Source organism: Camelus ferus, chromosome 12, assembly GCF_009834535.1.
Source record: "Camelus ferus isolate YT-003-E chromosome 12, BCGSAC_Cfer_1.0, whole genome shotgun sequence".
NCBI lineage: Eukaryota > Metazoa > Chordata > Mammalia > Artiodactyla > Camelidae > Camelus > Camelus ferus.
In genome coordinates, this window is record NC_045707.1 from 53,830,267 (window position 1) to 53,891,074 (window position 60,808).

The window sequence follows — 60,808 nt, forward strand, 5'->3', positions numbered from 1 at the left end:
TTTAAGAAAATAAGCACATGATTTTATGTTAAGAGAGCTACTGATGATTTGAAATAGTTTAATCTCTGTATCTAAATATTAAAAAATGATTATATTATATAATAGATATTTTATCATGTATCCTGGTTAATTTTTACCAGCAATAGTTTACATATATAGAATATATGCATATTGATATTTTTAAAAACAATATCAATATAATGAAAAGGTAAGTACAAGGGACGTTTTCAAGACAAGACCAAAAATAAATGCTCATTGATAATTTTAGACTAAGAAAGACACTGAGATTAATTTAAGATGCTGTTTTACAAAACACAATTTAAAAGATTTGTTTTTATACTTTAAACAAGAAATTAGAATTATGTGCATTTAGCAATTTTATCACAGTCTATTAAAGAAATTGTTTAAGCAAAAGTGGAGTTGTCCATCAATACGTGTACTATAATGTTGAAAATGGATTTCTCATTTTTTTTAGAATATTCTTTCCAGTTTCCACTGATGAATGTTTTACAGAGACGAAAAACTGATGAAATACTATAAGATAATAGAAATAAAGTTATAGACCACTGCAAGAAGATGAGTTAATTCATCCTCGCTGACCTATAGATTGTAAAACAAAGCAGAAGTTAAAATGACTCTTTCTTCCTTGCACTACACCCTCTGATTAAAAAAAAGTGTCACTTTTGTTAAATTGTACCTAAGAACTAAATTATACCAGAGATGTTCTTCTATTTCTTAGAGGCACCATCTATTTTTCAAAAGGAAAGACTATTCCTTTAACCATGTATGAAAAATGTATACAAAAAAATCCCCATACATGTTGGCTTATAACAGCAAGAAGTTTCAATAGTTAATAAACACTGTATTTAATAAATAATCAGTTCTTTTCATATACTCTAAGTATACCTTCAACCTTATGTGACTATTAGATAAAATCATAATTGTGGAAAATTCGGTATTTATCTCATCAAAACATTTGCAAAATTTAGAAGTTCAAGATCTTTTTCTAATGATCAAAAGAGATGAAATTTTATGTTAAATAACATTTATAGTTTCCTGCTAGATTTGATTTCATAATTTAAATAAAATCATAGCAGGAGTTTCAATTAAGCATTTCAGTGTCACCTTTACAAGCTATAGCAGTATAAAGCAGGTTAAATGACTTTTGCTGCATCTCTCTTCTGTTTCTTTTTCACTTTGATGTGATCACTCAATTATTTTTCAAACATTAATTGGAGCATATTACAGTCATTATAATATTTCATGTTACTCTTCTAAGTTTAAATCTTATTGTCAAGGTGAGCTATTGATAAATGTTTAGCAATGTATGGCTTCTTCTTAATTATCACATGCAAAATACTCTACAGGTAAATAACTTTTATTAATATAAGAATGATAATTATATTCTGAATCAACTTAAATGCCATGCAAGAAAACAAATTAATAGTATGTTTATTTGCCACAGAGAAAGGTTATATAAAACGTATTCTTTAAAAGGATTTGGGATTTTTTTTTTTGTATTTTTCTGGAAAAAATTTCCTACAAATAACACTTTATTCATTAAACATCAGTTTTCGCTTTATTATCTTAATACGCACATAGTTAAAAAAATAATTTGGGGGAGGGAGAAGCCACTGCAGCCTAAGAGAATCAATGAGGATGAGATAAAATATTTCAAATGGAATCACTTTTAATTATGGGCTTGCATTTTGACAGGCACCACATCTGTACTTGTTAAATAATGACCAGCCTAATTTAAGTTTTACATGTTTTTTTTTCTTTAGTGCTTATATTGCAAATGGGAACATAAAGTGTTTCATTGAAATCCCTTTTATTACTTCACAGATTTAGAAAGGAAAAAGAAATCTTTTAGTGCTTATGATCATAAAGACAGAGAAAGAAAATATCCAGTTGCTATCACTAAAAAGCAAACCCAGAATAAGGGAGAAATTCTTTTCCCTGGATACGTTCATGTAAGTAGCAACACACTGCAGAAATGAAAAAAGAAATCACTTCAGGGAGTTGTGAAATGAGCTGAGCTTACCTGAGCACAGACTCCAGGAGCTGAAAGCCAGAAGGATCATGCACACCAGCTGAATTTTCATTCCTGCCATCATCTCCTTGAGCTTTCTAGCAAGCCAAGTTCATAAACGCCAGAGACAGGCTGAAGGGGGCTCTCTAGCACTGCCTCCTGCCTTCAGCTGACTTTGGAAGTGACTGAGCTGTGAGAGATGCTTTGACCATGCCCTATATATACATATATATGCAGGGGATGATGTCACGAGTACACAGGGATTATCTCTTCAGGATGTGCCCTTCATCTCCATCCCCCCTTCCTCTCCCCACTTCCTCCTCCCCTTCTTCTTTACCCCTCACTCTCTCCCCCACTTCTGAACCTCCAGTGAAAGTGACATCTTCTCTAATTGCCCCTGCAGCTCCGGATTTCTGACGCACAGCAGGAGTCATTCAAAAGCAATTCCATATACAGCATACTGAAAAAGAACTTCCAGGACTCCTCTTTCCCCATTTCCTCTCATTCTCTGACTTCTAAGAAGTTGGCATTTTGATTTTCTGAAGCATGAGATCTGTTATTTCTAATATAAGTAAAATCTCCAGAATGGTTGCCTGAGATCAGTAATTCTTTAGATTTGGATGTTCTTAGAGAGTTAGGATTCTTTTCTGATAACCCACACTTTTGAACAAGTGTTTTGTGGTCTAGGGACTAATATAGGTCTTAGATAATATATGCTAGAAGAAGAAAGAAGTGGAAGATAAACAGAGAATTAGTTATAATATCAGGTTAAGCAAAAGAATTTAGAGAAAGGAAAGAAAATCAGTATTAGAAAAAAAGAGGCTGCTAGCTGTAAGGAACAGAGTATTATTTCTAAACAAATTGACAAGTCTTTATTTTAAGTCACTGGAAAGATGACTGAATTATGTATGCTTACTTATGGCTGAATGCCTTAGAAAAACAATTTCACGTTTACGAGATCCAACAGTAAATCATTTATCTGTTAGCAGGTGGAAATCTGTACTGTTGTACCAGTGATTGCTGTTTTCTGGTACTTTCCCTTTTTGCTGTCTGCACTGCTCTGCTCCTTTTAGATTCATTCTTGATGCTGTATCCTATTCCGTCTATAATCCCGGTCTCACTGATTTTCACCATTGCATCAGATTTCTTCCCCTATGATAGTCATAAAGATGAGACTGTACTTCTGGAAAGGGGACAGTCCTAAATAACCGCCATCCACATTTCTAAGACAGTGTCTGCACATATTTCATAAGTTACTATGATACTCATTCCCTCTTGGGGTTCTCAGAACAAATTTGCTCAAAATGTCTTTTAGAGTAAAATTTTCTTCTTGGATTAAGTATTTCAGGACACATGGAGTGATCTGAAAAGAGTTTGCTGTTAGAAATGTGAATATTTGAAGGTAAAGGTGGCTGAGAATTGTTCACTTCTTAAATATATCAATCGTACCATACAATTGATAAAAGAAATCTAAATTGATTTCTACAGAGAGTTAACTTGTATTCCATAGTACATGCCTATGGAATTGACTTCTCGATTTTACCCTAAACCTAAGAAGAGGAACTAATTCCAAAACTTTCATAATAATTTAAAACAGCAAGGACTCATTCATGTGATTTAAAGTTTAGGAATTTAACAATGGATGATATTTTTACTACTTTTAGCTTGTTTTATAGACTTACATACAACACAACATTGAACACAACTCATCTGAGGAAAGTTTTATATATAAAGAATAATTAATTGGCATAGAAATGTGAACTATGTACACCAATATTTGTTTTCTTGCCGCTAGGTGGCGCGATAGTTTGAAAGGCTTTTAATTTTCGCTTCACGTTGAAATCACTTCAGAATTCTGAGCATTATGTTTACTTCTTTCTATCAGAGCATCTTTGTGCCAGAATCTTTTTAAAGCCACTTTAATGAAGAAATCAAGAAATTATATATTCTTTGCATGACATTTAAATTAGTTGTTTTATGAGCTTTTGAGGTGCAAATATAAAGAATAATCTTTTTAAATGTGTAATAGCAGCCTCATAATAAAAAGGGAGTGTGATTTCTATTTTCCTCAGCTGATTTCTTTAATATATGAAGGTCAGGGAAAAGTTGACAAAATTAATTCCTAATTAATTAGAAAAATAGGAGAGAAAGAATAGTGGGAATTCATTTTAAATATATCACTTTAACATTAGCTCTCAATGTAGGAATTGTTTTAAATATGATAAATCTGAAAGAACTGGAGGGAATGTGGTAACAAATGTCAAATGATTCAAAATCAGATACCTGCTATACACTATTTTTCTTTTGGGGGTGAAAGAAGATGCGTAATTTTGTGATAAAATTATGATAAATAAACTTTATCTGACTTCTAAGTGGTATTTTTAAAAATATCTGTTAGCCCTCTGCTTTTCAGTCCCAAAGCTTTCAAGCTATAGAAAATCCAATTAAACAATTTGTTTTGAGGGTGAACTGTGTGTGGATAATTGTCTTTAAAAAAATATTTTAGGAATTACCCTCACAATGCCATTATTGCAGTATTTTAGGTACCTTTCTAGGGAGATGGGAGAACCATTTTCATTCTGAAGTCTTTATGCCTAAAATCCTTTTAATTCTACCTTAGCTCTTAAAATACGAAGGAAGAAGTTGAACATTACCCTTGGATAATCTTCAGGTGTTGGCCTTCCAGCTTGAGGTCACCATGGAGTGGCTAACTCTAAATAGCTTTTATCTACTTATGTATCTAAATAGGTTTATTGGGGTGTCTGTAGATTGTAACATCTTTACCATAAGTAGATTGAGAGCGTCTACTCTGACTGAAGTCAGACCTTTCTTAGTTAATTACTTATAGTAATCAACAATGCTGCCTGAAAGACTGGCAATGGAAAAGAGTGGTCTGTAAACATAATTCATTTGGAGATGGCAAAGCTCAGGGACTATTAAAGAAATAGTGTTTCTTCAATTCCAGATGATTTCTTCCTGTATCTTTGGAGGCTCCATCAACCCGTTTACATACAGCTTCCTGGGTTCTCCAACCTTTTTATACTTTAATACCCAAAACTTACCCCATGGTGTTTCTGCCACCTGGAATCTGCAGCCCACCTTCTCTTTGACCTATCTCTCACTTTCTGACATCATCTTTCATTTTTAACTGACTGTATATTTGGCCTCATCAAAGTAAACATTTCCAAGTTTGAATCCTGAAAGTCTCACCTACTTCTACTCTTCCCAGTTTCTGCTACCCATTTGTGATGAAATGAAGAGGAGCAGAATTTGACACTCCCAAATATGCCTCTTTGTCATACTGACTATTCTGAGCTGACTATTTTTAAGACACAGTTAAGGCAAGAGAAGCTCTGAAAACTGAGCAGACGTTACCCCTTTTAAAGGGACATTTACATTAAGAAGGGACATCGCCATTTGTAGGGGCATCTCTCTATATACACAGTACCTGGAAGAGAGGGATGACTAACCCTCTGGAAACTCTCAATGCAGAAGGCATGGACGGCAAAACAATCGTATCTTGGCTTACTGTGCTTTGCCTGATAATCTTCCATTAACAGATATTCCTCCAACCCCCTCCCCATCAGCTTTCTTTTGTCTTTAGCTGAAGATAATATTTCGGGTGGTGGTTTGGACCGTTTTGGGGAGCTGGTCAGTTTTCCTGGGTATCTCCCATGGGTACAGGAGATGTATATGTTTGTAACTGTTAATCAGTTACTAAGGTGGGGAGGGTGGGATGTCTCAACCAAGACCACAGAAGAGTAAACGGAAAATTCTTTTTCCTCTCCTACAACTGTAAACTTCTAGAGGAAAGGATGCTCCCATCAGTGTATATACTGTTCTTCCAAGGCTTACAATTCATATGTACTCAATACATATTCACTAAGTTGAACTGAAATACTGATTATTTTAAATTTCTAACATGTTTTTCCATGTTTCCATCTGTAACATTCCTCCCCCCCCCAATTTCTACTTTAATTTCAATTATTGAAAATTCCTTTGTTACCATTAATCTTAACGTTTGATGTGAGCCTTTAACTAAGTCAGTTTTCTCAGAATTTCCTCTAGTCATTCTTTTCTTCCCTGACTGGGAAAGTCAACTTTAAAAATGTATTTATGAAAAGCATCTCGGATCACGTGTGTTCATCAATTGAGGGCTTAGGATAATTTGCCGGTTTACTCTATTCCTCTCAGTGAGTCTCTGGTTTGGAACTGTAACTCTGACTCATCTGAACAAACAATGATGCCAGTCTCTTTGTAAACTCAATTGATTTTTCTGTTCAATTAAGGTCCATTTTCTAGACATACAAACAATTATGTGCATGCACAGACCCACACCTCCATGCACTATCTTACACACAAAATGCATATAATCCAATCCTTGAAGACTTAGGTAAATGTAAACCAAATGTCCAGTTTTCCAAACTATGTGTAACCATGCTTTGCTCATAATCTCTATAAATTCCCAGCTCATTTCCCTTTGGCTCTTCCTGTCTCTGCTCCTGAATCTTTATAGGTAATTAACGTGGAAAAATTGTTGATGGATTTCTGTAGTCAAAGCATATTTTGCAGCTTACACTCCAACGATAACATAAGCTTTGCCTGGGATTCGTACGTTAATGAGTTGCCATATTTAACTAAGGATGCTACACATTGTAGTTACTGCTGATCCCACTTATAATCTTGTTTCTCATATCAAAGAAAATATTAATATGGCCACAAAATCACCACCCACCACTATGTGTAAAGCTCAAGTAATTGTCTTCCTAAGCCTCCTTTTTGGAGGCAATGCGAAATGAAAGCATTACAGGAAAAAAACTGTTCCTAACAATTCTGTTCTTTTATTTTTGTTAGTTTCGCAAATTAGAGTTTAATTATTTAGACTGAAAAAATGAGATGAGTTCTCATTGAAAGAAAAGTTTCCCCCTCTTTTTTTGGTTACAAAATCTAAGCAAATTTCTGTAATACCCAAAGCAGAACAAACGTACCCGAGTTACCATTACCAGAGCAGAGTCAGGGAAACTCTTTTTCTTTCTTTACCTTAAGAAGATATTAGATGCTGAATTTGGAACATAATTGTTTATATTGGTTTATATTATTAGTACTCCTTGGTCTTATTATTTTCTTCAGTTTAGATTCTTTCCCTGGTGATCTCATTAAATCTCAGGGCTGTGAATACTGTCTATTCCCTAATAACCCCCCAATTTGCATGTCTGACTACCCACGGTCTGTATCCAATCACATCCTCAGCAGCTCTACTTGGAGGATCATTAGGTAAACTTACTGTCCAAAATAAAACTTTTTTTTTTTTTTTGAGGTAAGGAGAGACTTTTTTTTTAACAAAACAATTATTGCAGTGAGGGGAGGAGGACTGTTATAATAGGGATAATAGTACATAGATGATAAGATCTGCAAGCATCTCCGAGACCAGTAACTTTATTACAGTGCGCGAGGTGCTGTAAAAGCACCTGCATAAGAAAGAGGCCTGGGACAGAGATGACGGGGTGGTTAATTCAGCAGCAAGAGAAAGGTACAGAGTGACCGGAACAGGTGAATTTGGTCTTGAAAAGCAAGATTTCATCCTCAGAGTTAATTGCGGCTAACATTTACTTATTGAGGGCTTACCACGTGTCCATTACGCTAATTGCTTTTCCTGCAAGATCTCATTTATTCCTCACCAGACTCTGAGTTGGGTATCAATACGTGTCTGCTGAATTTTGGTTAAAGAGTCTTCCAAGTACAGCTCAAAGACACTGAGGCAGGAAGATGGCAGCTTTGGGAGCAGGCGGAGCAGCAGGTCGGAGGAAACGCGCTGTTTCCTTGTCAAGCTCTTTTTTAGCCAAGGCTTCCTGAGCTGTTGGCTCCAAACCAATCAGGGGCACACTGTTCATTCATTCGCGTGTCTATTCGAGTATCTTCTATGTGCCTGGCATTGTGCTAGTTGCCAAGGCTACAACTGGTGCGCGAGACAGCGTGATTCCTCCCATCCATCGTGGAGTGCACATTCTGGTAGGGGAGACAGGTCAATCCCATCACAGTGTGATGAAGAGGGATGAGAGGCTGTCTAGAACAACTCCTGGTCTTGCAGGACGAGGAGGGCTTCCCTGGAGCTCAGGGTTGCTGAGCACCAACAGGGAGGCGCAGATGCTCGTGCCGTCGCCCTTCACAAAGGACACGTCCCCGCCCCCGACCCTCCGCGGACCCGACAAGGACTCCGTGTCCTGGTCCAGGACAAGGACCTTCAGCCAGGCTTGCTGCCGTTTCCAGAGCAACAGGGTTCCTACCCACGGATGATGATGCCCTGAGCCTACAAAATAAAACTTTTGATTCCTTCAAACACCTTTCTAAAAATATCCTCCTCCCTTAGTGCTCTTTATTTCAGTTACTAGGACCATCATTCACTGAATTGCACAGATCAAAAAACTAGAATTTTTTTTTCCCCTTCTCGCTCTACCACTTTCAAGCTATCAAAACTTTCCAGGGCGCAGGTCTGTGGCAAAATATATTCTGAGTACTTTTCCTTACTCCATTATCACCACCCAGGTCCTAGTCATCATCCCATTATCACCATCTACGTCCCAGGTCCAAGCTATCATCGCTCCCCTGAAATGCAGTGAGTCACTTCAACAGTATCCTACCAAAATCCCGATCCATTTCAATGTAGTCATCACACAGAGAAGTTTTGTTTTGGTTTGTTAATGTAAATCTATTCTTATTACTCTCTGTTTAAAACTCTCTGAAGTTCTCCTGTTATATTTAGAACAAATTCCTGATGGTATTATTATATTGTATTATCCTGAGTGGCCTTCCGCCTCCCTGCTGTCAGACCCTACCATTCTCCCCTTCTGTCTGTATATTGCAAGCACACTGGTCATCTGGCATCTCCCTAAACCTCCAAACTTTTCCTTCAGAGATCTTTAATGAATGTTGTAATTAGGTGACTGTTCAGCTCATTCTCATATACTCTGGTAGGAGGCAGGGAATATACTCATTCCCTGCCTCCTACCAGAGTGGATAGAACATACTTCCCTACTCTTTGACCATGGCTTCGGCCATGAGGCTTTCTTTAGCCAATGGGACGCTAGTAGACATAAGGAAAACAAGGACTTGCTATGAGTTTGCAGCGTGGGGCTTGCTGTCTTGCTCTTCTGCCATTGCCGAGAGAAGAAGTTTTCCTGGGTGGTCCCAAAATGAGAAGAAACATGAAGCAATTCCAAATCAGTTGACTTGCAAAACTTCAGGTGAAGCAAAGCCTCCTGAGTTTAAAGCAGGGTCATGCTGGCTGATTTACAGAGATATGAAGAGAATTAAATTATTTGTTTTAAGTAACTGTGTTTTAGGGTAGCCTGTTATGCAGCATTTTTGTGACCATGGTTGACTGATACAACTGTCTGTTTTAAAACCTATCCCACTGCTACCTCATTCAATATCTATAGTCTTTATTTGTCCACTTACTTTTCTCTTTTGTAAATAAAATCAGGGATCTTTCTTTTGTCTTATTTCTTATATTCTCAGAACACAAATAATGTTTCTCCACAGTAGGGACTCAGTAAATATTGTTAATTGGATGATTTAATGAACAAGTGAAATTCCACGCACCCCCTCCCTGATGGTTTAAGGTAGCTGTCTCTTCTTCACCTCTCACAGAGATGTTTTCATTCTCCAATCTGTGAACAATGAAATCCAGGAAACAAATCTTTTTTGGAGAGATTTTTAGTCTAATGATGTGAGAAAACGCTTCCCTTCATGGGAGGCTTGAACATTATTTTTCATTGCAATTGACATTTTGTAAGTTATCATTAAGGAAAAGCTGGAGTATGGTGGTCCCAAAGGCACATACTGATGTTTCCAGTTTGGTGAGCCAATTGGTGCAGAAAGAATAAGGAAGGGCGTGCTGTTCCAGGCAGAGAGCTAGAGGCAACAACTTAGCATTCTGAGTCAGGAAACAGCCTCTGTAACCAATACCACAGGCCTCAGAGTAATCTAGAGATTAAACTTGAAATTTATTTATTGAAAACCTACTCTATGACAGGCATTGTGCCAGGTTAATTTGATTTCATGTAACACACACATACTGTGAAGCAGGGTTCACAGAATGCTGTGATTCCCATTGTGTAGGTTAAAAAATAAACAAATAAAAAGAGCCCTAGAGAGTTGAAATAAGGATAATGGAACTTATTAAGCAGAGCTTGGATAGGACTGAACGAGGCTTTCATTTCTAAAGCAACAGCTAATCTTTGTAATATTAATACCGGATCCAAGTACAAGCCAAAGAAAATCTTGTATTAACATGCTGTAGAAAACATTATGCCAAATCAAGGATAGGCTAATACGTTTAACCTAAAAGTACATTTGGTGAAAAGTCAGATCAGATTCTATTTTCAAATTGATTCTAATTCATCAATTTATCCTGTTTTCCTCCCTTTCCAGCTTTAGATGTGTTACATATATTTAATTAATAAACTTTTTTTTTTAACATCTCAGAATCATCCTTCTTATTATAAAGACTATGTAGGACCTACAAGGCTCTGTATGTGTTAAATTGTTTTAACTGGGGTAGTAGATTAGAAAGGAGGAAGGAAGAATCAGGGATTTAAGTGCAGCTGCAGCCATGTTGAGTTGAAGTGAGTGACCTGAGAAGGAGAACACTTCCCACTTTGTACTCTGGGTGGAGGCACTTGTATGCATACAATGAAAATACCAGACAAGCACTGTTGGGGTACCAGGCCATATTTTAATGTCATCCTAATTCAGTAAGCCAAAGAATGCTGGAACTAAAAAGGGCTGTGTGGATCAATGAGTCTCGTGCTTTTATTTTATAGAGAAGGAGACACAGACCTAGTGCTCTAAGAGGGCTACAGATTTCCTCCTTCCAATTCTTCATCACATCGGTCCTCACTGCTCAGGGTCTAATCTCACTTCTTATCCCAGATGAAGATTATTCTTCAACATCAGTCAAGATATCTTGAGAAATTAATTTATCTTCTGTGAGTTTCTCTATTATAGTACAGCATCCCCATAAGTTGGAAAAGCATCCAATGGGTATTAGTTGCTATAAAATGGACTTTTCTTTTGGAGAAGTCTCTCTCTCTCTCTTTTAATTTCATTTTTTGACTTTTCCCTTTTATAGTATATTGCTTGTGGCATGACCAGGTTTTGTTGCTCTCTCTCAGTGAACACAAATCCCTTAGGTCCTAAATCATGGGTTCTTTATGCGTATGATCTTTTGACCACCCTCCCACTTTAATGTGCAACACCGTATTATTATATACGTCCTCTCTGGTCCTGAAGTCAGACAAACATAGTCATAAATCAGGTATCACTCAAATGCCCACAGGGATCAGGCCAGTAACATGTTATATTTAAGCCCCATTTAAGGAGGCCATCTGCTTGATACTGAGCTTCAGATGATTCTTCTCCATGTGGGGACACAGACCTCAAATCTCAGATTTTCCACTTTTTCAGCATTTTCCAGAAATTCAGGTTTTTATGGAAATGTCACAATCTAAATATTTACTTCAATTTTCTTTTTTACAATACCAAGCAGACAAATTGAAATGTCTATGTCCAAGTTCAGCCTCAAGATCCACCATTCTTCTAGTCCCTGGTTTAAGTCCTATTCTGATAACTTTCTACCTTGTGGCTTTAGACTTTCTCAGGGCCTCCATTGTCATCTGTAAAATAAAAATAATAATCAATATGTAAAAGATGCTGTGCTTATATTACAAAGTGCATATGTAATAGGCACTCAATAAATCTTAGCTTGTGCATCTTATTATAAACTGCATACACTCTTTCCATTTATTCTTATTTCTCATCTTCTACCTTTCTACTTTATATTCACATATCTTAATCTTTTAAAAAAATCATTCCAGTTTTTTGCCTCTTTTGTTTGGATAGTAGTCCAATATATTACTTTTGTCCTCCTGTGACTTGTTTTTTTCATTGAGGGGTAATTTACATACGGTAAAAAGCATAGATCCTAAGGCTGATGAGTTGTGACAAAAGTTTGAATTTGTGTAATTCAAAACCCAGTAAAGATGAGAATCATTTTCTTCACTCCAGAAAATTTTCTTTTACACATTCCCAGTGAATTTCTCTGATGTGAAAGGCACTTAATCTTATCTATTCTTGATCTTCACATAAATGGAATCAATCATTATATACTTTTTGGTGAGTGTCTACTGTTTCTTAAAATAATGTTTTGAAATTGATTTTTGTTATTGCAAATATCAGAAGTTTATAACCTTTTAATTGCAGAGTATTATTCTATTGTAGAAATATACTGTAATTTGTTTATCCATTTTTCTGTGAGATGGACATTGTGTAGTTTCTGGCTTGGAGCCATTATGAATAAAGCTTATATTCAAATGTAAATATTTTCCTGGTCATGTAGTTTCATTGCTCTTGTATAAATACCTGGAATGAAAGTGCTGGGTTATAGGGTAGGGATGTGCTGAACATAAAAAGAAATCGCTCGTTTCCTATGTGACTTTACCACTTTAAAATCCCACCAGCAATATCCTTGCTAACATTTGGTGTTGCCATTCTTTTGAATTGTAGCCTTTATGGTATTTGTTGATTTTAATTTGTTTTTTCTTGATGACTAATGATGTTGAACTCTCATTACATAATAGACATGCTTTTATTTTTCTTTGGAAAATATTTGTTCAGATTTTTGCACATTATTTAATTGAGTCATTTGTCTTTTTATTGCTCTGTTATGAGGGCTTGGGGGGCAGATAAAAGTATTGCAAATGTTTTCCCCCATTTTACAACTTGCTTATTTTCATAAAAATGTCTTTCAATGAGCAATGTTTTAAAGTCTGATGAAATCTAACTTATCCCTTTTATCTTTTGGTTAGTGCTGTTAATATCCTAAGCAATCTTTGCCTGCCCCAGTGTCATGAAAATGTTTCTCTAAGTTTGTGTCTGGAAGCTTCATAATTTCAGCTCTTAAATTTAATCTATAAAACATCTCAAACTATTCTTTTGTGAATGCTATAGAGGTCAAAATTCATATTCCCCATTTGACATTCAACTGCTTCAGCATCATTTGTAGAATAGATTTTTGTTCCTGCATTGAAATTCTTTGGCACCTTTCTGGGAAAAAAAAAAAACATTGATCATACACTACGCATGGGTCTACTCTGTTTCACTGATTCATTTGTCTGTCTGTATGTAAATGTCATACTGTCTTGATTTCTGTAGCTGGATAGTAGTTTGGAAATCAACAATGATAAATTCCTCAACTTTATCTTCTTTCAAATCGTTTTGGCTACTTTAGGTTTTTTTCATTTCCTATAAACTTTTAATTTGAGTTCTTTGATTATATTTTAAAGCCTGATTTTGTATTAAGATTTTGTTGAATCTAGAGATGAAATTAGCATCTTCAAAATATTGGGTCTTGAATATTGCATATTCCCCATTTATTTAGTTTTTTTTTTTTTAACTCATTCTTTTCAGCAATGTTTTCTAGCTTTCAGGCTGGGGGTTGTTTTATTAAATGTTATTTTCAAATTGTTTGTTGTGAGCTTATAGACACCAGATAGATATTTGCACATTGCCATTGTATCTGCAAACTTGTTAAACTCACTTATTTATAGTCTACCAGCTTCTTTGTATATTCTTTTGGATTTTCGACCTAAACAATCATACTATATGTCAATAAAGACACTTTCATGTCTTCCTTTCTAAACCTTAAGTCATGTACTTCCTCATTGGGCCTTTTTTTTTTCTCCCCTAATTGAATTTGCTGGGACCTCCTATACAATGTTGAATAAAAGTGGTGAGAGCAGAAATCCTTACCCTAATCCTAATGTTAAGTGACAGGAGTTCAATATTTCACAATTAAGTTTTATGCTAGCTGTAGGTTTTTTCCTTTTTTCCTAGTTTGCTGTGAGTTTTTAATCATGAATGGATTTTGTCAAATACTTTTCCATTAAGATATTAAGATATCATATGACTTTTGTCCTGCCTTTCTATTAATATGATTGATTGTTTGTACTGATTTTTTAAAATAATAAACTGACATTTTGTTATTGGGATGAACCTCGCTATGTCTTACCCTTTTTACATACTGTTGGATGTGTATTGATGATACATTGTTAAGGAGTTTTGTGTATCTTTTCATGAGAGATAAATGTTCTGTAGTTTTCTTTTCTTGGAATACATTTGACTGAATTTTGGCATCAGGATTATTCTGGTCTCATAAAGTGAGGTGGGAAGTGATCTTTCCACTAACATCTTCTGAAAAGTTTGTATAAGAGTAATGCTATTTGGTTAGAATCTGTCAGTGAAAACGCCTTGGCCTTGTGGGGAAGTCTGCATTTTCATTTATTTATTTTTACCAAATCTACTTCTATTTATATGTTCTATTTTTTTCTCCCACCACTCTTTTATCTAAACTAATCAGGAAAGAGGACAGAAGGGTCATCTGATGCTTATATGTTAAGGCTTAACCATGTGCATCTGCAAGATGCTGAGGGATTCTGCAAATTCTTTAAGGCAAGGATAACAGCAGGTTAAATTAACACACGTGTTAAGACTAACACATCTCAATAAGTGTCTTTCATCATGACTATTTTAGGAAGTCGTCTACTAATCTGACAACCTGATCACAATACCAGTTTGAGATGCGACCTCAGTATTTCACTGTTTTTAGATGCATAGATACAATCTGACTGAATTATCTTTGAGTGATTAGTGTTCTTCAATGAGTTTAACTAAACTACCTAAACGTATTCATATACCTTTATTCACAGTATTTCTTTGTTATCTCGTTATTGTTTGGAGGCTCTAAAGCAACATCCTTTTCTTCATTGCTGATACCGTGTTTTTCTTTTTCCTTGATCAATTTTTTAAAAGATTTTTCAGTTTTATTCATCTTTTCAAAAAATCCACTTTTGGCCTTATTAATTTTTTCCCATCATTTGTTCTTTATCTTATTGATTTTCAGTCTTACCATGATTATTGTGTCCTTTTATTTACTTTTGGTTTAAACTATTCTTCCTTCTCTATCATCTTCAGGTTAGGCTTAAAATATTAATTTCAAACCTCTTCTTTTTTCCAGCATAAACATTTAAATATATAAATTTTATAGCTCATGGTTTTAGCTAATTTTGATTAAGTGGTGTTTTCATTACCATTCATTTTTAAATATTTTCTAATTTCCTTGTGGATTTTCCTTTGATCCACCGAGTGCTGGATCCCACCCCCAGAGTTCCTGATTCAAGAGATCAGGTTGGTGTCAGAGAATTAGCATTTCCAACAAGTTCCCACGCAATGCTAAGGCTGCTGTTCTGAGGACCAGTTTGAAGGGACTACTGCTCTTAAACTTGGTTCTTATTGTCAGGGCGTGGCCTTTCTGAAGATTCTTCACTAGCCATTTGGAAATCCAATTGCTCCCAACATCGGGCTACTTCCGGAATCTCTGTTCTGCTGTCATCCTCCCCTCCATTTTTCTGCGCCTGGTCTGTGGAGTCAAGCCTTGCACAGCATTCCTTTGTGTTTAGCCAAATACCTGGAGGAATCACCATGCATATTTCCAAGGCTCCTTCTCTGTGCAGCTCCCTCATCTCTGCTACCCTGTGCCATGGAATACAGCAGTGTCAATAGCTCCAGAGTGGACTCCCTGTTTGCTCTGCCCAGCAGGTTTGTTGCCATCTTTGGGGCTCTTCCTCCCCATGCAGCAGTTTGAGAAGTTCCCCGGGCAGATCACTAGGGTGAACTTGGGACTCAGTTCAGGAGTTATCCTTCTTTCAGGAACTAGAGCTGTATGCTGTTTTTCTTTTCTTTTTTTCCCAAAGCCTGAAAAGAGTTGTTTCATATATTTTATCCTATTTTGTTGATTTTTATGGCAGAAAGATAAACCTGCTGTGGCCACAGCTGGCTGTGTATATACATCATTATTGTAACGCCTTCCTCTCAACTGAATGAAAGATGTTCTCTCAAAATGCTCGTTGCCTTTCCTTTCTTCCAATCCTCATTTTCCACTCTCCAACTCCTGCTCCAATTGTAAAAGACACACTAAAATATTTAATACTTGGAACTTAATTAAAGGTGACCATCAATGATTCAGAAATATGTCTCTAAGTAACTCTTTGATTGAAACAAGGTAAATGGCAACAAAGAGTCTGATACAAAGAAATCTGCTTTGGCATCGTTTATTCATTTTTAATTCATTCACCTGATTTATATTTGTTGAACACTTTTTGTCAAACACTGAGCTAATGTCTCTCTTCATCAAACAAAGAAGAAAGACATAATTCTTTTATTACGGTTTCAGGGAGAACGTTTGAAAGAAAAGTCTTAATAATGAAAAAAACATTTCAATTGCCTAGATGCCAAGTGTTCTTGTTGGTTGGCGTTTATCTTTGTAAACTCACCATGGTTTAGGACCCAGAAAACCAATGTCTTAGTTTTAGATATCATCAAATCCTGGACAACTTAATTCATGATAACTGAACTCATGAGAGAGTAAAGTACTTTAATCCAAACAGCAATTTCTTAATTTATACTAAAATCTCTAACTACCACAGTGTCTGCTCCCACATGCTCAGGTCAAGACATTCTTCCATTGTACACAAGTCTATTATAATCAGGAGTTGTTTTGCGAGCATGAAATCAGCACAAAGATTGCTAAATGATAAGCATGGTTTCTGGCCCCAGGCTCTGGTAATCAAATGCTTCGCCTCCACAGTAATAATTGCAAATATTTGTTCAGCCATTACTTTCTCCCAGCATTTCAATGGGGTCCAAACAATTCTAATTGCTGTTTTACAAATAGAGATATTGAATCACAGAGAGATTGAGTAACTAGTAAGTGGCAGAGCGAAGTGGGAGTCAAGCACTCGGAGCCTGTCTCAAGGGTCCACGTTCTCAGCCGCTCTGCCCCAGGGCAATACCGAGGCCAGGATATCAAAATTTGATAGACTGACTCTTGGGATGGGCAGCACTTGTACTGAGATTGCTGGGACGCGTCGCTTCCTTCGCTCTGCTTTTCCAAGTGTCAGTGGCTGGCTAATACTTCTTTGACTAAGACATCTTTCGTTATAGGTATGATAATGAATTCAGTGATGTTTCAGGGGAGTTTGTCAGGTGGTTTTGAATAACGCCTCTTAATCTATTGTTGTTAATTTATAGGGTGATCTCAACCTGGAATACTGTGGGTGGTGTCTGCAATCAGAAATATTATATGTGGCTTTAGCATCTAAAAAAATTAATTTGTTGTCACGTGTTTCATATGGCAAGATTTCACATTAAAAAAAAAAAATCAAATGTTCGTGGGTTCTCTTGGAAAAAAAGAAAAATCAGAAAATTTAGAGTTAATGGACCCCTGCTCCACACAGTGCCAATTGGCTGGAGCGGCCCAGGCAACTCTCTTCATTAGCATCGCCTGCTTAACAGCTTCAGGCGTTTGCATTAGCAATACTTGATATGTAGTTTAACTCGGAAGAAAATAATTTCTGACATTTCATCAAATTGTACATAGAACTTTTTATTTTAACATTCATACAGTTGTCCATAATTAGAGTGCATTACTTATTTATTCATTATCTTATTAGAATATATTCAAAATGTTTCATTTTATGAGAGGCAGCCCCTAGTAACTGATAAGAGCATAGCTTCAAATCTCTGCTCTGCTAATTAGTAGCTTTGTGACCTCAAGGAAGTTATTTCACTTCTGTGCATGCAGTTTCCCTTATCTATAAAATAATGGTTAAAAAATGAGCTTATCTCATAGACTCTTATGAGGATTAAGGACAGTGCCTCACACATCGTAAGTGATTGTTACACAATTGTTTCTTTCTACTACACACAATGATGCAAAAATGTACCCTTTTGGACATTTACAAATACACCTTAGGTTAGATTTTTAGAAGCAGAACCACTGAATCAAAGATATGTATGTTTCATTTTTTTTGGGTAGTAAATTGGAAAAGTAGTCCCCAAACAGAGTGTTTTGATTAAATACCCATCAGTAGTGTATACCCTGGTAAATACTGGTAAGTATTATTTTTAAAATGTGGCTACTCTAATGTTAAAGAAGTAACTTGACTTTGTTGTTTGATTTTGTATTTCTCTAATATCTAATAAGTCTGACTGTAATATTTAAATAATGTATAAATTATTTAACTCTGTAACATTGTGATTTGTAATAAGAAATATATATTATTAGTCTTCATCCCCTATCTCTGGCACAAAAGTCCTAAAACTCTTAGAATTTACTAAGAGAGAACAATAAAGTCTTCTGTCTTTTGTTATATAAGTGAGGTGAATTTTGGGACTGAAGAAAGAAGAAGGGGGACTGGTTGCCAGTGGGACCAACCATGTCATTAGAGGGTTGGAACTTCCAGTCCCCTGGATCCCACCAGCTCCAGGGAAGGGAGAGGGGCTGTAGATTGAGTTTAATCACCAATTATGAAGGCTAATGATTCAATCAATGGTGCCCATGTAATAAGGCCACCATAAAATCTCAAAGGACAGGGTTCACAGAGCATCTGGAGTAGTGAACACTTGGAGATGTGGGGAGAGTGGAGCACCCTAAGAGGTCATGAAGCTCTATATGCCCTTTCCCCATATTTGCCTTATGTGTCTCTTCCATCTGGCTGTTCCTGAGCTTTATCCTTTTAGGACAAAAAAGTGACCTAGTAAATAAAATGTTTCTCTGAGCACTCTAGCAAATTCATCAAACCCAAAGAAGGGGTTGTGGGAACCTCTGATTTATAGCCAGTTGGTCAGGTGACACCCTGGGCTTGTGACTGGAGGCTGAAGTTAGCGGGCAGAGGAGTCTTGTAGGACTAAACCCTTAACCTGTGGAATCTGATGCTGTCTCTGGGTAGATGTGTCAGAACTGAGTTGAAATGTTGCAACACCCAGCTGGGGTCTGGAGCATTGCTTGGTAGTGTGGGGGATACTTTCCTTCCCCAATACTGTTGGAACTATAATCAGTACATAAATACTTGGTGTGACAATATACCCCAAAACTTAGCAGCTGAAAAAAAAAAAAACATTTATTAACTTAGGCAGTATTAAGAGTCAAGAATCTGAAGGCAACAACTTTGCTGGGTTGGTTCTGTCTCAAGATCTCTCATGAGGTTTCAGCCAAGCTATAGGCCAGGGCTGCAATCTCTGGAGGGGCTGAGGTGTCATCTGCTTCTGAGCTCACTCATGTGGCCACTGGCCAAAGGCTTCAGGTCCTTACCATGTGGGACTCTCCAGAAGGCTGCTCACAATCTGATTTCCCCCAGAGCAAGGCAGGAGCTATGGTCTTTTTATAACCTGGTATTGAAAGTGACACACCAACGCTCCTGCTCTTATTCGTTAGAAGGAAGTCACTCAGTCAAACCTATTGCTGTTCATTAAAAGTGTGTCACTAGGACCCGTCTGCACACAGGGAGAAGAGAATTAAACTTCATCTACTGAAGGGAAGAGCATCAAAGAATCAGTGGACATATTTTAACACTTCAACACTTAGCTTCTCTCTCTTTCTGTGAATTCTCTGTTTACAAGCATGACCATGGTTTTTTTTTTTTTTTAATTTTAGTTTTTAGGGCTCTGCTACATATGAGAATCTGCAAGCTCTAAGCCACTAGACTAGAATATCAATATTGTCACATTTTAAAAAGATCTATTTCTCCCATCAATCACTTGGGCGAATGCCTAATTTACCAGGAAATCTAATACTACCTCTCTCTCTTTCCTTTACCTCCTTCCTTCTTTGTAAAAAACAAAGCAGTCCTGCTTGCAGAGAATATTGGGAAGGAAATGTGAACAGCTTACTTGCAGTTCTAGCTTTTTAGCTGCCTTTGTTTCACACAGAATTTCAGTCTCAAAAACTGGATCCACAAAGCCAGATCTGTGCCAACTGCCCTAACAAGCTCAGATCTCTGTAAGTGCAGAAAATGCAAATTAAAACTACAGTGAGGTATCATCTCACACCAGTCAGAATGGCCATTATTAAAAAGCCTACAAACGATAAATGATGGAGAGGCTGTGGAGAAAAGGGAACCCTTCTATATTGTTGGTGGGAATGTAGTTTGGTGCAGCCATTATGGGAAACAGTTTGGAGAGTCCTCAGAAGCTAATGAACCAGCAATCCCACTCCTGGGCATATATCTAGAAGGAACTCTAATTCGAAAAATACATGCAGCCCAATGTTCATAGCAGCACTATTTACAATAGCCAAGACATGGAAGCAACCTAAATATCCATTCATAGATGACAAAAAGGAAGCTGTGGTATATTTATACAGTGGACTACTACTCAGCCATAAAAAGGATAAAATAAGTCCATTTGCAGCAACATGGATGGACCAGGAGATCATCATTCTAAGTGAAGTAAGCCAGAAAGAGAAGGAAGAATACTATATGATACCATACATCTGTTATCTTAAAAAAACAAAAACAAAAACAAAAATAAATGAACTTTTACAAAACAGAAACAGACTTATTCATAGAAAACAAACTGATGGTTACTAGGGAGGAAAGGAGGTAGGAAGGGATAAACTGGGAGTTTGAGATTTGCAGATACTAACTACTATGTATAAAATAGATAAACAATAAGTTTCTTCTGAATAGCATAGAGAACTATACTCAATATCTTGTAGTAATCTATAATGAAAAAGAAAATGAAAACAAATATATGTATATACATGTATGACTGAAACTTTATGCTATACAGCAGAAATTGACACATTGTAAACTATACTAAAAAAAGTAAAATAAACAAACAAAAGAAAAGGCAACTTTGAAAGTCATATATCTCTTCCTAACCTACACTAACAAAGGTAGCTAGAATTTGAAAATCTATAATGGCTATATTTTGAAAGTTTTCCTTCACGGGCTACATGTTTTTCTCTAGAATTCTAGTGAGAAAGATGAAACCTGCAAACTTCCTTCCAGTTGGGTTTAAATCATCCTGAGCAACCCTGGTATTGGTTCAGTCCAGGAGGGCATTTTAATTCATTGAGAAATTCTATAACATTAAATCTCAAAGGGAAGTTGTGGACTGAGGCCCCAAACTTCCCAGGAGGCTCGCAGATTCTGGTGCAAACTCACCCACATCTTCTCCCAGAACACAGGGGTTATTAAAGGAGGTGGCTTTTCCCCAAAGGACAAGAGATATGGATTTGTTCTTCCCCAAGGAAAATTAGTCCAAGTTCATCTGCTTCATATTATTATTGGTGTGTTAGTCTGCTTAGGCCTTCATAACACAATGTCACAGACTAGGTGACAAGCAACAGAAATTCATTTTCTCAGAGTTCTGGATGCTAGAAGTTTGTAATCAAGGTGTTGGCAAATTCGGCTTCTGGTAAGGACTCTTCATCCTGGTTTGTAAATAGCTGCCTTCTCTCTTCTTTTCCCAGAAATAAACTGGTGTCTTCAAAAAAAAAAAAAAGACCCCAAAACAGAAAACTTTCTTCTTGCGCCTGCAATAGGAGAGAGTGCTGGTGTCTCTTTCTTCTCCTTAAAAGGACACCAGTATATCCTTATAAGCACATGATGTTAGGGCCCTACTCATATTATCTCATTTAACTTCATTGATACAATTCCCTAAATGCTCTGTTTTGGAATATAGTCCCACTGGGGCTTAGAGTTTCAACATATTAATTTGAGGGGATACATTTCAGCCCATAACAATTGGTACTAGTGCTTTGATACATATGAAGCTAATATGTTCTCCACACCATAAAGAAAGATGATTAGTAGTGTGGTGAATTAAAGTTACATTCACAAAATCTATAATCAGTTTAAAAAAGGAAACAGTTCCAAATTTACTTAATACAATCTCTATTAAGTATCAGTTAAGGAAAATCTTCCAAAGATCATGTCAGTGATTGCATTGTAATTCTAAACCATTGTTGTTAATATTCATAGAATGGTGATAATAATACCTAGTTCTCAGAGTTATTACAATTTTTCTCAATATGTCTTAAGAAATTTAATTGCTTCTCCCCTATATCACCCCTGTACTTTATGCACAGATCAATTCAAGGAATGATGCTTTATATTACAGTTGTTTTTCCCATTCAACTCAAGCTTTTTGAAAACCAGAACAGTGTCTTCTCATCTCTGAATTGTAGACTTTTAGTTCAGTGCCTTGCATACTCTGAGTGTCCAATAAACATTTATTATATCAAAGAACTAATCAGCCTTAAGTCAATGTGCTTGTTAAACGTGAACTAAACATAAATGGGAAGAAATAATGATTAGCAAATGTATTAAGATTATGTTTGTATCTCTTAACACTAATAATTAAACTGTTTTTAACCTTTGTTAAAAATTGTCAACATTTATCATTCCGTAATATTCTCGACAAATTACCACAGATTAATTTGAATTGCTCACATAATGCATATCAAAGACTATGCATCTAAGACTTTTATTTTTGGTATAAATAATATCTGAGGCAAACCCTAAAGTCTTAAACCAATAAGTGATTGCTCTTTATAACTTAAAATGCTCTAAATGAAAGAATATTGTAATTATCTCCGATATTCAGCATACAGATGTTAATTTCTTTTTAATATGCATTGATAATACCAAAACCTGGTCAAATCAGAAGACTGACAATAAACTTTAAATTTTCACAGATAATGATTCTAGCAATTTCATGTGTGAGTGGTTGAGGCGGTGGGAAAAGAAGACGTGATTCTAACCCCTTCTAGGGACACTCCATGCAACACGGTGATTTTAAGCTGAATCATACACACCCCAAGTGGTGGGGACCACGAGGTGACTGAGCGTCTACTGACCATGTATTATGCATTTAGAATGGTATCTCCATTACCATATTAATTTTCACAACAGTCACATTAGATATGGATTCCACGTGAGTTTAGTTAGGAAATTATATTACGTGACAATAGTATCTCTCTTAAAGCATTTGATACTGTCCTAAGGGAAGGGAATATGGATTGGGAGCTTCTATCCATATGACCCGTATGAACCAAGTCCTGAACACCCAGTGTCATGTCTTTTAAATTTACCTCAGTCATGACAGGACATACCAACAGCTTTGATTCTACTCAGCCTCTCTCCCTTGGACATACGTACCATGTCCCTCAATTATTTTTCTCCTCCATTTAGTTCATACACAGAAAGCACGTCTTTTGTCTCTGTAATCTTCCAGGTAGCTTTACACTGAAAAACTATTTACCAAATGTCAAATCGTGTATGATTTAAATGTTCTTGACTCCATATCATTCTCTATTTCCCCCTGGGGTGAAAGGGTTAGAAGCCTGTAAACTATATTTCTGAGACACTTTGCCAAGCTAGTGGCCTCAGGGCCAACTTTCTTTTAAGTTCTAACATTGAGAAATGTGGGCAGAAGTTTGGAAAATGGGAGGAGCTGAGAGATTTGCAAATATTGGCCCAGCACTGTTGAAATGCACACTTCAGGGATTTCACCAGGAATAGTTCTCAGTCTAACAGGAGTGAAAGGTCAAAGAAGTTTCTCCAGCTGCTGAGAAGCACTTGTTGGCTCATGAGATCCAGCACAAGCATGGTAGCAGCTTCCAGGTACTCTGTGTTTGCTTCTCCATTCCTTCCAACACTTGTGTAACCAATTCTCTGCATCAAACCTCTCTTGGCATGAGCTACCAAAAGTGATGTTTAATATCTTGGCTAGAAACATATGGTATCACGTTTTCTTATTCCATTCCACTTAGTATTTGCTAAAGGAGAGTTCTGAATTCTAAAATTATGAGTCTTTGACACATTAAAACTTGAGGAGTAAATTTCTAATAGTAAGCACATCACAAACCTCCACAAGACATCATTTTTTGCAAGAAAAACTCTGCCAATGCCTCAGGAGTTCATGAAAATTCTTGTCACTGGATTAAAACTATTTTCTTTCTTTATAAACTATGGCAAAGCGTTCATTTAGGCTTGTGAAATTTGAACCCAAGTCATTCAAATGGTTGAAATAGACTGAGTGTGTATAGATACATAATTTTAAAAGAAACTAAATTGAGAGGATTGTGTTTTGAGCCTATTACTGGGTTAAGTCTGGAAATGAACTTATTCTCTTCTATTCTTAGAATCCTTAGCAGTAAAATGTGTCCTTGCACAGATGAATTCTAAGGCGGGTTTTAGGTTCTAGATTTTTATTTTGTTCTGTTTTATACATTAATTAAGAAGCTGAATCTCAGCTACTAACATAGTCGACAAGGTCTGTTCTTGGTTCTACTTCATGCTAACCCATGTTTTTGAGCAAGGGCGGTTATATCTGAGTCTCGTCTTCATTGACATAATGAGAGGTTTGAAGTAGAGGGTATCTGTTTCTAACCTACGCTAAAATCATCTTTGATTCCAGTCTGTTCTTTGATTTGAGTAATGGTTAAATCATAAGTCTCTAAACCTCAGTTTTCTTATTCATAAAACTGAAACAATATTTTCTCTTCTGCTGACCATACTGGGATCAAGTGAGATATCAGACATAAAAATGCTTTATTATGATTCTATTATTTCCTACAGCAAGTGAATGTGTATTTGAGGGCGTTTATCTATTCATATGCACCCAGTTCATTTTATTAAAGTATCTGTGTTTCACAACACTTTCTTTGAAGTTGAGCAATTTCTAGTAGCAGGTGCCCTTATATGGATTTGCCAATTTATCTCATTTAGAGTTAATAATAGCCATGGCTACTCAGTGAAGAAATCTGACCTTTTATTTAAGACACAGGTATCTGGCCAACATCCAACCAGTCAGCTACTTCAAATACCATTTAATTAATTAAAAGCTTGGAGCCACCTATTGAAGCTGGATGACTAATTAGACATATGATGATATAAGTCCCACAAAAGCTTAGGAGTGCCATTTAAAACTTTTTTTGAGAATCAAAAGAACATTGTCACTGTAGAATCTTAGAGCTAAAATGGAATCTCTGCTGCTGGGCTTTTCCTAAATCATTCAAGATTGCTATTTCTCCCATGCTCACAATCTTTTAGAGAGGTTATTTAAAAACCCAAGACACCTACATCCATTCTTTAAATGATTCTGAGAAAACACGCATCCATTCCAAATTTTAGGTGTGATTTCCATCACCATGAGCAAACTTAAGGTAGGAAAGGACCCCCGAAGACATTCACCGGAATAATAATAATAGTAATGACAATAGCTCTAGAATTCAGTTTAATCATTTACTCTCCACTCACTTCTTTGAGATTTCCCACCTTTTGCTATAAACAGCTCTGTTCTGCATGGGGCCCTTTTGCCCCATCTTGATTGTCCAAAGATTCTTGTTCAAGTTCAGATCCCACTCTTCTGGCCAGTTTTAATTATTGCTGCGTTCTTCTCTGTTGTCCAAACAAAACAGGTTCTCTAGCTTGCTATTGTTTTCCTTAATGGAAAAGTGAGGTTTTGAGTAAATCAGATAAACTGACTGACTTTAACATGCTATGTAGTATATTTCCTCACAGATTACCACGTAGATGGTGACAGATTGGCTCAGAGTCAATCACCTGTGCATAATCCACGATCTAGAACCTCAGCTCTGCTGTTTTTTCATGCAGGCCTTGGGGAAAACTGGCTCTTCCCAGCACAGATGTGTATGATAATTACATACACCAGGAAGCCAATTTAGTCATTAAAATGTGAAGAGTAAACCCCTAGTAACAAGCATACAACACATCTGCACTAGACTATTTTTTGAAAAGAAAAAAATCCTCTTAAACTTATATTTAATGAAAAATGAGAGCACATTATTACTAGTTTCTTCACTTCACAGATCAAAAATCTGAGGCTCAGTCCAGTTAAGTAATTAATCCAAGATTTTTACTAAGAAGCGGCAGAACTATGACTTGGATCCCTGTCTATGAAGCTACAAAACTCATACTCTTAACCCTTCTACTTATATCAGCTGCCCTTTTAATGACATCAGATGTTAGAAAAGTTCATATGATAAAAAGCCTTGAATGTGGTCATCCGAAGTAGGGGTAGAGAGGGAGGGGGAATTGGAGGAAGGTGGTACAAACTTCCAGTTACAAGATAAATAAGTACTAGGGAGGTAATGTACAGCATGACGACTATAATTAACGCCGGTATATAATATATTTAAAGTTGTTAAGAGAGTAAATCCTAAGAGTTCTCATCACGAGGAAAAATAATTTTCTTTTTTGCTTTCTCTTTTTATTGTTTCTATATGAGATGACAGATGCTAGCTAAACTTACTGCAGTAATCATTTCACAATATATGTAAGTCAAACGATTATGCTGTACACCTTAAGCTTATACAATGAGGTATGCCAATTATATCTCAATAAAACTGGAGAAAATCAATAAAAAAAAGACTTCCTAATATGAAGAGAGGCTGGGTCTATGACTGAACTAGACCAAGAATTGATACATTTATTTTCTTTGTTTTATCTCCTTCAAAAACAGGCTTTTCTATCAAAATACATGTTTTAATAGTGTTTAGCTTCTGATATAGACTCAATCACAGATCAAATAATCTTCATTTGATTGAGGAGAACATTCATTCATTCTTCTATTATCAAGTATAATGTACACTCTTTCATGTTGAATTTTCATGTTAATTTAAATACGTAAGGAGATATACCTTTTCTATCTACTTTGGCTGAGTTTTCGTACTTACAGATGAGTGAAAGGACATTCTAACTACTATCAAAACACATTTCACATATTTTGTCTTTTAAGAAAGGTAGGGATTGTGTAGAGAAGTAATTAACCATCTTTCTTCTATGAAGACTTCCTCTTGATTCAGGAAAGGACTGATGCAGGTTCAGAGTTTTTCAAAGCATAATTTCAAAAACCTGAAATGTATGAATTTCAGACAGATAGTGGGAAAGTATCAAAGATTGATTTTAATGAGGAATTCAGCTGAATTATAACACTGGTCCAAAAGAGGATAGGAAAGATTGCTATATATAGTTAGTGAATTAAAGAAAGAATGCTGACATAAAATTTAGATATAAATTTGGTTGGTGTTCTACAAGGCAATAAAGCTATAACTTTTTGAGTTATCTTTCTATTAGATAAAAATTATTGTATGGCTCCTAAACAAAACAAAAATCATTTGCAACTTTCCTTTATTTATTTATTTTTTTACAACTTTACATCTAATTTCACAAGAGTCTTGGCCTAATCAGTTGTAAATAGTTATGTTTAAAAAAAATGCATTCTTCCAGAAGACTGGATAACCTTTGCGAAGAACTATTAGACAATGCTCCATTATATCATTGAAAAGACATGCAGTAATTAGTTTGCCTTTTTCTCAAGTTGAGATAAATTTTTATATGACTCTCTACCCTGTGGGGGAGGGGGGAAGCTAGTATCTTGCCTAATACTATGTGTCAATATTTCACTTAGTTCTCAAATGAGCACCAATAAGCACAATAAGCATAAGCCTTTTTATGAAACTCTGATTATTTCCTTATGAAAAATTATTATGAGAGCAAACTTGGATAAAAGAGTTTAAATATTTTGAAGGTTATTGACTTACATAGCCAAGTTCATTTCTATAAGGGATATGCCAACTGGTACTTCTCATGTCGAGTAGAACACTCTGACCATGACCCTATAGAGTTGAGCATCACCATTTTAAAAGTCAGGCAATTTAGCAGATGCAAAGTAAAATCTCATTTCAATTTACCCGTACGATAACTGTTTACTAGTGAAGCTGAGTTTTTGAAACACGGTCTTGTTATTTTCTTTTCAATTTGTTATTTATTTATTTTTCTATTTAGGTATTAGTGCCCATGTTTTTGATTCCTTTCAGCTTTTAATAGCTGAGGGACATTAACCCTTTGTGTTTAATTCTTACACATCAAAGAGCTTGTCATAAAAAGTATTAATAGAATATTTTATGTGAGGAATAATAACATCCTAAATGAGATGAATATGTGCTAACTTGAAGCACAACAAAAGATTATGCTCATAAAAAATGTAATGTTTCCTCTTGTTCCATTAACACTACTTTATTAAAAAATGCTTCATATGAAAACTACGTATAAAAGTAATGTTAATAAGGGCGGAGAACCGAAACTGCAGGATACAGGGATATTTGTAAATGCAAAATTCTTTGCAAACTGAATGTAGTCATTATGTTAATAAGCAAAGAGTGTAGCTTTAGGGGATTCTATTTTGAATAATTTAGAATAACTGGGCAATCTTCCATAATAGTTTGAATTATTTTTTGTGATGTGCTTGTAAAATAAAACCAAGAACTAAAACTAAAATATACTCAAGACTGTTATTTCTGTTGCATGTAAAGTGTGTATGTATGTATGTGATACAAATTTACATACACATATATACACACATATACATATATGTAAGTATATAAACATATAAAATGAAATATGTCATTAGTACTTACCACTTTCAGTATTTTAAAGTATTTCTCTGGTAACACAACCACAGATCCATTTAAAAGATGACTATTTTTTAAAAAATTATCCTATCTTCCAGAAATAGAAAAAACGTAACTGATTAGAGAATTGGCTATTGTAATGTTTTCCAATTTATAACAATTTGGGATATATATGGTTTATATGTAATAGTTATGCACAACTACAAACAAGAAACAACAAATTTGAAATAATGTTATACAAAAATACATATATGTATACATACGTGTAGAACTGTGAATATACAATATACAGGACTGGAAAAAATTAGGATTGTTAAGTGTTGGAAAAATGACTTCTTCTGGCTGTGTAGAATCCTGCATAAAACAGTGTACATAAAAAATTACAGAAATCTTTGAGATTACTTTTTTGCTTTTGTTGGGTGGGAGGGTGCTCCCAAAGAAAGTGTGAGTCTTTCACGTTCTTTGCTAAGGTCCGGAGATCCACTAGCCTAAGGTGTTATTTGGAGCGAACCCACAGTCCTTTGATTTCTTTTCCTCCCCTCCCTCCCTCTGCCGCGTAAGCCAAACATGAGAAGCTTGGCGGGGTAGGGGCAAGAGGGCGAGCAGGCGGGAGGGGAGAGGGGCTGGAGGTGGGGGACGAAATCCTGGAAAAAACGTCCTGGGAAAATTCTGCCGGCCTCGCCCCGGGGCAGCGCTTTCCCACGGCGTGGGAGCCCCGCCCGCGCTGCGCCCGGCCGCCCGCACCCGAGTCCCTTCTCCCAGCTCTGCCCCGGCTGCCCCGCTCCCGGGTTCGAGCTCCCGTGGGACCAGATGATGTTCGCCCGCCCCTCGAACTTCACTGAACACTTCGAGTTCCAGAAAGTCCTCCAGGGGCGTCCTCTTCCACTTTACTAGTCGAGGGGCGAGAGCAAGCAGTTGGCTCTTTCTTCAAACTCCCGGGGCCCAAAAGGCCCAAAGGTGGGGCGAAGTCGGGACCCAAGACCTGGCTGGTTCCGATGCCAATGCTATGATCATTCGGCCCTGGAGCCCTTTGGTCCTTCGGGCCCTCCAACTTTTTGAAGACGAACTTAAAAGAGTGGAGGGATGGAGTTCGGGCAGACCTCTTAGGATCATAAACTCGGGGGCTCAGATCCCCTGGTGGCCTGTGAGTCCACCGTGATCTGGCCTCCAGCTTCGCTCCTCGACGTATTTTACAGCACGGACACCCCGGGCAGGGGATTTTTCTATCGAATCGGTAGGCAAAGAATTCTTGGCCCTCACTCCTGCCTGCCACGGTCAGATTACGTTTCACAGGCTGGAGCCAGCTGGGAGGTGGGTGTATTTACTTTTAAACTTTTCTGTGCGTTCACTTCACCTTGTGTGGTTGTGTGTGGAGAGCGGGGGAGGGGGAGTTTCCAAATAGAGTGAAAGTCCCATTCCGCGGGTATCACCATGCCTGCGGGGCTGGCAGTTCTTAAAGTTTAGCAAGTCTGCAAATAACTGTAGAACACAATAGCGTCCCCCTCCCTTCCTCTCTCTCCCTCTCTTTTTTCCTTTTCCTGCCTCCAGACGCCCTCTCGGAGGCTGAAGCTGGGCAGGTCTCCAAAGGTGCAGCAGCCACAACAATCCCGCAGTTCAAAGTTAAGCAGCAGTTGCACAACGTCTAGCAACTCTCCTAGACGGCTACTAACGAGCTGAAAGCCAGGAACATCTGAGGAGGTGAAGAGGAAGCTTCCAGTTCTCCTCCCTTCACCCCAGAAAGCCAGACATCCCCACCACCCACTCCCAGATAACTCTGAGATACGGTCCTGTCTGTTCGCTTGCCCGGCGGACCATGGCTCCCTTTGGAAGAAACTTGCTGAAGACTCGGCATAAAAACAGGTAAAGTCCCGCGTGTGTGTACTCGGGGGCTCCTGTGTGAAGTATGTGTTTTGTTGCAGTTAGATGCTGATGAAAACTGCCCTTGGGGGGAAACCAAGTCCTCCCTTGGGAGTTAGGTCTTGTATTTATACTCAGCTGGTGAGGATATTGTCCCAGCAAGGATGATGGCTGTGGCCAGTTCAAGGATCTCTGAAAATAAAACACGACTATTTTGACCCTCCCCCCTCTTTGGCCAGTTCTGGTTCCGCAACTAGCATCACCCAAATCTTTTCTTTGTATTGCCTTGCCTATTTGAGAGTAGTGGGATGGCAAGTTTTATCTTGCTTCAGACAGAGTTTTAGTATGTTATAGGAAGAGTTAAAATGTTGATGAAGCTATAACTAGAATTCATTAACCACTAATTAGAACGAAAAATACAATTGCTGATACAATCCGGAAACAATGCTGGCTCCCCTTAGAGTGGGGCATTCCTGAAACCTGGGAAGTTCCCAAAGTGAAAATAGTCTGTAGAGAAACTTTTTGTGAACTCGTTCTTTCCAAAATCTTTGAGAACTTCAGGTGGTTTTAGGCACTAAAGAAGTATTCAAACAGCTGTCCTCTTTAATCCTTACTATTACTATTTTACTTTGATTTGCTATTTCAAGCCTGCAGTGCCCATAGTGTAAATAAATGTATTACATACACACACACATACACACATACACTTTTTTCTTGAGCTGGTATGTCTGTTTCAGTTCCATTAAACATTTTATTAACTCAAATGTTACATTTTTTGCCTAAAAAAAGTGAGGATCATTTTAGATATGGGCTTTACTCTTTCAATATATTTATTTCGGCATAAGGGCTTTTCCACAGCTCTTCTCTCAGTCATGCCTGTTTGTACTTGTTGTAATTTACTTAGTGTAAATTTAAAAGCACGCAATTACATGGTAGGAAATGATACAATTATTTTAAAGTGTCTGCATGATGATATAGAGGGGTACAACTTGAAAGTAAATCTCCAGACTTTATTTTGTGCATGAATGTCTGCTGGAAAATTCTGTTATTACCTCATTCCAAATGTATTTGTGATTTAGTTGACTAAGTTATCTTAAGAAACTAAAACACCAATAATCAATACTATCAAACTTCCATTTTATTTGCTAGTAATTTGACGGTATCACAAATATAGTATTTCTGATAGTGAAATTATCTGTATATTAAAATAAAGAAATGTCTGGGTATTCTTTAAAATACATAGTGATGATTATCAAAAATAGGTTGGTATTTCAGTGGTGTTGATGCATTAAAAATATTTCAAAGAAAATTCTTACTGCTTTTTAATTGATTATTCAGTGGCATTAATTTGAAGTATGTTTGTTTAAATGCTGTCAAAATATGTAAAAAATTACTTTGGGAAAGTTTATGGTACGATACAGCACTTTACGTTTTTGGCATGCTGATCTTTCTGAATACTACCCCACTAATTCAGGGTTTTTGTGTATTTGTGTGCATGTGTTTTAATTAATTGAAAAATTCTGTCATTGGTTTGCCAAATGACAGTGCAGTTAAACTGCATGCACCCCTGTGAATTTCCCTCAGGGAGGCACATGTCCACTTTTGTTACCTCAATTGGCCACTGCAACTTCTACTCTATTCATAAAACTAGTTTTCATTCAAAGAGGTGAGTATACAAACATTTTTAATATGCATTATCTGTGCAAAATTATGAAAAAGTGGAAGGAAATAATAAAAGGTGGGGAGTTTAATAGTATTTCAAGTTTCTCTGAGAAAATGGAATGGTGTTCCCGAAGGTGATGCTTTAATATGAGCGAGTGTTTTGGCGAAAGTGTTAATAGTGAGGTTATGCATAAGTTGCTATAAAAACTGAGTGCTTGCCTTTAAAGATTTGTATTTTTCCAGTCTTTAAGAAACACTTAAACCACAGAGGTATCTGGGGACACAAAAATACGGGTATTTCAAACTAAGCAATAAACAAGCCACATGAAGTGTTGAAATAAAATTAATGCATATTTATTTTGTCAGGGTTTAGTATTGCTATAGATGAGATCTTTTTGTTTTGTCTGTTTTCTTTTTTTACCTTCTCAAAGGTGAAACTACAGGTGAAACTTAGTTACATGATTAAGTTTATCCATTTCATTTCCTGGGTTCTATAATGATTTAAATAATCCTCCTCCAAAATATACAAACCAAATAACTTTCCTTAAATGACAAGTGATTCATCCTTTGATGGAAAATGTGACTGATGATAAAACAGTTATCTGATAACAGCCAATGCATTCCTCAAAAATATAGTAAAACATTCCTTGTAGAGTGTAAAGGAAGAATTTCAGCAATGTATATGTGTACCTTGTGATATAAAATTTAATACAGCTATAAGAACTGCTTGAGCCTAATTGCATCTTTGTCAGTAGTTTAAAAAAAAATGAAGATTGTTAGAGGGAATATGAGAATTTTGAGATCTTAAAATTTTGAGAAAGTTTGTTTATTGAACTTTTTTGCATCCTATTCTCTTTTCATTTTTGTTCACTCTTAGGACAATATTTAATCACCCCAAACTGAACCCCCTAAGATAGTTCTGTTAAATAATCTCGTAATGCATGAACCTTTGAGAGTTTTAGAGACAAATGGAAGGCAAATGAAACTTCAAAGTATGAGGCATAAAAACTTTTAGAAAACACAAATTGTCAAGCTTGAAGAGGGCATGGCCATAGCTGTCCAGTCGCCATTGCGTTCATGCCCAGGACAGTGGGACAGTGCCTGGCATGTGACGAACCTAAATAATACAGTTGTTTATATAATTTCATAAACTAAAGTTATAATCATTATTTTATTCTCCATTCATCATCTAATGTAAGCTGGTATTATATAAAAGTGAGTGTAAAGAATTGGTTGATATTTGATATAATCCGAAACCCAAGGAGATAGACAAATAATTATACGTATTTGGACACCAAGCTAATCCTACCCTACCAGAAAATCTTTTCTAAGTTTTAAGAAGCATTCAATTGAAAAATTTGGAAAATGGTCTTCAGGAAATTTGAGGATAATACATGGTCCCAAAGTGATTTTATTTGAACATACTAACATTTTATGCTTTTCATTTCTAACTTTCATGTAAATAAAAGAAATAGAGCCAAACTAAAACTCTTTATGCTTACAATCAGATTAAATTGTTAAGTTTTCTAATTATAGTAACATTTAATAGGAAGAGTACAGTGTTCAGAGACCTTTTGGTCTCAGAAGATTGTTTACTTTGGTTCCCTAATGACAATATTCTGTGACTGAATCCCAATTTTTTGTTCACTTGAAGAATAAAAATGTTGGGGAGTTTAGATATTTTCCTTTAAATAAACTATTCAAGTTTCTGAAAATGTTTTCTAAAAGTCACGAGGTGACTGCTTGTTTCTCATAGAAAATACAAAGAAACAAATAATTAAGCATGAATTCACTTGATATTCATTATGGATATTCAATACTTGGATTTAGATTATTAACATAATCAAGTACTCATATAAATTCCATCTGTGAATGTGATTATATTACGTCTTATTTTCAAGATATTGGTTGTTTTAAAAGCCAATGCTTCTAAATAGCCGTCATCAACCTTTAAAAAGTTCAGAAAAGTGGAATCTCATTATAAAGCTTTTTGGGATAGTTGGTTGTAGGTTATGACTGTGCTTTAATTAATAAAATTTGGTGGTAAAGAATCAGTTGGACCTTTTCCTACACTTTACTAGAAGCAAAAATTTGCTATAGTAAAGCCGTACGTATCTCATGTTTGTCAGAAATAAACAATTAGAATAGTTCTTTCAGGTGATTCACTGAAAATTAACAATGACTATAAAAGGAACTAATTTAGTTAATAAGACCTTTATAATTACTCTTAGGTGATTTCAGTCAGCTTCTGGCTTTCCTTTGGCTTTCCCTCTACCTACATCACAGGTGGTAGCATTGTCACAAGATCAACTTGAGATTAAAAATCTCCCAAAATGTATTTGTAATAAAGTTCTTAGAAGTAAATAATGCAAACAATACAATTCTATTGTTTTATAGTTGACACATAAAATTTGTATTAAAATTTGCTTGTGAATCAGTTAGAACGGACTTCACCACGTTTTTTTTTCAACCAGGTGCTTTCTCTTGCTCCCATAAGTACTTCATGCCAGGAACACTTCATCAGAAGGAAGAATTAAGTTTTGCGGTTAGGGTAAAAGTTGCTGGCAAGATGGATGTTTTGTCTTTGTAATTAGAGGTATGGTTATTTATGAATTCTGCAGAACAGGAAGTTATCACGCACTGTTTTGTCTAACCTCCAGTAAATATTTGAAATATCCCCAAAATCAGATTGAGAAATGCCAGATATTTGAGTATATACATCTTCATGGTTTCCAGGTGTTCCTGAAAGAGATTTCCCTTGATGACACCTGGTAACGTAAGTAGTTGTTACTTGGCAGCCAGACAGCCCATTAGGAACAATGACTGGAATGCTCTATGCCTGGCAAAAATAGCCCGGGAGCAGTGGCAGCGGTGTAATCGAGCCCTAGGTTAAATCTTGAATTACTACTCTAACAACTGTATGCCAACCTGAAAGTCACCACCTAAGATGTTTTATTAGGTACTGTACTGTATCAATTCATGAAACATGTCAAGGTGAAGATCTTAAACCTTTTGAAAAAAAGTTTTAAAAAGTTTGTTGCCAGTTAACAATTTTCGTTACAGAACCTCTATTTAGCTGGACTGTCTAACTTAGAAAGTTTTGCTGATGTTTGACTGGTATGTAGTTCAGGAGATCTGTTAACAGCTCTAAGCAATTGACGAAAGTGTAGCTCTCTTCTTTTGATTTTAGTTCTAAAAATGGAAGGAAGTTGGAGTAGGATATTACCTCTTCCAGGTGTACGTAGATAGCAGTCCTGGACAAGGAATCTCTTTGTCTCTAGCATACTGGCTTTCTAAAATGAGGCAGCCTGTTTTCTGTACCATGTCCATGGGAGAGGACACATCCTTCTGTGTTCTGATGTTCTTTAATGTATATTTACATCAGAAGTTTTTAAAGACATCCCTTTGGCAAGGCACACACAACACATACAACATTGATTTCTTAAGAGTCAGTTATTTGTATTTCTTCTTTTTAGTAGATTGTGACTTAATTCTTGTAGTGCCTTTTGTAATACTACACCTTCTGGAGAGAGTTTGCATTTTTGTTGATTGTAATTTAAAGCAATTGCTAATGTGAACGGTCACCCAAAGGCAAAGTAATTACTTTTATATGAATGGAATAGAGTCTTGGGGAGATGTTTCGCTCTGGCAGCAAGATATTTCAAGAAAAAGAATGATCAGTGGGTAGTAAATATGCTGATAAACAAGGCAGATTATTCTCAAAGGTTTACATCTGCAGGCTAGAATGCCCTCTGCTTTTATAAGTAAAGTGACTTAAGATATCTATAAAAAATTCTCATTGCGTACAGGCTCAGTGAGAGCAGAGACCTTGCTGTGCTTACTTTGTTCTTTTCTAGATAACCAGTTGAGGAGGTGCTCAATAAATATTTGTTGTTTGAATAAAATGAATTCAAAAATGAATTCAAGTGCTGTACACCGGAAACTGACACAACACTGTAAACTGACTATACTTCAATAAAAATATATATTTAAAAAAATGAATTCAACATATACTCTCCAAATATAGCTGGTCCCCATACAGTACTTGAATCAGTACAGTCGTGTTGAATGGATTTGAGGGTAATTTGAATGAATCCATAAATTACAGGTTGACCTCTCACCATCCTTACTTTCAAATGGTTAAGGGCCATGTCTGAGAAATGGATGCAAAAGAGACTTTACTGGGCTCCACCTTGTTTTCTGGTAGAAAACAAACCAAGGAGCAGGCAACTCATTTCTCTCCAGGAACGCTCTTGCTTCCTTCCGTGCTCCCCGAATGCAGCCGCGTGTGATCTGAGTGAGGTTTGGTGGATGACGGTAGACGGCCGCTGTAGACCCCACTGCTGAATGTGCGACATTTCTTCCTCCTTTTGCGATAAAAGGCATTTGCAATCGGGAAATAATTTGTTTTCTCCTTTGAAAGGAAGATTTATGCTCTTTTTGTGTAAGATAATCACAGTTTGTGAGACAAAGGGAAAAATGCTAGAAATAGGCAGAAAATTCTCTTGGTTAACAACTCCAGCTCTTTAGTGACATAGCCTTTGGGCCATATCTCAGACATGCCCTTACTGGTTTTGTACCCTGCGGCAAATACCTCCTCTTTGTAATACAACAACAACAATAACAACAACATGCAAAGGCAAAGTTAAGTTTGACAAGTGAAGGGGTTGCTCTTTAAATAAAAGAATACACAATTATGAATAAAAATGTTGCTAAGGTCACTCTGGGGCCTTGGGATGTGACTGTGCAAGTGAGGTAGCCCTTATGCTTGAGCTTCGTTGGGTTCAGGGTAAATCCACCTCTGCTAACACTGCCTGTAACAGTTACTATGTGCCAAGCACCAATTTACAGAACACTTACAATCATGCTGTGAAGAAGGTCCTACTGTTTCCCCCATTTCACATGTGAGCCAATTATGACACCGAGCAGTACAACAATTAGTAAGTGGCAGAGACAAAATTCAAATCCATGCTCTTAACCATCACTCGGTATGACCTATTTAAATTTTCTCATCTTTAAAATGGAGTTATTCCTAAACCATCAAGTACATGGATTAAGTCTGACTCTATCTAAAAGACTTAGCACAGTGCTAGGACATTGTAAAAGTTCAATAAATGCTCATTCCTTGTTCAGGCCTGTTGGATTAAATATGAAGTATATCTAAGTTTTTGATCCCTCAGCGTGATATTTTGGGCTTTGAAATCTCAACCCTGACTCACTAGAACTTCTGTATCACCACTGATCTTCCCTAGATACAAAGAGGTACATCATAAATTACTGAACATAATTAGAAATGAGTCTATAAATGTCATACAAAACTTTCTCTGGATCTTGATGAAATATTTCAATTCTGACAGCTTTTACATTTAATCCTCACACCTCATCTGAGCCAAATTTAGGAGACTATTCATGATTTTGCAATGCATAGAACAGCATAGTTTAAGAGACATTTCCTTATGTGTCTCTGTGGAGTTTTGATAAAAACAAAGGATACATAGTTTAAATATTTTAGTGTGATCTCTGTCTAATTAATATGAGATTGAATGGCATACTTAAGGTCCCTTTCGTGTCTAAGCTTCTGAGATTTTAAAATACCCTCTTCAGTGTAGAATTTAATTCCTGTGTTCTGCCCCCCCCCTTTTTTTTTTACCTTTTCTAGGAAACTTTAAAAAGTAGAATTACAAGAAGAATTTTTTTTTAATAATTTCATTTTACCTAAGCATGATGCATTGCCACGTAACCTCCACCATGAAAGGTAGCATTATGGTAAAAGTCAAATGTGTTTATTTCCAATTATAAGAAGATGTGATTAGTTTATATATTATAACGTCTAAGAATTATTGAATGTTCACTGTTTGCTAGAACACAATTTTAAGTTTAGTGCTACAAATATATGAATGTATGAGTTGCTGTCTTTTAATTTTATTTCTTTAGGACTGGTAAACTCTGCATTTTGTGTATTGTACCAAACACACAAGGACACAACCTCATTCCCAAGGGAAACTTAACTGAGAACACAGCACTGTAGTTAAATATCTTATGCATGAACTTTAAAAAAAAAAACCAAACTCATCCATGGGAAAACTTCTTTGACAGAGTAAATAAAATCACAATCTTTATAAGACAATTAAGAAAACGAGAGTATAATCTCTTGGAGTTGAGGAAGGCTGTTCCTCTGTGGAGAAGCTGCTCTCTAGATGTTTTTGATGGACTGTAAGTATAAGTATGTAAGGGGGAAGTAAACGGAGATAAAGGAGAATAAAAGGCACATCGTCATAACTAGATAGCGTTTCCAAAACTCCCACAGTTAGGTGACAGGCTTGGACAAGAAAAGGGAACACAATGGGCTGTACACAAAGATGTAGGAGGGGGCTGAATCACACAAAGGATGACTCAGGATAATTAAAAGAGAAGAATTCAGGAAGCAGGCAGAAATATGGTCAGTTTGATGAGGCTCCATAATCTTGCTTGGGTTGGTAGCAAACAGTGTCTTACAATTGAGGAAGTATATTTTAAAATGTTAAGGATGTATTTACATAACGGTGTTAGACTTCACAGTTGACTGCTATTTGTTTTTAAGAATCATATCAAACTAGTCAGTTTATCAGTACATAAAATCGAGCTATTCTGCTATTTTGTGGGTCTTGTAAATTTTTATTCCATTAATGCAGATAGTGGTCCAATTTCAGCAAATTTTTATTCTCACAAATTGTGGTATATAATTGGTAGGAATTCAGTGTCTGAGGTATATTGAGATTTTGCACAGTGTATGCCTGTTCTCAACCAATGACCAAGACGTTTTGTAGCCGCCTCAAATACCACTGACTACTCTAAGGCTCCTCATTTACTCTGACCTTTTCAGTCCTTCTGCAATTCCCTGCAGTTATGATTAACCAGGGGGTACTTAAGATCTAGCAGCAGCACATTAGTTTGGGGACACCATAGTTTTCTAGAGTAGAACCTTAAGATACCTACTTTTAGCTCTAATTACATTTGTCTGGAAGCTATGAGAGATGCTATTGAAAAACCATGAATATTTCCATGGGGTAGACATATAGTAACTACAATCTCATATGAAGAAAAGAGTTGTACACAATTAGAAAAAGCAATTATGAAGTTATATTGGAACTTTGAGATTCCATTTTTTTAATAGTGCACAAAGTTAGGCATTTTACATCAGTGGACCACAGAGTATTAGCTTTAATGTCTTGATTGCTTGTTCTTTTACTCTAGAAGAGAAAGTCAAAGAATTTTTTCCCTAGAATCATAATAATTGGCATGTGACTCAGAGTAAGTTATTCCTTTAAAACGATCATTTTTAGTGGCTCTACTTTTAGTTAGCAGAACTTAACATAATCACAATTTAGATAATTCAGTCAAATGGCAACGTATGCTACATAACTCTTTGCACAGTCAGAGTATACTATAGTATTGCTTTCTTACCTACCTTAGCATCTAAAAAAGGATTCATAAACTACCCCCACTCTATCAGATTGGGCATTTGCTTGTATGCATTTCCCTTGCTGGGACTCAAGATAATAGTTATCTTTAAAAATTCAGAAATATCCAGCTAATCCCACATTTTGAAGGGCATTATGAAAGATTAAAGATGAATTTAACCATACTTTTAAAGAACTTTTGATTAGTAGACACATAGAGATATATAAATAATTAAAATACAAGGCAGGCATTGTAAAGTATCATAATAAAATCCAAATATTCAACAAAAAAATGTTTTATTTGGCTGATAATGTGTGTGACGTGTTATTCTAGGTGCTGGGGTTAAAACCGTGAGAAAGTCCATCAAGATCTCTACTCTCATTGAGCTTACAGTGCAGTGGTGGACAGACAGATAATAAGCAAACAGTCAATGACCAAGAAATTTCAGGTAGAGGTTACTGTTAGAAGAGTCAGTGTAGAGGCAGGATTTATAGGAATTCAAAATTGAGCAGATGCGGGCCGGAGAAAGTATCAGGATGGAAAAAAGAATCATTGATAACGACAGTGTGGGGTCTGAGTAAATAGGAATACAGTGTGTCTTCAGAAAGAACAGAAAAAATGGCAGGGATAATTTTGGGGAGGGAAGAGCATCAGGGTGAAGAGTGAAAACTCCAAGGTGTCATTTGAGTGTTGCCAAATCTCTCACCTCCCAACACCTGGTGTTTGGACACACTGCACCGTGAAAGCAACCTTTCATCCAACCTACTCTCATCCCTCCTGACGTCCATATGGGACTGATTAGTATGGAACGGACTGCACCTGGAGTGGGACTTTAAAGGCAAAACACACTGGTTCCCCAGCCAGGGCCTTCAAGCTGACTAATCCTATATTAAACCCACTCAATCTCCACCAGGCGATTCACAGCCTGTTAGTGATCCTTCAGTCTTTGCCTTTGGTTGAAATTACTTCAAGACGTGGCCATCACTTCCATGGGGTTATACATTTCTTTTGTTTAAAGACATTATTTTCACTTAAAAAAAAATCCCCTAGAGAATCATACTCAGAATCATTATGTAGATACTGGAGGTCAGAGAAAGTTTTAGTATTTAAATCAACAAAATCCTAATTTTTGGTGCAAGTAAGAGGTTGGCAAACTTTTGCGTAAAGGCCACATAATAAATATTTAGTTTATCTGGGCTATAATGTCAGTGTCTCAACCACTCAGCTCTGTCAGTGTCCTGTGGAAAGAGACATAGGCAATACATAATTAAATTAGCGTGACTGTATTTCAACAAAATGTTTTTTACAAAAATAGGTGGTGGGATAGTTGTAACTGCCAGGCCCTGGTTGACTGAAAAATTTCCTTTATTTATCTCCTTCCAACCCCTTTCCACCTCTCATGCTTCAAATAATAAAAGAAACATTTACCATCTACTATCTCAGGCAACTTAGGCTTCAAGGATGAGAGTCAGTCCAGGACCTGACTGGCAAACTAGCAAAAAAGAAAGAAAACGCTGTTCCTCAGTGCACACTGGATTCTGTAGATGCATCAGGAATGGGTATCCATTTCTATCTGGGGTGATGAGAGCAGGGTTTTTCAGAGAAGGTAAGGGAATTTTCCTAGAGGAAGCAACATTTGAAGCAGTGTAGGGGCTAGTCAGATGAGGAAAGGGGGAAAAAATGTGTTTCAGGCCAAGGAAGTAGGTTATGGAAAAGCCCAGAGTGAAAAATAGAATCATGACAGATACAGTGCAGTCCAGTCTAGCAATTCATAGTGTGATAGATGTGACTGTGACAGCCAGGGACCCTCAAACTAGGTCTGTCAGAGATCAGCACGACGTTAGGAATAGCTAACTCAAGGTGCGTGTTAAAGAGGGCTTGGCTATGGGTTGGAGCAATCAGATCATGGAAGGAATTCTAGGAATAGGCACGAGAGAAGTAAGAATAGAAGAGAGAGTGAGAGAAAAAGAGACAGAGACAGGAGAGGGATGAAGAGAGGAAGGAAGAGATGTAAAGAAATTGAAGATGAAGGACTTGGAAACCATTTAAAGATTTTAATCAAGGAAGGTACATGACTAGACTTTCCGTTTAAAAAGGGCAGCCTGGCAATATTATAGAGCACAAATGTAAAAGTGGGCAGGAGATTATAATAATATGACATGTCATGACTTACTATCATAATTTACTGTAAAGCTGAAAGTTGTCTGAACTGTAGTAGTGGTGATAGAGCTGAGGCTCACATATTTGAGACATTTTGGAGAAAGACTAAAACAGACATGGTGACTGGTAGTTAAAGGGGGATGAGATAGAGAAAAGAATCTAGGAAGACTCCCAGTTTTCAAGCTTGAGACAAAGGGTGGGGAGATGTGATAACATTCAGTAAGATGGGAAATCAAGAGATGGAATAGTTTGAGATTGGAGAAGATGGTGAATGAGTTTTGACGGGTCAAATTTGAAGTGCCTGTGGGTACTATAAATACCAAGTAAACATGTCAAAATGGAAGTTGGGAATATTGGTTTAGAACTCAAGGGAAACATAAGTAGATCTGGGAACTATCATCATACAACTGGCTGATAAAATTGAGGTTAGTATTAAAGTCACCCAGAAGATGTGTACAGTGAGACAAGAAATGAGTCACAGAAAGCTGGTGATGCCTATTTTATCAGTTATCATTACTGATAATAAAATATCCTAGAAATTAGTGGCTGAAAACAACAATTTTATTATTTGTCATGATCCTGTGGGTAAACTAGGGTGGTTCTTCTGGCCTTTGCCTGGGTTTGCTCACGAGCAGTGGGTTGGTTGAGGGTTGGGTTCCAATGGCACAGCTGAGATGGCTCAGTCTGTCTCTCTCCCAGTGGTCTTTCCTCTCAGGCTTTTTCTTCCGACAACTGTCTCAGGACAGCACTCTAGGAGGAAGAAGGCAGAAGCTTGAAGACTTCTTGACGCATGGACTCCAGACCTTGCACACATCGTTTTTATCAAATTCTATTGGCCATCCTTAGTCCCAAGGTCTATTTCAGGAAAAAGAAATAGACTCTGTCTCTTGATAGGAGGCACTACAAAGAATGTGTGGTCACCCCTGAATGATACCTACATTTACTGAATATGCAGAGGAAGCAAGGCCCTTGCAGGAACTGAGAAGGAGAAGCTAGAAAGATAAAGGAAGAACCATGGAGCGTGAAATCAAGAAGTTAAGGAATGGATTGCTGCACGAATGGGAGGGAAAGGTCGCAATGCATGTCACAAAGAGGTCAAGTCAGATCAGTTCCAAAAATGGCTATTGGATTTGGTAGGAGATCTCTGATAAATCTAAGAAGAAATATGTCTGTTAGGGGTGTGTGGGGGTGGAAGTCATTTTCTGGTGGTGGTTGTTACTGGAAATTGATGAACTAGAGAAAGTGACTGTGGATTATTACCATTGGCATTTGTGAAGGAAGGATAGTTGAGGTATGTGGTCAAATGATGGTAGTTAGAATGTGACCTGATAGTAGGAAGGACCAGAGGTAAAGGCAGAAGATAAAAAGAGTTTAAGCAGTGATAAATTATGAAGCAAAGTCCTAGAGGAGGTGAGGAGGTGGAGGCAGTGAAATTCAGAGCACATTAAAGAGAGAAAAACTTTGGGAGGGTAAATTCGCACAAGGTACTCTCGTTAGAGATGACCGGTGTTTTTCTCTTATCAATGATGTTTCCAAATATCACCTTTTCCTTAACAAAATGGCATGATAGTCCCTGATGTATCCTTGTTTCCACAAGTTACTAATGTGTTGTTGCTCTCTAGGTAATTGATTTGTGACTAAAGTGAAGAGCTGATTATTATCTTTTTTTTAATTTTTAATTTTATTTTAGAAAGACAAACAGGGTTTTATTTATAATATCTAAAGGGACAGAGCCTTCTGAATCCCAGATATCAAAGGGCAGTACAAAAGGAGAAACTAACAGCAATAGGAACCATATCCTGTAAGCATCTTTCTGCTTTACTTAAGATCTCTGTTGCTCAAAACCCTACCAAAATGAAACTGTTGTGGAAACAAATACCATGAATTCAAAATGATTCAGGAAAGTCTGATTTTTTATATTAATCTTTATGCAGTAAGAGTACATGGGAGAGGGAAATAGACATTACTAAATCCCCAATCTCTTTTTTTTTTTTTTTGAGCTGATTATCTTAGATGGAACTTCCAATTGGAAGTCTCAATTTACTACATTTTATTATACAGGATGTTCAGAAAATGGAAATCAGGGATACAGTGTGTCAAACACAGAAATGAGCATCTTGTGTTTGCAGCTATCCTACTGGATAATTCAAATTCTTACATATTTCTAGTGCCATTCAAATATGCTGGCATATCTCAGAATACATTTAGAGAAGGAAGAGTAGGTGGCTGCAGGCAGATAGAAGCTGAAAATCACCATCATTATGAAATATCTTCCCCTAAGAAGGCAAAACGAACTATGGACCTAGCTGTCAAAAGGAAAACAAATGTTAGTAGTTGACATAACTACTGCTATCATTCGACTAAATATGCAGGCGAGGTAACTCTTCTCTAATAAATATGTGTGGTTGTTATGAAATATTTCTTTACAAAGAAAAAAAATCAATAAGGAAACTTAAGGTATTTGCCAGGCACAGGTAACACTGGGAAGTAAGCTCTAGAATTTCCAATGAGATTAGATATTTTCTCAGCATTTCATCTGGTAAATACTACATGTTAAATATTTACATTTTGGGTATAATCAATTTCCGGGTTCTGAACTATGAGCTTAGTTTACTTAACTCCCGCTAGTCTGCAGTACACATTCCTTTCACATTCCCTTCCCGTTTCTGTGTTTATGGGAATTAAGTACAATATTATTGCTACCCTGCAGTTAAGGAATGCCTAGGGTTTTTCTTATCCTGCATGACTGGCTAATGTTACTTCCTAGAAAATTAAATTGGCATTAGTAGAACATAAAACGAGAGATTTTTTTCTGCATATGTAGGTCTAGGTATGTATAAAATTTTTGATTTTCAAGGTATTTTACTTTCTGACTGCCCCAGTTTTTCATAGAATGATGAGTTTTCTGAAGGACTGCAATTTTAAAAATTTTGATAAAATGTGACTAGTTTGTGTTTAGTAAAAACTATTTGATCACACTGTTTTCATGCTTCATCTGTCAAAACAGGGATCCAAATTTTCACAGGGACCCAAGGAAAGACTTGTATTCTTTATGGCTGATAGGCCCTGTGGCGATCTCCTCCTGAGATCACAGCACTGTGATCTCAAAGATGTTACATCAGAGGGTATCTGCCACGTGCTGAGTGAAATAACCAGAGTTAGCTTATGGGCCAGAGGGCTTCTTCACCATTTGCCTGCTTCATTAATTCTAAATTTGCTTGAACTTTGTGTAGGTGTGTTTACTTTATAGAAAGAATCAAAATTGTCATTTAATATTGTTTTTTTAATTGTATGTATAGTGTAGGGGAATAAAAAGTTTTCCTTGACCCACTTAAGGTCCCTGCTTGGGTCTGAAAATTAAACTGACCAAGACACACGTTGTAACTGACTATACATCAGTAACATACATACATACATACCAAGACAAATTAACAGGAGAAAGGCATTCAAGTTTATTTAATATAAGCTTTACATGAGATAGGAGCCTTCCCAAGGAAATGGAGACCCAAAGAAATGGCTAAACCTGAGTCTTTTTATGCTAGGTTTGATGAAGCATGGACAGTCATGGAGACAGAGATGGAAGTCACCCTTGACTATAGATAGGTCAAGGAATATCAAGTATTACAGTGAAAGGTACAGAGGATTAGAAAAAAAAAAGATTAGTCAAAATGGAAAGTGACTGTTAGTCATAGTTAAGACGAAATCATAAATTTAAAACTTCAAGTATTGATCTCACTATAACTTTTTTGCAAATCTTTATAAATAATCTTGTTAATGTTTCAGAGGGAAAAAAGAAAGCATTAGATAAAAATGAGTACTGTAGCATAATGAATTCTTTTTTTATTTTCCTCTGTCTATATAAATGATTTTCAAACATGTTTTGTGATTATAAACTATGTTAAAATAAACGGAATTGCGCTAAGCCACAAAACAGACTATTTCCATGAGAACCTTAGGATGTGTTGAACATTACCAAATTTAATAGAGTATTAAAATATGTGTATAATTTTTAAGACTGTGTGCATGAAAAATGTCATAAATATACATACTTCTAGATGTAGTATAATATATAGTTAGAATGTATAGTAAAATATATCGAATAGAGTTTCAAATTACTTTTAATTCAGTTTCCAATGAGTAAAACAGTTAAAGATAATTGTGTAAAGCAGTTATATATTGGTGGGAGTCACAGTTTAGATACCAAGAGCATTTTCTCTTATGAACCATTCTTGAAATAAACTAGTTCGAATCTAGTCAAAACACAACCAAAATCTTATTCAGTTCTTCAATACACATTTCAGTGTAAAATTTCATAAGCTTTATTGATTTTTGTGTGTTTTAATCATGAGCAGAATTTGAGATACCCTATGTAACATCATGCAAGACATTTTAAAACGTTATATTTATTCATTGTTTTTGTCTCCTAAAATGGATAATTTAAATAATCTTGCTATATAATGCCATGACCTGATTAAATTCTGGCCTATAAAAATTCCCTATCTACTTGCAAATTGTATGCATGAACATTTATCAAATTAACTTGAAATTTCAAATTTAAACTGGTGTGAATTAAGTGTGTGTGTGGTAGTTACTTTATTCTTACAAATGTAATCTTTTGGAGTAAATGTTTTTACTCTATAATGTAACATGGAAGTTACGAATTTTGAGTCCTATAAATCCAAGCAGTTCCCAATTTATACCCAGTTGAACTATAAATAATCTGTACTTGCAAACAGATACGGCATTCCTATATAGCCTCTTATCTCAGTGTCCACCTGTTGTTACTTTCTCCAGGTAACCTTTCTCCAAGCAACCTCCATCCATGTTGACCTTACCATCTGCCATGAATCTCTTTGTCTCTGCTTCTTCGGTATTACAGAATCAGATACATGGGACTCTCTCAATACTTGCCTTTATACTGGATGTTCAAATAAAAGAATGATAGAGTTGAAGGAACCCAATTTATACCAGTTGGACTATGAGGCTACTAATAAAGGCATTAATTTTCTCATATGTAATGTGGAAATAATAACATCTCTCTTGATTGTACATAGTGACTATCAGGGTTATGTCAGCCCACATGAGCTTGAAAACTAGCAGATCTCCAGGGGAAGCCATATATGTAAGAACTCGTTCCTACGAAACAAAGAGAATCCCAATTGGAGTAGGGATCACAGAAGTACTGGGAAATTGTTGTGTGTGTCATTATTATTATTCTAGGATACAGAAGGAGTCATCCCTACATCCAGACTTCTTCACGATGCAGTATCGGGCTGAAGGAGACAGCAGTAAAGGCTTTTATGTATGTGAGAGTTTTGTCAGCTAAGGGAGATACCAGGCCAGACAGAAATCCTTTATTACTGCATCAAAGCAGGAACAAGATTAATAAAAAAGGCACAAAAGAGAACACGTTTCCACATCATTTCTCCATAGCTGGCCGTTGGAAAAGTCGAGTGCATGGGGCACTGTGGTTCTATTACTATCAAAGGCTAATTTATGTGACAAAGTTCCTCTTTAAAAAGTAGTTTATGATTCTTTTCCAACTTAATGCACACGCCTAAACCGTCAAACTTGTAAACTTGTTTTTATAGTGTAATGGATAGAAACACAGTCTGGAGCCAGCTTTCTTGCTCAAGCTGACTCCTTGCCTCACCACAAACTGGGTGACTATGTCTCTATTCAAATGTCACCTTCTTGGAGAAGTCTCTCAGAGGCAGTCTAAATAAAGCAGACCGTTCCTTCTTCCAGCTCATTCTCTATCCCTTCATCCAGTTTGATTTTCTTCCTAACATTTACCACTATCTGATATTATATTAATTATGCATGCATGTCTGCGTCCTTATCTCTTTTGCTTATTGCTGTATCTTTAACATCTTCAGACATGTCTGGCCCATGGTTGGCATACAATAAATATTTGTTGAATGAAAGAATCACTAAGTGCAATAATGGACTATTTTCAACCCTCTGACCTTAATATCCTCCTGTCATTCGTACTTATGCATCTGTGGTTCTTCCCTAGTCCTAAGGATCAAACAAAAATAGTCCTGTTCTATCTCTTTTTGATCTCTACTTAGATTATTGTCTTAACGCTGGCAGTTCTAACTGTAGTTGTATTGTGGCTGACTTCTAAAGATAAATTAAAATTGCCTCTGTTGTCTTTGGTGACAACTTGCTCTTTCCGAAGCCCACCAGGAATTACAAAGGAAATTAAGATATTTTTCATGGTTTTCATTTTTTTCCCTTGCCCTAAAACCACTGATTCTTAAGTAGTTTCAACCTCAAAACGCATCTCTCACTAAGGATAAAATCTAGAATGGGTATTAAAGTTAAACCATCTTTCTGAGTTTACACAGGTGATGACAGAAATATAATGTGCTCCGTTTTTCTTTCAGATCTCCAACTAAAGACATGGATTCAGAAGAGAAGGAAATTGTGGTTTGGGTTTGCCAAGAAGAGAAGATTGTCTGTGGGCTAACCAAACGCACCACCTCTGCTGACGTCATCCAGGCTTTGCTCGAGGAACACGAGACCACGTTTGGAGAGAAACGATTTCTTCTGGGGAAGCCCAGTGATTACTGCATCATAGAAAAGTGGAGAGGCTCTGAGCGGGTTCTTCCTCCACTAACTAGAATCCTGAAGCTTTGGAAAGCGTGGGGAGATGAGCAGCCTAATATGCAGTTTGTTTTGGTGAAAACAGATGCTTTTCTGCCAGTTCCCTTGTGGCGGACAGCTGAAGCTAAATTAGTGCAAAACACAGAAAAGCCTTGGGAGCTCAGCCCAGCAAATTACATGAAGACGTTGCCACCAGATAAGCAAAAAAGGATCGTTAGAAAAACTTTTCGGAAACTGGCTAAAATTAAGCAGGACACAGTTTCCCATGATCGAGATAGTATGGAGACATTAGTTCATCTGATTATTTCCCAGGATCATACAATTCATCAGCAGGTCAAGAGGATGAGAGAGCTGGATCTGGAAATTGAAAAGTGTGAAGCTAAGTTCCACCGTGACCGGGTAGAAAATGATGGAGAAAATTATGTCCAGGATGCATATTTAATGCCCAGCTTCAGTGAAGTTGAGCAAAAGCTAGACCTGCAGTATGATGAAAACCAGATTCTGGAAGACCTGAGTGAAAGTGATGGAATGGTACAGCTGGAGGAACGACTGACCTATTACAGGAAGCTCATTGATAAGCTCTCCACCGAAATAGAAGAAGAGGTGAAAAGTGTTTGCACTGAGATAAATGAAGATGCAGAAGGGGCGGCTGCAAGTGAACTTGAAGGCCCTAATTTAGAAAGCGTTAAGTGTGATTTGGAGAACAGCATGAAAGCTGGTTTGAAAATCCACTCTCACTTGAGTGGCATCCAGAAAGAGATTAGATACAGTGACTCACTGCTTCAGATGAAAGCTAAGGAATATGAGCTCCTGGCCAAGGAGTTCAGCTCACTTCATATTAGCGAGAAAGATGAGTGCCAGCTAAAGGAAAACCGAGGGAAGGAATCTGAGGTCCCCACCAGCAGTGGGGAGGCTTCTCCTTTTACTCAACGATTATTTAACATGTATACAAATGACACAGACTCGGACACTGGTATCAGCTCTAACCACAGTCAGGACTCAGAAACAGCTGTAGGAGATGTGGTGCTGTTGTCAACATAATTTGAAAGGCTTCTTTCTGACCTACTTTAATGTCGTTCGTGTTTGTTTAATTTAATAGGAAACTTTATTTCAAATATTATACTCGGAAAAAAACGTAAAGCATATTAAAGTATTCAGTAGTTAATAAAAACTAGAGAAATTTGTAAGTTTCGTTTTGAGTTAAGACTTCCAACGTGACCTAATTATTACAAGTTCAAACAATGAACTGTTTATTAGGAGTTCGGCACAAATAGCTTGCAGGTGTACAACAGAGAAATAGTTTGATGGGAATTATAATCGCCCATAGCTTCTATGAGAAATGATTTGTGCAAACTTCAAACTAATTCTTAATATTAGACAATTGATATATTGAAACTCTACACGTGAACAAATAAAATTAAAATGTGCTGTAATATATTTTTGACTGTATCATTGGAATTTTACAATCTGTAAAGTACATGACAGCTATTATATTGTAACTGTTATTAATTCCGATCTTGGTTCTTTTCACTGATACTTAGAATGTATACCATCTCTGTTACCTGCGGAACTCCTCTACCTGTTTAGGCCTAGGTGACAGGAGGTAGAAAAGGTTGCTCTTGGGACATGCACAAGTGGATCAGACAGGGTTACAGATGAAGAAGGGGGTGCAGCATGAAACAGCAACTTTTCTAACGAAGCCTAAAATTATTTAGAGATGTGCATGTGTTTTCTCTATCTGCCATTCGAAGCTTTGGATCAAACCAGCAGTCTGTGCAGGTTCATTCTTTGAGTGAGATGATAGTGTGGGTTACAGAGAAAAATCACTGGGTCATCGTCCTGTGTAATTATGCCCTATTCACAAAAGTTGAAGGGATGCAACTTGGGGTCCTTTGTGTGGGTATAAAATAGAGTTCGACGTGCCATAAGTATGAGCATTTTGTCTCTGAACAAATGGAGAACTAATATGGTCAAAACTCTTTTGTTCTGCTATGCTGTAATTTAGATTGTCTTTGTAGTACTTTGTTTAAGATGCAAACTGAAATAAAAAAGTGCTGGCTCGACCTGCTACCCAATCTTCGAGCACGATAGTAAATATCCAACAAATTGAACAGACTATTTAGATCCCATCTGAACTGACAGTCATTACAGTGCCAGATGGGGCTCGGTTTCAATTTTGTTGTTTTTAGGAAGTTTCTGTCTCCCTCCTTCTCTTTCTTCTCTCCTTTCCCTTCTTTGCTTCTTGCCAGCGAACCCATGGTATAATCATACTGAAAACAATTTAATTGTTTTATTCTACTGTTAAATGAATACACTTGCCGCTAATTTTTTTCTTTAGCTGACACATTTCCTATATGTCAGTGCACATGTAAGTAGAAATATTATTTTACTTAGTTTTCACATGTGGGTATCAGTTAAGATTCCCAGTATTTCTCATTTCTTCCCTTTTACTCTTATGTTTACGGCAGTGCATGTTTTAACTCAGTTTCTTAATCTGTTTTTAAATTTCTCCATTCCCCCAGACTTTTCACCAATCTTTGGGAAGATATTTAGAATTGTCTTAATACTTCACTTTTGGGAAGCATCTAATGTTGCCATTTTTCATACCAAGATATTGCTGAAGGCCTTATTTGAAGTTGGAAGTTAAGAAAAGTAGGAATTTCTACTCCAGGGAAAGTACAGTGATAGAGAGTAAATAATAATGCTATGATGGGTTTAGTTAAAAAGAAATAACAGGGCAATTGAATAATCGCCTGAGAAAGGGAAGTTTATTTGCCTAATATCCCATTAAATCACTCAGCAATATGGTAAGCAATTGACATATTTATTGTTCACTGCTGGGGATTAAATTCAGAAGATCATCATCAATGATAAGCCATTTGTGATGTTTTTCTAAAATGAATGTAATCTCTTTGGATTACTCTTTAGTGAGAAAATAATGAAAAGAACATTGTTATCTGCTATGTAAATTGATCAATTATCCGAATTCAAAAGAAGTTCTGATAAGAAACAGAACTAGACAGATCATTTCACTTTAAAAACTGAATTAATGTGTGCTTTTATGTAGTTAAGCACAGCGATGCATTCTAAGGGCCAATTCTCCTATATTTTTACAGTAAATGATGTTAAAAATTTATCAGAAAGATGATTGAGTTCGAAGTTCACATGAGGAGATTTCTGTGTGTTCTCTACTTATCCAAATGTATTTGTGCTTTTGATTCATTGCAATATTAAATCAAAAGTTAACCATGATGAATCTCTAATTTAGAGTAATATATTAATACAAATAAAAATACTAAAATACGATGCCCTCATCTCTGAATACTGAGCTATTCTTTAATCAAATTGTGAGAATTTATATTATAAATTCAAAACTTAATGTTTTAATTACTTGTAGAAGCTTTATAATAAAATGTTTATAAATTGAGTAACCTCACAGGTTAACTATGAAATTGCTCTATGCAGCTAGAAAGTAGCAAGCCACACACAGGTGACTTTTCTTTCTTCCTGTAACAAGACTTAGATTTTTCACAGACTGTGCCTTGTTCATCCTCCCACGTGAAATGTCTGCTTTTGCTTTGATCTGCTATAACCTGAAATCCCACCCATTTCAGGCTTTTTAACATGTTACCTCTTTCTATGAAACATGTATCGTTCGATACAATGAGTTGTAATGTCTTATCTCTGAACCCACAAATATTTTAGGTGTATTTCTCAGAGAGGAGAATTTATATCCTGGCTTAGCTTATTTTTATTTACATGCTTATCTAAATCCCCTCCCTCAATGTATTATTGCTTATCTTATTACTTTGTCTTCTATCTTGTTAACCTTACTCCCTCCAATCACCCTCTTTGTCCCTACTCAATTTTTTTAGTTGAATTGCTAAATTTTAGAAGATTGTAATCTGTTAAAAAAAAATGATTTTCAAACACGGTAAATGATGCTTGTGCATTTTATACATAAATATGCACTTTAGCAGACTTAAAACATTCATAGCAACTCTACTTATAAATTCTTTGGGGGAAGCACTAAATCTTCCTGTTATTATGAAAAAAATTTAATGTGGTTTCAATTTTCTGTTTTATTTTTAATTCATAGAGTCACTGATTTAAGGCAATGGAAATATTGTACCTTTTGAAGCCCCTCAGTGGCTAAATTATGGTATTTTCCTCTGCATCCCTTGTATGTTAGAGAAAAAATCGGTTTTCTAAAGTTGGATTTTTAGTGGTAGACACACAAAATACTTCGGAATATCCTAAATCAAATCTTTATTTTGCCTTCTCTTTTTAATTAAAAATATAAATAAATGGCCTCCATTAGTGTGTAGAAGCTATTCTAATCCATTAAAATTTTATTTTTCTATTTATTTAAACATCTGCTGAACAGGAGAAAATATATTTCTGTAGCTACATTTTATAATTTTTCAAAGCAGGATTATTGTTTTATTTAAAATGTATTTTTCTAGTGACAAAAGGAATACCTTTTAATCTGGAATAGATTTCTTTGAAACATTAGGCTATTTCTTTTCATGCTACCTAATTGGTTTCATAACCTGATGTGACAAACATAAAGTATGTCTAATTTCTTCAAGTGTAACTAATCCAGAATAATAAAAGGAATAGTGGTGTACTTTCATGTGATACTGTTTGTCTTTCTGGGTGTGTTCCTTGGCTAGATTAAAAATACATTTATTGTATCAGTTGAAATTATATTAACTGCTGAGCTAACTCACACAAGTTTAAGATCAGGTATTATTTCATGACAATATACATATATAGCAAAAAAGATCTAATGAAATTTTTTGTTAGGTTTCGTACACATTTGTCTCAACTGTCAGGAAAGATTGTCCTCACTTTTATCATGGATGACTGGTTTTATGGCCTGGTAACTTGCTTTCTAGAATGAAATCCATTTTAATGTAAAAATACTCAAGTGTAAATCTCTCCTGCTATTACTCAGTTTGTCACTACACTTACTTTCTCAAAACAGGCCTTTAATTTTGACTGTCTTTAATAACTAAATCATTTGAAAAAATGAGGAAACTCATCTGCTTATTCTATAAATGACCATGAAATTACTCAATTAAAAGGTTGTATGTAATGTTCAGTAATAACACACAGAAATGAGTTAACGCTATTGTCTTGACCAGTGTTATTGCAATAGTCAGAGAAAACACACAATAGTCATTTTGTTACTCTAGAATTAACTTGTGTTTCCAACCACTGTTGAAACTGCTAATCACAATTCGTAAGTTCCATAATTAATAGTTTCATTTCAGGAAGTAAAAAAACGAAATGATTACCTTGATATTTAAAAAAGCAATTTAAATATATTTTTCCTAAGTAGAAATATCAGATATATTTTTACAGAGGGCTACTAAATCTCTCCCTACATTTCATACGTATAAGTAATACCATTGACTTTATTTTCCCACCATTTTTTTGTGAACCAATCTCTGACGTGTGTTTGGGATCTATTTTGGGAGTGTCTATACCATTCCATTGATTTGGCTGCATATTTTACCCCTGAAAAATATTTTCTCTGATCAAAAATACTGTGATCTAAGAAAATGTGAATGTGAGGAAGTCTAACATTTCTACTCATTTATGTAGGACAGAGTCTATGAAGTATAACTAATATTTGTAATGACCATGACAGTAAGATACATACAAACAGAATGTCTGGTATTGGGTCACTAGTCAAGTTAGAGCATTTAAAGCCACAAGATTCCAGACAACAGTCAGACAGAAGAGCAAAAAGACAAAGAGATTAAAAAACTAGCCATCACGGCTACTAAACATATCCGTGCCTTTGACTTGTATCGGGCTTTCAAGTAGTTTGTTCTTATGCTTCTTGACACTATTAGAATGTATGCTGTTAGAATGGCCCCACCATTTGGATTACTGAAGAACTCCGTCTTTTGAAAATTAAATACAGTTGACCCTTGAACAGCATGCGTTTTAATTACATGGGCCCACTGCATTACAAGCAGATTTTTAAAATAAATACATAACTTGTGGCCCGTGGTTGGTTGAATCTGAGGATGTGGAACTGTGGATAGCAGAGAGCAGACTGGGAAGTTATACACATTCAGTTCTGGGGGGGTCAGTGCCCCTGACCCACGTGTTGTTCAAGTGTTAAACTGTAAATGAAATGGCCTGAGAATCACCTAGGTTTACTTAGGCGATTGCTATAACTAACATTAGAAAGTAATTTGGAAATAGTGGTTATCTAATAACAACTCTCAATTATTTGCATCTTTCAGTCAGTACTCCTATTGTTCATAATAAATGGCAAGAAAATATTCCAAAATTTGTGAAATTGCATGCATTTAGGTATTTATCATAGTTTTACGGACAATAGCAAATTGAAAACCCAATAATAGGGGAATTATTAGGTAAGTTCCAAGGTTTTTTTGTGTGAGAAACTTGTAAATATCAATACTGATGTTTATATGACCATACAGCGGTGAAATCTAGTTTAAAAGAAAAGAATTTAAAAATGTATATAGACCAACTATGTTTTTTAAAAAAACCCACGCATACCAAAAAGCAAATGCATATGAAAATGGAGATGTATAATTTTTGCTAAGAGTTTTTGTAGTAAAGTGATAATTTGGGGCACAATATATTTCTTTTCTATATACATATATATATCAAAATACAGAATCTTTACAATTTAAACACATTAAAATGTTTCTCTAGCAGAGTATCCCATGACTTTCTTATTTCTTTGCTGAGGCTATTTAGAGACTTTCACGAACATCAAACAGCTAGAGAGTGATGTGTAATGATAAAATCCTGAGTACTATAAGGAAACCAGTTGAATCCCAGGATGCCACATTCCTACCTATAAAATAATTTAAAAGAAAAAGAAAAGGTAAAAACATTAGATAATCCTTAAGGTTCTGTTTAGCTTGGTTGTCATGCAAGGTAATGCATTCAATGATTTGGTACATGAATAACGAATGTTTAGATATATACTTGATCAGCTAGAGTTCCTGGCTCTGTTCTCTTTGTCTCTGGCAGAGTCTACACAAGGCTGAAATAAAGTAGCCCACTAACTGACAAAACAGGGAATTAAAACTCAAAACTCTGCCTCTCCCAACACTGTCACTCATCTCATTTCTTTCCAAATTAGTTAGGGCAGGGCTGTGGGGTTGTTAGAATGGCACTTGATAGACAAGAGTCATGGCTTATGTTAGCTAAACAATATATGGCCGGGAAAACAGAACATCATTAGTGTTTCCAGAACAGAAAAACTATGCTGGAAAGAGAGGTGGAGAGGAAAATAGGCTGTATTATTTATTTTTATATTGCTCTAGTGTCTAACAGAGATTAGCACCTAGTGTTTGCCAAAAATGTTAGTAAAATCAGTTTTGTAACTAAAAGGGCTAGGACAGTTCCTGGAACATAAAAGTTCTTCTATAAATGGTAGCTATTATTGTAAGTAATGAAAAAAAGGTGAAACTTCTCTCCTTGAGTAAAAAAAATGCTTACATACTATATTCAATATAAACGCTACCTCTCTCTCTTCCTGTAAATTAATTACTTCCTTACTATAATTTGACTATCTTGGAAAGATTATATCATAACTGTCTATCACTTAGCACAAATTCACTGGCAGTCATACAGATGCACGTTCAAGATAAGGTTTTTCCAATCAGAATCCTATTTTTAGTTTATTTTTCACTCTAAGTAGCATTTGTCATGACGAGAGAATGGAGAAAGTTTTATACCCTTTCAGAACTGAGACTAAGATTTTGAAAAGCTTCTTAGCATTACCTTTTCATTTGTGAAAGTTTCATGAGTCACTCCTCTGGTTAAGTGTGAGTGTTTGACACAGGGATTGTCAATAATTTTTCTGCTTTTCATATATTGACAGAAAAGCTAAATTTCCTTAAGGAGAAAGAGCCCAAAGATGGACAGGAAGGCTATAAACCTTTTTTTTCCAGCATCCACCCACACCACCGACTCCTGAGGTCATCTTCCAAAAGATTATAAAATGACAAATGTCAAATATTGAGAGGAACAGCAGTTTCCCTGGGGATAAAGGTTAGTAAAGCTAACCGGGATTTAGAATTCAGAAGTAGGTCAGAGGAGGGAGGAACATGCGCTGGGTTGGAGATTTAACTTTTTAGGCCATCCTGAGCCATGAGCCTTTCTGCAGTAATTCCCAAACCTGTCTCCACAACAGAATCACAAAGAGCACTTGTTGAAAAACAGAGATTCCCGAACTTCACCCTGGAGAATCTGATGGAGCAGGTCCAGATGGTGGCCCCAACTTTTGTCCTTTTAAATAACTACCCAAATGCTTCCAAAGCAATGGCATTCAGTTGTGGTTCATTAATTCTAGCAGAGCTGGTGGGTAACTGAAGGCTTTGCCAAGCAAAACTGGAAGGCTGTGGAGAGTAAGTAAGCATTCTCAAGATGACCAAGAGAGGCCACTGGCTTTGGAAAGACATAAATGGTTCCAGGGTCAAAAGCCAAAGGCAATCTGGAAACAGAAACCTGCCAGACAGCAGCTCCAGAGGCTGCAGGAGCCCGAGGAGACAAGCTTTGTTGTCACATTTGCAAATAGTGCTTAATCAGAGGTGAAAATGATGGAAGAGACTGGGCTATTGTGGGGACTCTGGTTGCCATACAAGTCCTGCAGATATTTTGAGGTGTCTTAAACTCTTTTCCTCAAATAGGCCAGTAAGAAGGCTTGCATAGTAAAAGTATACCATCCAAAAGTGTTCTGTTCTCTTGGCTCAAATTAAATAACGATTGCTCTGCAAAATAGCTAAGACAGTTCTCATTTAAGAAGCCAGGTAGACTCAGTTCAAATTTGGATTCCAGCCTTTTCTCCTACACGAGTTTAGTGAAATTATTCAAGTATTTTGGGCCTGAATTTCCTTAATTAGAAAATTGAAATAATAATATCTGACTTTTTGTAATGCTTTAAGGATAAGTGATATAGCATGAAAAATACCTAGCATGGAACCTGGCCTAAGGAGGCTTTTTTTTATTATAGCCAACTTTATGACAACAATATGTTCTTGATCTTACGACTTTTTAATATGTTAATGATAATAAAAGAAGCATGCACCATTTCATTTATGTCAAAAAATTTAAATTGCCCACCAGGTTGAAAAGTAGGCTATGCTGTAGTTTATGCTGTCAGTTTTTGGAGATTATTTACAGAGTGTCTATTTATTCATCCCACTATCATTTCAGCTGTGTTTTTATACTGTGTGCCCTACGTCACAAAAATGCACTTCATATACTTAACCATAATCCAGCATTAAAATTAAAAATTTATGTGTGGAAAAAAAGAGGACAGAAATGGAGCTATGAAATGAAATATAATACAAGGTTTACAAGCAATACATGCATCCTTTCTTGGAGGATGACTACATGTTTATACTTAATTTGAAGCAACAACCAAATGGTTATTTTAAACTTAATAAGATAAAGTTGCACTGTATTTGGTCATTGAGACGCATGAGGAAGGAATCGTCTATCCACAGAACAGATAATTCACGGCAGTAAAAATTGCCAAGCATCTCAGAGTCGATCAAAGAATTCTCAAAGTTAGATGTTGGTGTGAGTAACCAACGGGTTGTAAAGACTACCTCTTGAGACTTCAAATGACAGTTGGTCAAAAACATCTGATTGATTTTCAGCAAAAATTAATTTCTGACCATCTTTAATTATGTTAAGGAATCAAATTATTGCAAAATAAAAGTGCAGAATATTTATATTCTCTGTTTTTTTCTCCAGATGAAGAGATCAAGTTCATAAACAGTTGTTATAAAAACCAGCATTTTATATATACATGAAGTAATCATAACTGTCAGTGCTTTTTGTGTTTTTGAACAATTTAGGAATTCTTAACAGGAAGACTGGTCTACATTCCTGTTACCACAGAAAAAGAAAGTGACATCATTTTTGGCTAAAAATGCTATAGCATATAGGGTTACTTTTATTCCTCAAAAATCATTATTGAGCAAATATGCATTATTATGCATATAGTACAGTTTACCTTATAACTAATATTTAAAACAGTTAACATCAGGAATGACTTAATCAGGATCCCAATTTCCCGAAGAAGTGAAAGACTGCTGACCGTCTTCCTCTAATGTTACTTCACTTTAGCTGAGCTAGAGAGGAGGCAATTTGTGACTTTGGCACACGAGGAATTATATGATGGTTATGATACAACAGAAAAAAGACCAGATCTGACCTTTATCTTGATGTTACCATTTTAAAAAAGTTAGTTTAGCAATTAACATTTTGGAGATACAAGCGATAAAAATACCAAAGAAAAAAAAAGTTATCCGGCCATTAAGAGTATAACTAAAATATCAATTATAATGGTGGGGAATGAAGAATTCCCAAATTGTAAAAAGATAAAGGGAGCTACTTCTTTTGAACTTAACTTAAAATCTTTCAACCTTTTCATGTATAAACAAACAAATAAGTACGCAACTTTCCCTATACAATGGAATTGGAGGATGTGATATGAGTTAAATACTTAAAGCCTTGATGCAGTGATGTGTCATTCCAAACAGATTTTTAACATGCACTTTGTGTAGGCCTCAGTCACCATGGAAACTTGGCTGAAACTGGCTCAGTCAGTCTCTGTCTCCACCTTATTGTACTTAATCCCACCATTAGCTGGGACCATGGGTGGTCACTACTTTATGCTTTACCCCACTATCTTAAAATCATAATTAAAACCCATGCTTAGTATTAATCATTCTTTGCAGATACAAGTTAAATGAGGCTTGAAGAGTGTATGCTTTCTCCGTGCTAAGTGAGTAATGAGTTTTTCTGTATATGCCAGGGGAATTTTTCTAGATGGCTAGAACAAGAATACACAAGTCAGTGAGAGGAAAAAAAAAGAAAGAAAGAAAGAAAAAGATTGGTTATAGCTTTCTTAGGCAATCAGTGTTCAGTTGTCAAATATATGAATCACTCTGGCAGCTGCTTGCCCCTCATTTTGCCTGTATTTGGAGGGGGTTAACAGTTAACTAACTTCTCTAAAACTATTACCTAGGCACCAATTATCCAAACTGGAATCCTCATACTCAGACTCCTCACTCTACCTAATCCTCATATTCAATGTCTCCAAGTCCCATTGTTTTTTGTCATCCATGTAGTTCTGAAAAATCCCATCTTTCTTTTATTATGGTCTTACTGCAGTTAGGGTCAGAGACCCTAACATGAATTTAAGAGTTCATGTAGTCCAAATCTCTCATGTTACAGAGTCCCAGACAGCTGAAGTTTTAAAGATAGTTAATGGTGGAAATATAACTGAGATTCAGGCCTTTGAATTCCCAGTCGAGTTCTTTTTTCTCTCTTTCCACATGTTGCCCACAGGAAATGGACTCCTCACAATCTCTGTGTTAATATAACACTTACTGTTCCAACACTAATATTTTAAGAATATTTACCTTACAGTCATTTCCTTCTTTGGAAACAAAAAACAGAAACAATACAGAGAACTAATAGAGAAGTATCATACAGCCCTGAAAGAGTTAGCACCTGGGATCAAATCCTTCTGTAACTCATACCATATATCCACAGAAGCAGCAAATGGACAGGTGCAGTGTCTTGTTTACCTTTTCATCCTTAGTCACTAGAAAAAGCCTAGAACTGACAAGTACCTTATGAATATTGGCTGAATTCAAATTATGTTAGTCATCTGCCAACTAGTTGCACAATTAGAAGGCATGTGCCTTCTCACGTATCTCAAGAAATAGCTTACATTTTTCTGTGTATCTACTATGGGAAAATCAGCAGCAGTTTTCAAGGAGCAGAAGAGGGATTTTTTCCTGAATGTCATAAATATTGGGCAATCTTTAAAAAAGCATAATTCCATGTCCATTGACAGATGACTGGATAAAGAAGATATGATATATATAATGGAATATTACTCAGCCATTAAAAAGAACGTAATAATGCCATTTGCAGTAACATGGATGGACCTAGAGATTATCATACTAAGTGAAGTAAGCCAGACAAAGACAAATATCATATGATATCACTTAGATGTGGAATCTAAAAAAAATGATACGAATTCTATTTACAAACCAAAAACAGACTCACAGACATAGAAAACAAGCTATGGTTACCAAAGGGGAAATGGCAGGGGAGGAATAAATTAGAAGTTTGGGATTAACAGATACACATTACCAAATATAAAACAGTTAACAACAAAGACCTACTATATAGCACAGGGAACTATATTCAATTTCTTGTAATAACATAATGGAAAAGAATCTGAAGAGAAAAGAACACATATGTATGTATATGTATAACTGAATTGCATTGTGGTATACCTGAAACTAACATTGTAAACCACTATGCTTCAATAAAAAAAATAAAATTAAAAAATAAAAATTAAAAAAATAATTCTTTGAAAATAATTGACTTGCATTGGTGAAAGAAAATAAAACTATTAAAACATAACAATAAAAAAATAAAAATAAAAATAAAAAAGCATTCTTCCATATTTAGTATTGGTTTTAAAACGTTTCATTGTTGCTTGTTGCCCTATCGCAGCAAATACATTCTACAGAACACCTGACAAAAATGGCTCTCGTGGAAATCTAACTTCCTGAGTTAAGAGTTCACACTAGCACAATCTTTGCTAGTGAATGCATTTATTTACTCCAAACTTGGGAAGGAAGAGACTTCTCCGCTGGAGCCATATGAAG

The 60,808-nt window shown here is 36.1% G+C and overlaps 2 protein-coding genes across 2 annotated transcripts in view; one reads left to right on the forward strand and one right to left on the reverse strand.

Moving 5' to 3' along the window:
* Positions 1 to 2,400, reverse strand: part of NTS (neurotensin) — an 11,553-nt gene extending 9,153 nt beyond the window's left edge. Inside the window, exon 1 of the mRNA XM_006192386.3 lies at positions 2,045 to 2,400. Coding sequence (XP_006192448.1) covers positions 2,045 to 2,117 — 73 coding nt within the window. The 5' untranslated portion in view covers positions 2,118 to 2,400. The remainder of the gene's footprint in view (positions 1 to 2,044) is intronic.
* A 26,654-nt stretch (positions 2,401 to 29,054) lies between these two features.
* On the forward strand, positions 29,055 to 52,731 carry RASSF9 (Ras association domain family member 9). The gene is made up of 3 exons (XM_014565767.2): positions 29,055 to 29,681; positions 29,919 to 30,230; positions 47,882 to 52,731. The coding sequence occupies exons 2-3, from the start codon at positions 30,184 to 30,186 to the stop codon at positions 49,140 to 49,142; spliced, it is 1,308 nt and encodes a 435-aa protein (XP_014421253.1). The 5' UTR covers positions 29,055 to 29,681; positions 29,919 to 30,183; the 3' UTR covers positions 49,143 to 52,731.
* The last annotated feature ends 8,077 nt before the right edge of the window (positions 52,732 to 60,808 follow it).

Bases quoted from the DNA above. Each gene is read 5' to 3' on its own strand.
- RASSF9 (XM_014565767.2), top strand. From the start codon at position 30,184: ATGGCTCCCTTTGGAAGAAACTTGCTGAAGACTCGGCATAAAAACAG. The intron at 30,231-47,881 runs GTAAAGTCCCGC...TTTTTCTTTCAG, and splicing joins AAGACTCGGCATAAAAACAG to ATCTCCAACTAAAGACATGG.